Below are 72,089 nucleotides of genomic sequence, written 5' to 3' on the forward strand. Positions count from 1 at the left end.
ACCATTGTGAAGCTGTTATTTTGACCTTGTGACTTGTGAAGTTCATCTGTTACATGGGCTACCTTGAAGAAGATCATGGAATGGATAAGCTTGGATGTGGCCATCTTTATTTGATGCCCTTCTCTTCAAGATACTATAATTGTGAATTTTTGTGTTGCTTGATTCTGAAAGTCCAAGGGAATTCTGGGTTTCTATTGCCATTTTTATCTATTGGATTGCTACCCATTTGGTTAGATCTTTTCAACTCTAAACTTTTAATTTTGTGCATATGATCAGTCTTTTCATCTTCTCCCCATTTCTTTAAATTAAAAATCTCTCCCTCCCTTTTCAAAATCTTCTTTGTTTGAAGTTATTTTGTTCTAAACTTTGACCACTTTGCAAAAAAGATAGAAACTTTGGCTTTATGCCATTGCATTTTCAAACTTCTTTCCTAAATCAAACTGGTAAATAAACTTAACTATACTTGACTTAAACTTTCAAAAAGCCAAAAAGAACTAACTCATTCAAACCATTTTTAGGCCTTTGTGCCTTTCAAACTTATTTTTTGTTAAAAGCGATGCATCCACTTCGAAATTTGTATCACGAACTACGAGGTTTTGATCCCTCATTTTTATGTTGGTACGTAGGCACAAGACAGAAGGTCTTGTCAAACACAAAAATATAATTAATAAATTCTTTTCTCATCCCCCCATTCTATTTGTTTGTAAACATCACTTTATACCAAGTACATATGCACACAAAAAAGGCTCCCTAGGAGTACCTAGGACACTATTGGTTCTAACACCTTCCCTCTGTGTAACCAACCCCCTTACCTATAATCTCTGACTTTTTATTAGTTTTGATTTGAAAACTTCTTACTTTTGGGTTTTGTTCGTACTTTTTTCCCTTTTCCCTTGGAAACAATAAAAGCGCGGTGGCGAATCTTGTTATTTGATCTCTAGCTTATCCATAGCTTGATGATCATGAATTTACCGCTACATAAATTAAGTGGCGACTCTGCTTGGGAGTAGTCTCTAGTGGGTTTAGCCTACTTTTTGTGTGTATATATTTGTATATATGTGACGTTTGTATATATGTGATGTTTGTATATATGTATGTGTGATATAATCTTCTTGGTATGCTTGGTGATCTCTGAGTGGTGAGATAACTTCTAACCCGAACTTGAGTGCAGTTAAGATAGGAGGATGGTATAGTCATGTTTGACTTGTGTGGAGTAGTCCTTAACAAGTTGGCTTGAGACCCACCTGCTCAGTGGAGACTCTTTTGGATTTGGAAATGTCACACAAGTATTTGTGGTTAGGCATTGCTATCTCTAATTGGGTCCGAGAAGTTGAGGACCGTAGAACATTTACCCCCCTCTTGGCCTATTTAGGATGTAGTGCGGAAACTGTTCAAGTGTAGACTTGATAATAGTTGTTACGCGATACTACACTCAGACGAGTTTCTCTTGAGAATATTATGGGTCGATGAGTCAGTCATCTTAACCTTTAATATCCGATAGATGGAATTAAGACTCTGGGAACTTTTTAGAACATGATCTACAGGTTTTTATCCTTAGTTCACTCCTTTGGGATGGTTCTTACCTAGACTCCATGCTCGTGACTTACAACAAACCCTTGATTCTTGGTTGATCCAATCAAGTCTTGTCAATATCAATGGGACTTGAGTGTTGATAAGGTGAAAACCATAATCCACCAAAATAGATGATTGATCTTGACAAAGACTTGATTCATACCTTGACCTTTGTTTGTTTGCCTTGTGTGTGATCCCTTATTTGTGATTGTTGCATTCATGCATTCATGCACATCATAACATTCATCACACGAAAATTTCAAGGAACTAAGGTATCATTTGCAAATATTTTCAGACTATGGATTGTGGACGAAGGAACACTAAGAAGTACAGTTTCATATGTCCCGACTTGAACGAGTTAAGGAAGCTAGCATCTTTTGTATTAGATCCCTTGGACTTCAAACAACATCATGGGAAGCTTCTATCCATCTTGTCTGCTGATGTGGTTGAAGGACTCTTGAGTGTGCTAGTGCAGTTCTATGACCCCCTCTACCATTGCTTCACTTTCCCAGATTATCAGCTTGTGCCTACCTTGGAGGAGTATTCTCATCTTTTGGGGATACCTATTTCTAGTAGAGTACCTTTTAGTGGATTGGAGGAGATTCCTCGATCTAGTATTATTGCTGAAGCTCTTCACTTGAAGAAGTCTGAGATAGAGGCTCATTGGGTGAAGAAAGGAGGATTGTTTGGGTTGCCATTTGATTTCCTCATCAAGGAAGCTACTACTTTTGCTTAAGTCGGTAGTGTGGATGCTTTTGAAGCTATCTTTGTGTTGCTCATCTATGGATTAGCTTTGTTCCCTAACATTGATGGTTTTGTTGATGTTAATGCCATTAGACTTTTCTTGATTGGGAATCTTGTGCCTACTTTGTTGGGTGATATGTATTTCTCTTTGCATCTAAGGAATTCTAAAGATGGTGGAACAATTGTCTGTTGTATCCCTCTTCTGTACAAGTGGTTTATTTCGCACTTGCCTCAGACACCTGCTTTTGTGGAGAACAAACAATGTCTACGGTGGTCTCAGAGACTTATGTATCTCACCAATGATGATATAGTTTGGTATGATCTGTCGTTAAGCGGTTTGGATATTATTGATAGTTGTGGTGAATTCTCTAATGTGCCTCTCATTGGTACACAAGGAGGAATTAACTACAACCCTGCTTTGGCTCGTCGTCAACTTGGGTTCCCCTTGAGAGACAAACCTAATAACACTTTGTTAGAAGATCTTTTCTATCAAGTGGGTAAAGATCCCCACCATTTGAAGCAGAAGATTGTACATGCTTGGCATAATGTGCATAGGAAATGAAGATCCGAGCTTGGTCCGTGAAATTGTGTATCTTTGGAAGCTTACACTCTTTGGGTGAAGAAGAGAGCTTTGGAGTTGAAGATGCCTTATCCTTGTGAGAGACCTATGTCTATGGTTGTGGTTGAGCCATTAACTTTCCCTAACCAAGATGTAGAGGAGTTGGAAGATGCGCTCATCAAGATGAAGCAAGAGAAGGATATGTGGGAAGAGAGTTTCCGTGCTTTGAGCAAGAAGCATGAAGAGTTGCAGTTGGAGTCTAAGGACAAATATGCACTTATTGAGTTACTTGAAGACCGAGTGACGAAGAGATGCAGAGAGCCAGAGGTTTCATCTTCTAGCATGCCTCAACCTTCCATTGCTTGGAAGAAGATTGTTGATCAGCTTGTCCTCGAGAAGACTCAGATGAAGGCTTCTTTTGAGACCGAGATCCACCGCATTCGAAGAAAGTACGCGCTGTCAGCCAGATCTTCTGACATTATTGTTAGGGATCCTTAGGATGACTAGTCTCCTTTTCTCTTGTATTATTTATTTTGGTTTCTGAAATTGTACTCAATGTAATCCTTCCAATTTATATAAATAGAAAGACATTTTTTGGTCATATCAAATTATTTCAATTGCCATTTTATATATATATATATATATATATATATATATAATATATATATATATATATATATATATATTATTTATACACACACACACACACACATATATATATATATATATTATATATATATATATATATATATATATATATATATATATATAATATTTTGCAAATGATATAGTAAGTTCCTTTAAAGTAAAAAAATAATAATCAAGCATTGCATTTCATGCATCATTTGCATAAGCAGGTTTTCGCCAGATGTCTGATTGGTGTTTCTTCTGTGCTTTAGCCAAACTGACTCACCGGTACAATACCCGAGCCAATCATCTGAGAATTATGGAGCATTTGTAGCAAGAGAACAGAGAGCTGAAGGACGAGATCGCCCGCCTGACTGCCATGATGGAGTCAGTTCTTGCTGCCCAAAGTTAATCTTCTCCAATGCTTGCAACTCCTCCTGTGAGGACTGTTATTTCGGAAGTGGTTACCTCTACCATGTCTGCTGCTGCCGCCCATTTCGCGCCAAATATGCCGCCGGATTCCCGTAGGGAATGCCGCGCAACTTTGTTCCCGAAGGCTTTACGCCTATTTTTTCTTCCATGCCGACATCTAGCCCGGTCATGTCCGTGCCACCTCCGGTTGTGCACACCTTGCCTCGCATAGAGGATACCATCTGTCGTCCTGAGCCGTCTGAGGGTCCGGATTTTTATGAGAAGATAGATGAAATGAAAGATCAGTTCTTTGAGTTGCGCAAGGAATTGAAGACGCTGATAGGTAAAGACCTATTTGGGAAGAGTGTTGCTGAGTTGTGCTTAGTGCCCAACGTCAAGATCCCGGTGAAGTTCAAAGTGCCTGACTTTGAAAAGTATAAGGGGAACTCTTTTCCACTCAGTCATCTTATAACGTACGCCCACAAGATGTCTACTCAGACCGACAATGATCAATTTCTTATTCACTACTTCCAAGATAGTCTGACCGACGTTGCGCTTCGTTGGTATATGGGATTGGACAGTGGCAGCATTCGTACTATCAACGGGGGAGGCTTTTGTCAAGCAGTATAAGTATAATGTGCACATGGCGCCTGATAGAGACCAGTTGAGGTCTATGTCTCAGAAAGACAAAGAGACATTCAAGGAGTATGTGCAGCGATAGAGGGAGTTGGCTGCCCAGATCACTCCTCCTTTGGAGGAAAAAGAAATGACAAAGATCTTCTTGAAAACTTTGAGTTCATTTTACTATAAATGAATGATTGCTAGTGCCCCTAGTGACTTTACCGAAATGGTAAACATGGGGATGAGGCTTGAGGAAGGAGTCTGAGAGGGATGTTTGTCAAGAGATGAGGCATCAACAAGCAAGAGGTATGGCAGTAATTTCAATAAGAAAAAAGACAGTGAGACGAACGCAATAAGTAGTGGGAGGCAGAGGAGGCCTCAGATCAAAAGGAATCCAACATCCCATCAATATCATCATCATCAAGTATCCTCGGTAATTCCGGTATTTTCTAATCAACAAGCAACACCAGTTCAGCAACAACAACGCCAACAACAGCAACCGCAACAAAGAACAAACACCTAAAACAACAACAATACCAACAACAATCATCATCAATAGAACTTTGAGAGGAAGAAGGTCTCTTTGATCCGATTCCTATGTCTTATGCAGAGCTGTATCCCTCGTTAGTTCTCAAGAACTTAATTCAACCAAGGAACCCACCGCAGGTTCCAAAACCACTTCCTTGGTGGTATAAACCTGAACTCCGTTGTGCTTTTCACCAAGGAGAACTTGGACATGATATTGAAAATTGTTATCCATTGAAGTATGAGGTTCAGAAGCTTATGAAGAGTGGTATGGTGTTTGTGATACCCTAATTTTGATCCTAAGATCCCTCATGGCATCATATCATTGCACAAGTGCATTGCCTCAAGGATCATTGCATGTTTGGCTCCTTAACCCTAGGGTTGGGATTTGTTTAAGTGTTTTGAGACCACAAAGCATGCTTGTATTATATATTATTGCTTTTCTTATTTGATTACTAACCAAAAGCACAAAATATGTCACTAACTCTTTTTGTTTTGAAGCTCAAGTGATCATGTGCTCCACAATGCTCCTAGGAGGCTCCTAAGCCCAATGCAAATGGCTAGATGAAGATGAGAAAAAGCATGAAAATGGTCCACAAATCTCCTAATCATCATATATGTCTCCCAATTATCTCAATTTTCCAACTTGATCAAGATAACCCAAAGGGCTTGAGGATTGTTTCCCAAGGAAACCTTAATTTCACTATGCTTTAACTATGCCTTGACCATGAAGCAATCTCAATCTATGATCAAATTCAATCAAGGGAAGTTCTTTAATTAATCATTTTATGCATATATGGACCTATTTGAGCCCCCTCAATCATTTATTCATCAAGATTGGAAGTTTGGCCTTGAAAAGTTGACCAGTCAAGTCATCTAACTAATCTGAAATACAATGAGATATAAATTTTGATGTGTTTGTCAAATTAATATTACCCCAAGAGAAACATTGTTCCTAAGAACCATATGAACAACTTTCATGTTCATCAAAAATACATTTGAAATTTGGAAGGTCATCATTCATTTCAAAACATTATAGGTCATTTTGACTGAAACCCTAATTTTGGGTCAACTTACAAAGGGCACAACTTCTTTAATTTTTATGATTTTGAGGTGAGACCAAATGAATTGGAACTCTTGAGATGTCTACTTAAAATGTTATGTTGGATAAAATTTCATAATCCTAAAATAAATACATCTGATAATGCAAAACATTATAGGTCATCATGGACCTAATTCATTGAATTCGAAAAAATACCCAACTTCAAATGCCCATAACTTTGTCATAGAAAATCCAAATGATGCAAACTATGAGTCTAAATTGATAATATTGAAAATATCTATAAACTTTTATGTTGGAGGTTTTCTCATTTGAAGCTTATATCATGAAAACAAAGGGGTTTGAGTAAGCTTGCTTTTCGTGAAATTTTTCAAAGTGATTTGAATATGTTTTGTACTTGGATTTTCACAGCCAGTTTTCATCAATTTGCAAATTCCAAATGATTTTTTGCCCAACATAGCTTTTGTTCCTTATTTTAAGGGATTTCCAACCATTACTCACAATGCTTTTTTGAATTCACCATTTGTGAGTTTCGAATTCATTTCCATTTATGTGCATTTTAATATTTCATGATGAAACTAGAATTGCAAGCATGCTTCAGTCCATTGTACACGTCCAAATCCTTTCCATGTGAACTCAGCTAGCTTTTGCATTCATCATTAGGCCTTTCACACGCCTGTACAGGCCCATGCAATGCAAATTCAAATTGCCATGCACATGAAAGAAGCATGTGATTCAGCCACATTTACCTATAAATAGAGGCGCCAGGAGCTTCATTCAGTAACCTTTTGGAGATCTGATATGCTGCAGCACTGAAACCATAGTCATACCAAAGGAATCACTCAAAAAAAATTCACACTTTCGAGCTTGAAATTCAGCATCATTAGCTGAGTTTTTAAAACCTAATTCCTTAGCCAATCACTTCCATTACACTCAAGGATCATAGAGGAGCAAGGATCTTGAGGAATTCGTGGCTAGAAGTTCATCAATTCAAAGGTTATTTCTCAAACTTTTTGGATCTAGAACTCTTAATTCAATGTAGTATCCTTGTGTTTCTGTGGTTTTCTGAAGTCCTCATATTTGAGGCAAGCCATTGGTGCTTTCAATTCTTCATTTCATGAACTTTCAGTTTGAACACCATGATTTTCTCCTTCACATTTCTCTCAATATAGGAAGAGTGAAGGAGATCCATTGGTACAGTGATGGACTCCATCACACGAGCTTCATTTCCATGACCTTGTTTTTAATTTTCATTGAGGTTTTATTTCCTGCAACCGGTGGCCGGAATTTGTTGTCTGGCCGGAGAAGATGGTGGTTTCCACCACCACCACCATGTGTGCACGATTGGACCATTGGATCACCTTGCCACGATCTAATCTCACACGTTCATTTTAAATAGTTCATTTAATACCTTGTGTAGCTCGTTTGACTCAAGCCCAGCGTGTGCCCTCAGATCTAAACCATCCATAAGCGCCACGTCAATTAATGAATGCATCATGTGGCTGCGTTTTTTTTTCATTATTCCATTTTCTTTTTATTTTCAGTTAATTCATTTGATTTTCAAAAATTCATTAAAAATTCATTTGAAGTCAGAAAAATATGAGACCAATTCCAAAACTTTTCTTGAAAAATCTAGTTTCATATTATGATTTTTAATTATTTTTGTGACTACATTTGATATTTTTCATGGATTATTTGATTTTTAATGGTTTTAATTCATTTTAAAATACTTTCTAACTTTTAAAAAATCCAAAAATATTTTCATAGCATTTATGGATCATGATAAGTCAATGAAAAATAGTCTCATCAATTTCTTATTTGATTTGAGATTATTTAAGATTTTAATTCATATTATGCTATTTTTATTTGTTTTTTAATTGATTTGAAATACTTTCTGGTTTGAAAAATTTGTGAGAAAATTAGTCAAAATTTGTTTGACCATGTTGAACCTATGAGAATTTAATTGGACTTGTTGAAGTTGATTTGAATTGAATTTGAGGTTCAACCTTATTTGTTTACTTTTATTTGCATTTTATTTTAATTCAAAAAAATACCAAAAAAATATCATTGACTCTTTGACTTGTTATCTTCATTTCTCTTCTGTTTGGTGTTGATTGATGTTGATTTGATTCACATTTGATCAATTGGATTTGGTTGTGGTCTTCTTTTCCCCTCCCTTTCATCTTTATCCCTTTCTTTCCATCAATGGCCAATGAGTTAAAGTCTTAAAGTTGGTCTTGACAAATGAGGAGTTTAACCTTCTTTGATCCAAACCAAACTCAACTTGATCCATGATCAAGTGAGTTGTTTTGTGTCCAAGATAGGTTGTTTCTTGGTCAAGCAAATAACTAAAAGTCAATACAAGGCCCTTCCCCTTTTGTTTGGCATGGAAAGTTTATGGAGCTTGGCTTACTAGTCTTGATCTCTAACTTGTGTTCTTTGCCTATATTCTTATTGACCGACCTCAGATAGGTGTGACTATTACATTAGTCCACTTACGATTGCTTAACATAGCGCTACATTGTCTTATGACAAGCTAACGTAACCTTACTAACTACTAACTTTAATTTGAGCATTTAATTTCTTGCCATTTACTTTTAATATCATTTATTTCTTCCTTATTATTCATATTGATTTTCACTTTGCTCACTTGAGCACATATTTTATGTTTATGTCATTTTTCTTTTGCTCATTTGAGCCCATTATTGTATATAAATATATTTCTATTTTGTGCTGCTTTGTGTTAGTTTTGTGTGAACCAAATGCAAAAGGAGAAAGGACTTAGAATTAGGACTTACATATGCTTAAAGGAGTTCAAGAGCAACTAGGCCCCATGCCTTTAGAATGCAAAAATTGTTGAAGAGCAACTAGGCCTCATGCCTTTAGAATGCTAAAATTCAAAGTTGACTTCAAAGGACTTCTTCTCAAACCTATTCTTTGTCCATTCCCTTTATTGTGTTATGAACTTTTTTGATGTTTGCTTTTGTGTGATAGGGACCCAGCTTAAGATTGTGAAAAGAGGACCATTGTCATGAGTAGCCAAGTTAAGAGCCAAGCCAAATGAAGATCCTAGGAGCTTGAATTCAAATTGTTTGATTGCTTGTTTGTGTGCTAAATCTAAAGGAAAGGAGAATCTTGAGTCATCTCTATGACTTCAAGAAAAAGTAACTCCAAGGGTTTATCTTTCTCCTCTTATATGTGTATGCTTTAGGAATAACCCTTCTCTTCTTCTCCCCACTCTAACCAAGTCAATAACCATTTTCAAAACATTGCCTTTATTTCAAATTAGAAACCTAGGCCTCAAGCCTTTGACTTTTCAAAATCATTTTCATAAATACTCATTGTAAATAAACTTTAATCCAACTTTGACCTCATTTTTGTAAATACATCTAACTTGTAAATATAACCCATTTCAAGTTGTTTTGTGGTTCCAATGACCACTTTGTTAAAACCTTTTCAGAAACATTAGTCATAGGTTTGAGTTATCATAGTGGTTGATGTAAATCTCACCTCATCCTTAGTGTTGGATTATAAGTCCTTCATGCTTATTATAGGGTTAACCCCTCACTAGCATGTTGAAGCCTTCCTCACATGGTGGATTGTTGGTCTAGGTTGAGTTTTCTCCCTTTGATAACAAAAGACCTTAAGGCTTTTGATTAAAATCAATTCACCCATTTTTGAAATTTTTACCCCGAACTACGAGGTTTTGATCCTCCTTTTGTGATGGTACGTAGGCAATGGGTTCATCCATTCAAACAACAAATTTGTAAATATAATCTATTCTCTTCGCATCCCTCCAATCTGTTTGCACAAATCTTTTCACAAATACAAACCTACAACACATATTTTCAAAAAGGGTTCCTTTAGAATACTAAGGATGTTTTGGGTGCGTAAAACCTTCCCATTTCATAACCAACCCCCTTACCTAGATCTCTAACATTTTTATTAGTTTTTTATTTGAAAAACTTCTTACTTGGCTTTTGTTCGCTTTTTAGCCTTTCCTTTGGACAAATAAAAGTGCGGTGGCGACTCGAATTGTATGTTGACTTTTGATTTAGTCAATAAACCTAGAAGTAACGAAAACCCCGCTACATAAAAGTGGCGACCCTGCTAGGGACTTAGTCTCTAGTGGGTTTAACCTACTTTTTGCTTGTATGTGTTTTATGTATATATATATTTGTGACATATTTTTGTGCAAATTTGGGATGAATGTATTGTTTGTAATGTATGAATTGCTTGATATATATTGCTTGTATGCTTGGTGGTTTCTTGTGAGATGAGTTCTATACCCGAACTCGAGTGCACTTATGATAGGATAATGGCATAGTCTCGTTGACTTGTGTGGAGTTATTCCTTAACAAGTTAACTTGCACACCCATTCACTTGGTGGAGGTCTTATTGGGATCAATAATGTCACACGAGTAGTCGTGGTTAGGCATTACTCTTTCCAATATAAACCCTAGAAACCAAGGACCTTAGATACATAGCCCATCTTGGCCTATTTTAGGACGTAGTGCGAAGGTCGTTCAAGTGTAAGACTTGAGGCGATTATTACGCGATACTACACTCATAAGAGTCCCTCTTGAGAATTTTTTTGGAGGACGAGTAGTCGTTTTATCAAATAATATCCGAAAGATGAGATGATGACTATGGGAACCTTTTAGAACATGATCGTCAAGTTTTAACCATAGTACACTCCCATTTGGTGGTTCTTAACCGAGACTCCATGCTCGTGACTTACAACAAACCCGTGATTCGCGGTTGACTCGTTCTCGTATATCCTCAATATCAATGGAACTTGGGTGTTGATAAGGTGTAAACCATAATCCACCAAAATGGATGATTGATATTGACGATGACTTGAGCCTTCCCGTGACCTTTGTGTGATGTGACTTGCTTGATCCTTGAGTGTGTTTGTTGCATCCATGCATTCATGCATTCATTCGCATTCATGTCATCAACAATAAAGATTTTACAAGGAACTTAAAAGGTCTATTTGCAAATTTTCAGACATGGATAAGCAAAGAAGGAATACGAAGAAGTACAGTTTCAGACAACCCGACTTGAAAGAGTTAAGGAGTTTGACATCATATGTATTAGAGCCTTTGGAGTTCAAAGCTCACCATGGGAATCTTCTAGATATTCTTTCTACCAAGGTGGATGAGGGTCTGATGAGTGTGTTGGTGCAGTTCTACGATCCTCTGTATCAATGCTTCACTTTTCCGGATTTCCAGCTTTTGCCTACATTGGAGGAATATGCTTATAATGTGGGTATACCTATTCTAGACCAGTTGTCATTCAGTGGCTTGGAGAAGATTCCGTCTTCTTAAGGGATTGCTGACATGCTTCATGTGGATGTATATGAAATTGTTGCCAATATGACTACCAAAGGTGGAATTCAAGGTCTCCCATCTGATTTTCTGATTGCCAAAGCTACTTTGTTTGGGAAGGCCATGAGTAAGGAAGCTTTTGAAGCCATATTTGTACTCCTCATTTATGGGGTAGTGTTATTTCCCAACATTGACAACTTCGTGGATGTGAATGCTATTAGAATTTTCTCTTCTCTTAATCCCGTTCCGACTCTGTTGGGTGACACTTATTTCTCATTGCATATGAGGAACGCAAAGGGTGGTGGTTCAGTTGTGTGCCGTTTGCCTCTGTTATACAAGTGGTTTATTCCGCACTTGCCTCAGACGCCTGCCTTCAAGGAGAACAAGGGATGTCTACGGTGGTCCACGAGACTTATGTCACTCACTAATGATGATATCTCTTGGTACAATCGTGTTTATGATGGTGTACAGATTATTGATTCTTGTGGTGAGTTCTCCAATGTAACTCTTCTTGGTACATGTGGTGGAATTAACTACAACCCCGCTTTGGCTCGCCGTCAGCTTAGGTTCCCCTTAAAGGATAAACCTAATAACATTTCGTTGGAATATTCTTTCAAGAGGGTAAAGATCCCCAAAACTTGAAGGATAGGATGGTTCGCGCCTGGGGCAAGGTTCATAGGAAAGGGAGGAATGAGCTTGGTCCGAAGAATTGTGTTGCTTTGGAACCTTACACCTCTTGGGTAAGGAAGAGAGCTCTTGAGTTCCGCATGCCATACAAATATCCGAGACCTACCCCTATGATTATGGTTGGGCCTTTAACCCTCCCTAATCAAGGAGTAGAGGAGTTGAGAGACGAAGACCATCGCGTGCTTGGGTTCGTGAGCGTGAGGAGCTTCTTCAGCAGCTCAAGGATAAGGATGCAGTGATAGAGTTTCTAGAGCATCAGGTTATTGATGAGCCCGATAATGTGTTTACTTCTCTCCTTCCTCATTCGTCTAGGTTTTGGAAGAAGAGATATGATCAGCTCGCCAAGGAGAAGGCCGACATTGAAGCAGCTTATGAGAGAGAGGTGAAGAGGCTTCGTGCAACGTGTCTTCCGATCTCGAAGGCTTTGGACGACTGCTTCTAGGGCTCCATAGGATGTTTATTCTCCTTTTCTCTTGTATTGTATTTGGTTATCGAGATTGTACTACTTCTTTGGTGTAAAAAGTTTCCAAATATTATATTGTTATGAGTATTCCATATATGTCTTAAAAAATTCAATATTTCCAAAAACATTTGCAAATAGATATTTATAAAGTTCCTTTGATAAAAAAACAAATCATATGCACAAGCATTGCATGCATCATATGCATAAGCAGGTTTTGGTTCCGAGCTCCATGATACAGTGGTCTAACTCTTTGCTCTTCATTTATTTTGAAGACAAGCTGACGCACCAGTACAACACCCGAGCAAATCATCAGAAGATCATGGAACACCTCGAACAAGAGAACAGAGATCTGAAAGAGGAGATTGCCAGGCTGACTGCCATGATGGAGTCAGTACTTGCCGCTAAGAGTCAAGCTTCTCCAACTTTTGCAACTCGTCCCGCGAGGACAGTTATCTCTGAAGTGGTTACCTCAACGGTGCCTGCTGCCACCACCACTTCGCTCCTAGTATGTTTGTTGGATTCCCTTGGGGAATGCCATCTAATTTTGTACCAGAGGGTTTTGCTCCCACTTTTGCTTCTATGCCAGCATCTAGCCCGGTCCTGTCTGTGCCACCTTCTGTTGTGCACACTTTTCCGCATGTTGATGACACCATCTATCATTCCGAGCTATCTGAGGGCCCGGACGTATATGAGAAGATGGATGATGCGGTGTTTTTCGTAAGTATACGAACGCGTCAGAGTAATATAAAAGATTGTCGAATCCACAGAGACCAAGTGTCAATCTATCGTTATCTATTGTTATGGTGTTTATCAAAGGCAATCAAAATAGGTGTTTTTGGAGTGTGCAATGAAAAGTAGAGTGTTGAATAAAGATTAATTAATAAAGACAAGGTCGAATGTAATTCACGTAATCAATTAATAATCTAAGTACTTGCTAATAGAATTACTTATGGGCAATGTTTCCTACTTTGAAAAGAACTAATTTAACAGGAACTGTCGCTTTCGCGTATTCAGAACCGAGTTGTACTCCCTAATCAAACCCTCTTATTGTCACTTATAAAAAGGCGTGCATTGTGTTAGAGTAGTAAACCTATTTTTAAGAAAAATAGTATCTTGACTAAGTTGAAAAGTATTATAACCTGGATTTCTTAACCAAAAGAGGTTCTCACGAACCAGACTCTAAACTTATAAACGCGTCCGAAAATAGTTTTAAAATCTCTTTTCTTCTTAAGTTAAAAACTCCTAATGAACTAAACAAAGCGCTTTCGCTGTTTTTGAAATAGTTAAAAACAATTAAGTTTAGATAGACGTTGGACGACTTTCGATCTTATCCAACGGAATTGAAGTGCGGGAAAACTTAAGTTGAAAGTTAAAATAGCCCTTAAGTGTTTCTACTAACAATTGTACGGATTATCGGTTCAATTGCGATCCTTACATTCTAACCTTATAAATTTAGTTAGACATGGTAAAGTAAAAGTGAATTAATTGAAATAAAAGTAGTGCGAGTGCGGAAAGTAAATAAAAGTAGTGTGAGTGCGAGGAAATAAATAAAGTAAAGCGAGTGCGAGGAAATAAATAAAGTAAAGCGATTGCGAGGAAATAAATAATTTAAAGCGAGTGCGAGGAAATAAATAATTTAAAGCGAGTGCGAGGAAATAAATAAAGTAAAGCAAGTGCGAGGAAATAAATAAAGTAAAGCGAGTGTGGGAAAATAAATAAGATAAAGACAAGTAATAAAAACCTGCTCCAATCGGAGGGTTGAATAAATTGCAAAGCGGAAATGAAAATGGCGGCAGGATTAACTTCCTTCCAAAGTGCTCCAAACTCGATTACAGACTCTATCACAGACTCGATTACACAATTGTGGTAACACTCCAATGCGAAGCGATTACCACTTTAAAATACTGAATATATGCCTAAGTGGAACAAAGTTGCTCTGAGTTTGCCTCTGCTCTAAGTTTGGATGATTGTAAAAGTGATTTCGAGTTTCTATTTATAAGCAAGTAAAAAGATCGAAATGACAAGGATGCCCTTCAACTTGAAAATGGGAGGGAAAACTTTTCCTCTTGTGGCGCCCGCCACAAGGCCAATCTGAGGCGCCTTAGTGGAAGTAGTGGGGAACATGGAAGTTGAGGGAAGTTGGGCTTGGAAACGTCATGGCAGGGTCTATGGCGCCAGCCATGGGGTATGCCACAACTACAAAATACTGAATTTTAGGGTTTTTAGCTCTTTTTCACTCCTTTTCTCGATCGGGGCTCCGATTAAAGTAAAAAACTGAAAACAAAGGAAAACATAGCAATAACACAACAAAATAACAATAAAACAACTAGAATGCATGTGAAATCGGAGTCGAAAATACGGTAAATTTCAGTGTTATCAAACTCTCCCACACTTAAACCTTTGGTTGTCCTCAAGCAAAACATTAAAAAGCTCATAAAAGAAGATTTTGTGTAAACGGGTGCTTCAGGTAAAAATTCTAAGTTCAAGTCGGGTTGCTGTGATAGGTACTAACTGAGTGAACTAAGAGTATCATGATGACACTAATCCGCAAATACGGACATAAACTTCATTCATATATTAACCAACCCATATTATCCCACAATACCTAGGCCTGCCTCTTCATCTCTTTTTGTGTCCTTTTCATTCAGGCGCAATCACATTAAGCCCGTTATCCGTACATGCTTCATAGTAGAGTGGCATGTTAGTGATTATGATCTGAGCATGGGGTTTCTGGCACATAAATATGTGTAAACCCTTTTATTGGACCCAACTGTAGTTGTGGGGGATCGGATCGTAATCCGCCTTACTGAGTTCAATGCCAGATACCTCTGAACCAACTAACAGTGGGTAAGTTTTTCTTTTTCTTTTTCTTTTTTTTTTTCTTTTTTTTTTCTTTTTGTAGCAAATTTTTACAATTCTTTGGTTTAAATGGCTTTGTGAGGGTCACCTATACCGGAGTTGCCTTTTTGCTTTCTTTTATTTTTTTGTGTTTCTGGATCATTCACTTATTTGCATCGGTCCCCTACATAAAGGATGCGTAGGCCGGAGCTGACTGCTGAGATAAACTACTGAGGACTTATACGGAAATGATGATTAAGGCCATCGTATATGGGGTTTCGGGAGTGGTTCCTATATTTACGAAGTCTATGGTGCTAAAATAATACTGATGTTTCGCAGAGTTCTCCCAAGTCACGACATCCTTACTCAAAACATGTCTTTAAAACCTGAAAAACTTTCGGAATAACACTATTTTCTTTTGCAAATTTTTTTCGGTGGGGCTAAAGGTATGGGGAGGTAGGATTGTACTAAAGATATACTATATTTGGTGACTCGTCAGACTCATGCATTATACTAAAAAGCAAAATAAACAACTAAAAGGAAATAAACTATCTAAAAACAACAAAGAAAAAGCGATAAAGGAAAAAAACGAGAAAGGTAATAAAGAAAAGACGATAGAGTCTCCTCCCACACTTGAATCGAACATTGTCCCCATTGTTTCGAAATAAGATAAGGGAAGAGTTACCTGGAAACCTATTGCTGACCACTAGTGCCCTCGCCATCCTGAGGTGGACGACGGGATCGGGTACGACGACGGTCTCTCTGATCCATCCTCGCCTGCAGGGCATCCTGAGCGGTCCTCACCTCTCGAAGGTTATCCAAAATGGAGCCCTGAGTGTTTTCTATGAGTGCAATATGCTGACGGTGGTGGTGTTGTTGGCGGGCTTGTGTATCTGTGATCGTTTGCAGGGACTGTAGAACAGTGTCGTAGGACCTGTCTGTCCTCCGCTGCGACTCTTGCATGAAGCTCATGTTATTCGCCAACTGTTGTTGGATGGTAGAGAGTAGGTCGTCACACCTCTTCTCTCTAGCCATGTGGTCACGCCACATCTCCTCCGTAATATAAAAGCCAGGAGTGATACCTTGTCGGGAGGATTTCCCGATTTTGCAACCGTTCGACAATTTTTCTTTGTCTATCCCCCGGTTTCCCTCCTCGAAGAATGAATCTGTTAAACTCCATTTGTGTAGCTCTTGAAAAGTGACGAAGAAGATGAAGTGGAATGTGAAAAGGTTGGATTTTTACAAAATTCAACGGATGAAAATGAAAATGGAAATCAGAAAAATGATTTGTACGATGTGGTGGTTAGAAAAGTATGAGCTTTTTGTGGGTTCAAGGATGTTTTTCCAAGGTGAAAAAATGGGTTTGGAAGGTTGTAAGGTGTGAAAATGGTGAAGAAAGGGGTTCTGCCCCGACCTTTTACAGACGCTGTGGCGGGCGCCACAGGGTCTATGGCGGGCGCCACAACGCAAAATCTGATTGGGCCGGATTTTGGTCCTTTGGCTTGGGCTTCTCTTGTCTTTTGGCTTTGAGGGGTCTGGATAGCATTTGTCTTGTGATTTCCTAGTATCGTTGACTTGCATAATTTTATAAAAGTAAGAACAAAAAATAAAAATAAAAATGAAACAAAAATTAAATATTAGACTAATAAATAAAGAAATAACTGAAAAATTAAAATGCAAATAAAACAAACATAAGACATATAGAAATATCGATGTATAGATGTAGTTTATATAGTATTCCAAATGCGACAATATAAGATGGGTTGTGTAAATACGAGAAATATAAAAAAGAGATAAAATAAGATGAAATGGTAAGATCATGTAGTGGGGATGTCGTCTTCCTGAGAGGCTCCCCTGAGCATGGCTACCTCCTGCCTGAGCTCTGCGATCTCCTGATATAGACAGTCGGCTTCAGTAGCATGGGTGAGATCAGACACTCCCATCTGTAAAGTGAGGTCAGCCACCTCCTGTCTAAGCTCTGCGATCTCTCTACGACACTCAGCAATCTGGGTGCGGATATCGGGGGTCTGCAATGAAAGATTATTAGAGAAAACAGTGATTCTGGGAGATGGTGGTGTAGGCGTGTATTCAGCAATGGGTGGTGATCTCGACTCCTCGACGGTCTCTCCCTGGCCCTCCAGAGCATAACTCTAATTCGCTGGATCATACACATTGGTCATCATAGGATCTGGCAGTGTGAAATAATGGATAGCCTCGTTGTCGACCAGCAATCGGAACTGACATGGGTGGAAAGAGGCTTTCCTCATCAACCCTCTGGTCAAACAGAAGTCAATGTCCATGGTAGTGTACCCACAGTAGATCCGGAGATGTGACAGCTTGCGAGACATACCTAAAGCGACAACAATCTGTGTGATGATTCCGCCCACATGGATGACTCCTTCGGTAGATCTGGAGATACCGCTGAGAATATATAACAAAAAGTTCCCACATGCTACTGGGCGAGACTAGGATGCACAAAATAGTAGGAAGATCTCCTCTTCACTCAGTAGTGTCTCTGCATCCGGCCTTCCCAGGAAGGAATGTGCTAATATCATCTGAAAGTATCTGAAGGCGGGGTTATATATAACATGAGATAGCTGCGTAGATGGATCCTGGCTTCCGCCACCTGATATATCACTCCAAAACTTCTCAACCTCCTTGCCCAGAAAATATCCCATAGGTGTCTCTGGGATAGCATCAGGAGTGGTTTGGAAACCCAGTAAGTCGCCGAACTCTTTTTGGCTAAAGGAGTACTCAACTCCAAAGAGCCTAAAAGCAGCATACCCATCTGGTCCAAAGTAGGGGTCATAGTCGAATGAACTCAGGAACTCCAATGTCAGGTTCCTGTAGGTGTTACTCAAGTCATCAGCAAACTCGTCCCAGTGAAGCTGGTGACTAAGGAATCGGATACTCGGCTCGATACCCAGTGCCTCCATACGGTGCTGATCAGAATAACGTGTGGGTGCCATAGGGCACTGATACAGAGCGATGTAGCGCTCTCTCTGAGCATTATCTCTATAGGCCACGTGCATGTCATTGAAATCCTGCATCCTGTAAAAGTTAAGAAAGTGATCCTGAAAGTGCAAACCATTCAAATTTTAGTCTCAATGCAAAATATGATAAAATAAAATAAAAATAAAATGAAATAAATGCGAAAAAGTAAAATGAAAGAAAAACCATGGGTTGCCTCCCACGCAGCGCTTGTTTAATGTCATTAGCTTGACGATTAGAATTTATACACCTGTAGTAGTAGGGATTGGTGGATCAATCAGAGTGTGGCTTGAGTAGTATGCTGGAATGTCTCCTCCTTTGTAGAGCTTCAGTCTTTGTCCATTTACAATGAATGGACTACATGTTTCGTTCTTGATTTTTACGGCTCCGGATCTCAGAATCTTGGATACTTCGAAAGGACCAGTCCATCTTGAACGTAGCTTTCCAGGGAAGAGGCGTAACCTAGAGTTGAAAAGGAGAACATGATCGCCTATATTGAAGTTTTTCTTTACTATTCTTTTGTCGTGATAGGCTTTTGTTCTTTCTTTATATATTTTGGCATTCTCGTAGGCAGATTGCCTAAGTTCTTCTAGTTTATGAATGTCTAGGGTACGCTTTTCTCCAACGGCTAGGTAGTCTAAATTCAAAGTTTTAATGGCCCAATAGGCCTTGTGCTCTAATTCGAACGGTAAGTGACAGGATATTCCATAAACTAGTTGATAAGGAGTAGTTCCTATAGGGATTTTGAAAGCGGTTCTGTAGGCCCATAATGCTTCTTGAAGCTTCTGAGACCAGTCTCTCCTAGAAATAGAAACAGTTTTCTCTAGGATTTGTTTTATCTCCCTAATAGATACTTCTACTTGGCCACTAGTTTGTGGATGGTATGGTGTTGCTACTCTATGCCTAACTCCATATTTTCTTAAAAGTTTGTCAAATATTCTCGATATAAAGTGTGATCCTCCATCGCTTATGACTAAACATGGTGTTCCAAATCTAGGGAATATATAGTTTTTAAATAGTTTGATTACTACCCTAGTGTCATTTGTGGGTGCAGCTATAACTTCAATCCACTTAGACACATAGTCTACAACTACTAAGATATACCTGTTTCCTAAGGATGGTGGGAAAGGTCCCATGAAATCTATACCCCATACGTCAAAGAGTTCTACTTCCTGAATGTTTCTTAGAGGCATTTCATCACGCCTTGAAATGTTTCCAGTGCGTTGGCATCTATCACATTTGACAATGCAAGCATAGACAATGCTTGAAGAACCTTGGCGTATGTCTTAGAGGTGCTCGCATGTCCACCATAAGGTGCAAAATGACAAAGCTCGATAATACTATTTACCTCTTCTTCTGGAACGCAACAACGAAAAATGCCATCTTTACCCCTTTTGAAAAGGAGCGATTCGTCCCAATAGAAGTTTCTCACATCGTGGAAGAATTTCTTCTTGCGGTGGTAGTCAAGATTAGGGGGTACTATATCAGCAGCTAGGTAATTAACGAAGTCTGCATACCAGGGTACGTTACTTATTGCTAAGGAATTTTGGGGATGCCAATGAGGGCTTAGGTTATCTTCAATGGTTTCTACTCTAGCTATCAGTCTATCATAGACGAAATCATCATTTATGGGTACTAGTTCTGGTTTTAGATGTTCTAGCCTAGAAAGGTGATCGACTACTACGTTTTCAGTGCCTTTTTTATCTCTTATGTCTAAATCAAACTCTTGTAGTAATAGAATCCATCGGAGTAACCTTGGCTTGGTATCTTTTTTACTTAATAGGTAACGAATGGCAGCATGATCGGTGTAAACTATAATTTTTGCTCCTACTAGATAAGATCTAAATTTGTATATAGCGAAAACTACAGCGAGTAATTCTTTTTCAGTTGTTGCGTAGTTAAGTTGGGCAGCATCTAGGGTTCTACTAGCATAATAAATGGCATGTAATGTTTTATCTTTCCTTTGTCCTAGAACGGCTCCAACTGCATAATCACTAGCATCGCACATTATCTCAAAAGGTTCTGACCAATCAGGTGGTTTCATAATGGGTGCCGATACTAACGCTTGCTTTAAAAGATTAAATGCGTCATTACATTTTTCATCAAAAATGAATTCAGCATCTTTCATTAAAAGTCCAATTAAAGGTTTGGTTATTTTGGAGAAGTCCTTAATAAAGCGCCGGTAGAATCTAGCGTGTCCAAGAAAGCTTCGGACTTCTCTGATAGTTTTTGGTGGTTTTAGGTTTTCTATGACTTCTATTTTAGCTTTATCTACCTCTATACCTTTTTCGAAAACTATATGTCCTAAAACTATTCCTTCGGTTACCATGAAATGACATTTTTCCCAGTTTAGCACGAGGTTCACCTCCACGCATCTCTCCAGGATTTTCTCAAGGTTAGCAAGACAATTACAAAAATCAAATCCGCAAACCGAGAAATCATCCATAAACACTTCCATGATACCATCTAGGTAATCTGCAAAGATTGACATCATGCAGCGTTGGAAAGTAGTTGGGGCATTACAGAGGCCGAATGGCATTCGTCTGTAGGCAAAAGTTCCATAAGGGCATGTAAAAGTTCCATAACGTCTAAAAGTTGGTTCGTTTCCTCTTGGCTCAAGGTAGCACTAACTATAACTGGACGATTCATCTTTTCATCGAGGAACTCATATCTCAGGTTCTTAGGCAGTTCCTTAAGTTCTAAGGTTGGTTTCTTAGGGCATGGCATAGGATCTGGAGTAAGGGATAAACATTCGTAAAGGTTATCATCGATGTAGGGTTTCTTAAAGTCATCATCTTCCCTTATGAGAGTTGATGGTAACTTGATTGTTTTTATAATTTCTTTTTGTTCTAATTCTCTAACACATTCATCAATGATATCTAAGGCATAACACGAGTCTCCCATCACAGGTGCCATAAGAAATTTCGAAAGTATAAATTCTATTTTCTCGTCACCTACCTCAAATGTCAACTTTCCTTTCTTGACATCTATTATGGATCCTGCAGTCGATAAGAATGGTCTACCTAGAAGGATTGGTATATCATTGTCCTCTTTGATGTCCATGACAACAAAATCAGTAGGGATAAATAACTGACCTATCCTAACAGGAACATCTTCTAAGATGCCTATCGGATATTTAACAGATCTATCGGCTAACTGAAGCGACATCTTAGTGGGCTGTAATTCTCCTAAGTTTAACCTCTCACAAACTGCTAATGGCATTAGGCTCACACTAGCTCCTAAGTCTAGAAAAGCTTTTTCGATGACATGACTACCCAAAAGGCAAGGAATGGAGAAATTTCCAGGATCTTTATCTTTCTTTTCTAATTTGTCCTCGGAAATAGCATTACATTCCAAAGGCTTCGGATCGTCAAGTTTACGTTTGTTGGTAAGGATATCTTTGAGAAACTTTGCATAAGAAGGTATTTGGGTGATGGCTTATGTGAAAGGGATTTCTACATGAAGTTTTTCTATAACTTTAATAAATTTTTGATACTGTTTATTGATCTGGGTTTGTTTTAGTCTTTGCGGATATGGTATAGGTGGTTTATATGGTGGGGGTGGTACGTAAGTTTTATCTTTAGGTTCATCTCCTTTTTCTCGACCTTCCTGGTTTTCAGGTTCCTCTGGTTCCTTTACTTCGTCTGTGAGTTTGGTACATTCCTTAGATGTTTCGGGTTCACTCAATCTAGGGTTTGGTGGCTCATCATAAGCGTTCCCACTTCGTAGGGTAATGGCATTGGCTTGTCCTCTCGGATTTTGTTGAGGTTGTCCAGGGAATTGTCCTCCAGGAGTAGTCTGAGGGGCTTGGTTTAAGGCTACCTGAGAGATCTGGGTTTCAAGCATCTTGGTATGAGTAACTATTTGGTCAAACTTGGTTCCTAACTGAGTAATCAATTTGTTATCATGAATGTTTTGGTTCATGACCTCCTTGTTTTTTTGGGTTTTAGCGGTGATAAAATTTTCCATAATTTTCTCAAGGCTCGGCTTTGGTGGCACAGGTTGCATAGGTTGATTTAATCTAGGGGCTTGAAAACTAGGTCTTGGAGGTGCATTATTATGGATAGGGTTATTGTTTTTATAGGAGAAGTTCGGGTGATTCCTCCATCCAGGGTTATAGGTATTCGAATATGGGTTCCCTTGGGTGTAGTTCACTTGCTTAGAGTGGGTTTTGTTTAATAGACTGCATTCCGCAGATTGGTGTCCTTCGGTTCCATATATCTCACAATCCGACGAAACTGCGGCTACAGTATTCGGGTTTATGCACATATGCTCGACTTTGAGGGCTAATGCGTCCATTTTAGCTTGCATCATGTCTATAGAGCTTAGTTCATGCACTCCTCCTTGGGCTTCCTTCTTCTCAACTGTCGCTCGTTCGACTCCCCATGATTGATGGTTTTGAGTCATATCTTTGATGAGGGCACTAGCTTCAGGATAAGGTTTGTTCATCAGAGCACCGCCTGCGGCAGCGTCGATGGTCATCTTTGTGTTGTAATGAAGTCCATTATAGAAGGTTTGAATGATTAACCAATTTTCTAAGCCATGATGTGGGCATGCTCGTAACAACTCTTTATATCTCTCCCAAGCTTCGAGCAGCGATTCTCCTTGGTTTTAGGTAAATCTAGTTATATGGTTTCGAAGAACGGTGGTTTTACTCGGGGGAAAAAATATAGCAAGAAATACTCTTCTAAGGTTATCCCAAGTCGTAATGGAATTGGGTGGAAGGGAATCTAACCATGATAGGGCTTTATCTTTGAGGGAAAAAGGAAATAATGTTAAACGTATCGCCTCAGGAGAAGCTCCATTGGTTTCAAAAGTGTCTGCTAATTGAAGAAATATGTTTAAATGTTGGTTTGGGTTCTCAGTAGCGAGACCCGCGAATTGTCTCTGTTGCACTAGTTGCAACAGGGATGGTTTAAGTTCAAAATTATTAGTTGGGATGGTTGGGTTTACTATACTAGAAATGGGTTCTTCATTTGATGGTTAAGAGAAATCCTTAAGAGGTCTTTGGTTTTGATCTTCGGCCATAACTCTCTTAATTCTATGAAAGAATAAACGTGTGCGAGCGTAACGTTCATGTTCCGCCAGAGGGTATACTAAGCTTAAACTTCCGGTGCTGCGAGTTCTTCGCATTGACCGGCGGGAAATAGCCTAAGTCTAAACGATATAACAAGAGGGAAATGAAATTTGACGAAATTGGTCCCCGGCAACGGCGCCAAAAACTTGATGCGGTTTTTTCGCAAGTATACGAACGCGTCAGAGTAATATAAAAGATTGTCGAATCCATAGAGACCAAGTGTCAATCTATCGTTATCTATTGTTATGGTGTTTATCAAAGGCAATCAAAATAGGTGTTTTTGGAGTGTGCAATGAAAAGTAAACTGTTGAATAAAGATTAATTAATAAAGACAGGGTCGAATGTAATTCACATAATCAATTAATAATCCAAGTACTTGCTAATAGAATTACTTATGGGCAATGTTTCCTACTTTGAAAAGAACTAATTTAACAGGAACTGTCGCTTTCGCGTATTCAGAACCGAGTTGTACTCCCTAATCAAACCATCTTATTGTCACTTATAAAAAGGTGTGCATTGCGTTAGAGTAGTAAACCTATTTTTAAGAAATATAGTATCTTGACTAAGTTGAAAAGTATTATAACCTGGATTTCTTAACCAAAAGAGGTTCTCACGAACCAGACTCTAAACTTATAAACGCTTCCGAAAATAGTTTTAAAATCTCTTTTCTTCTTACATTAAAAACTCCTAATGAACTAAACAAAGCGCTTTCGCTGTTTTTGAAATAGTTAAAAACAATTAAGTTTAGATAGACGTTGGACGGCTTTCGATCTTACCCAACGGAATTGAAGTGCGGGAAAACTTAAGTTGAAAGTTAAAATAGCCCTTAAGTGTTTCTACTAACAATTGTACGGATTATCGGTTCAATTGCGATCCTTACATTCTAACCTTATAAATTTTGTTAGACATGGTAAAGTAAAAGTGCATTAATTTAAATAAAAGTAGTGCGAGTGCGGAAAGTAAATAAAAGTAGTGCGAGTGCGAGGAAATAAATAAAGTAAAGCGAGTGCAAGGAAATAAATAAAGTAAAGCGAGTGCGAGGAAATAAATAATTTAAAGCGAGTGCGAGGAAATAAATAATTTAAAGCGAGTGCGAGGAAATAAATAAAGTAAAGCGAGTGCGAGGAAATAAATAAAGTAAAGCGAGTGCGGGAAAATAAATAAGATAAAGACAAGTAATAAAAACCTGCTCCAATCGGAGGGTTGAATAAATTGCAAAGCGGAAATGAAAATGGCGGCAGGATTAACTTCCTTCCAAAGTGCTCCAAACTCGATTACAGACTCTATCACAGACTCGATTACACAATTGTGGTAACACTCCAATGCGAAGCGATTACCACTTTAAAATACTGAATATATGCCTAACTGAAACAAAGTTGCTCTGAGTTTGCCTCTGCTCTAAGTTTGGATGATTGTAAAAGTGATTTCGAGTTTCTATTTATAAGTAAGTAAAAAGATGTAAATGACAAGGATGCCCTTCAACTTGAAAATGGGAGGGAAAACTTTTCCTCTTATGGCGCCCGCCACAAGGCCATGGCGCTCGCCACAAGGCCAATCTGAGGCACCTTAGTGTAAGTAGTGGGGAACGTGGAAGTTGAGGAAAGTTGGGCTTGGACACGTCATGGCAGGGTCTATGGCGCCAGCCATGGGGTAGGCCACAAGTACAAAATGCTGAATTTTAGGGTTTTTAGCTCTTTTTCACTCCTTTTCTCGATCGGGGCTCCGGTTAAAGTAAAAACCTGAAAACAAAGGAAAACATAGCAATAACACAACAAAATAACAATAAAACAACTAGAATGCATGTGAAATCGGAGTCGAAAATACGGTAAATTTCAGTTTGTCAATGGACAAGATGAAGGATCAATTCCTTGAGCTGCGCAAGGAACTGAAGACGCTGAGAGGCAAAGATTTGTTTGGCAAGAGTGCTGCTGAATTGTGCTTAGTGCCCAACGTGAAAATCCCAGTTAAATTCAGAGTGCCTGACTTTGAGAAGTACAAGAGAAACACGTGCCCGTTCATCCATCTTGTGATGTATGCCCGCAAGATGTCAACCCAAACAGATAATGATCAACTGCTAATTCATTACTTTCAGGATAACCTGACAGGTGTTGCGCTATGTTGGTATATGGGGCTAGAGAGTGCAAGCATCCTCACTTTCAATGATTTAGGAGAGGCTTTCGTGAAAAAATATAAATACAACGTGGACATGGCTCCAGACAGAGACCAGCTAAGGGCAATGTCCCAGAAGGACAAAGAAACCTTCAAGGAATATGCCTAGAGGTGGCGAGAATTGGCATCTCAGATAGTGCCACCCTTGGAGGAGATGGAGATGACAAAGATCTTCTTGAAGACTTTGAGCTCTTTCTACTATGAGCGCATGATTGCTAGTGCTCCCTCGGACTTTACCGAAATGGTAAATATGGGGATGAGGCTAGAAGAGGGAGTCCAAGAAGGACGTTTGTCTCGGGATGATAGCTCTTCGGCAAAGAAATATGGAGGATTTGCCAGGAAGAAAGAAGGGGAGACTCATGTTGTTTCTTCCCATGTTAAAAGAAGACCCTCCGTAAGGAGGAAAGAAGTCTGACCAAGTGTCAACCAACACCAGGTGGCTCATATAGCACCTGCTTTTAGAGAAGCTCAACAACCACAACCACAACATCGTCAACAACAACAGGCTTACCAGCCTCGGAACAATAACAACACCCGCACCAACAACTATGAGAGGAAGAGGGTGACTTTTGACCCGATTCCTATGACCTATGCTGAACTTTATCCTTCCTTAATTGATAGGAAGTTGATAACTCCACGAGATCCTCCTATTGTGCCAACCAATCCTCAGTGGTGGTACAAGCCCGAACTTCACTGTGTGTATCATTTCAGTGCGCCTGGACATGACGTGGAGAATTTTTTTCCTTTGAAGACCAAGGTGCAAGAACTTGTGAGGAGTGGGATACTATTCTTTGAGGATGTAGGCCCAAATGTGAAGAAGAACTCATTGCCCGAGCATGGGAAGGCAGCCGTCAATATGGTTCAGGGGTGCCCTGGCAAATACAAAGTCCTTTATGTGAATGACATAAGGCAATACTTGGTAGAGATGCATAAGCTGTTATGTGAACACAGTCATTATGAGCATGATCATGATAGGTGCAAGGTGTGTGTTGGTGTAAGCCCTAGAGGCCAATACTTTTGGTACTTGTATCGAATTATTTATTACTAATAAAAGGCTTTTTCTTTATTATGTTTGTTTAATAGAGTCCCTAGAATATCTAGTCCATTTAATGATTCAAGTATGCCTTAATCATTATATCACATTAAACATAAGGACACTATTCTTAAAGTATCTGTAGTCAAGCTTTATTGTGAAGTGGGATAACATTAAAGCATGAAGACTATTATGTTTATAGACTGATGATCACATCTCACGGATCATGGATAAAGAGTTATCAAGTCTTAAACATAGGTATGAATATTAAGAGTAATATTTATACTAGATTGACCCGCTATGAGAATACTATATAGAATGTTATGCAAAGTGTCATAAGTTATTCTCATGGTGATAATGGTGTATACCACCCTTCGACCTGAAACCACTATGGACCCTAGATGTAGAGTCGAGTGCCTTATTGCTGATCAAACGTTGTCCATAATTGGATGACCATAAAGACAGTTGATGGGTACTCCACGAAGCATGCTAAGGGACATGAGTGACCTAGATGGAATTTGCCAATCCTGTGTAACAGGATAAATGTCTATGGCCCAATATTGAACTGGACAAGGATGATACGATCTATGCCTTGTGTTCAATATAGACATAAGGGAAAAAGGGTAATTATACACATAATTATTATCATAGAAGGATTTGTCAGATCACATGACATTTTCGTGTCTTGGGTAGCAGTGATGTGTTGTTAGATACCACTCACTGTTTATTATGTTAAATACGTGATTTAATATAATTGCCAATGCCGCAAAAACCTATAGGGTCACACACAAAGGACAGATTGATGAGAGATAGAGTAATTAAGAAATACCGTAATGTACGGTGCCCTTAAGTGAATTATAGAACATCGTAAGATACGGTGTACTTAAGTAGAATACGAAATATGGTAAGGTACCACGCGCTTAAGTTATTTTGGCATATTATATGATATGGGCCATATACACTTGAGTGGGCTTTTTAGCTTGCAGCCCACACAAGTGGTCCTATAAATAGAACCCTTGTGTAGAAGCATTAGAGCAGTTGCGATTTCGTTTTTCTCTCTCTCTCTCTCACTCAAAGCCTTCATTCGTAGCAGCTTGCACTGAGATTGAAGGAATCAGTTCGTGTGGACTGAGTAGAGGCGTTGTCATTGTTCAACGTTTGTGATCGCTCCGTAGATCTGCACCAAAGGTTATAATCGCCACAAGAGGTAACGTTTCTATCACTGATCATGCCCATTCGTAAGGATCATTAAAGGAGAAACTTTAAATTCCACTGCGTTTTGGATCACCCTTCTCCTTCAGTGGTATCAGAGCCACTTACGAAACCATGCATCTGATAGCTGTTTATTTTCTGTATTTTTTATATTAATACGATTAAAAGACATAATGAATCAAAGAATAAACGAGTAATTAAATTGAGATCGATCAAGTTATATATATGATATAAGTAATCCTGATGCAAAATACGGTATATATGATATATTGTTTCTGTTTCATTCATTCAAACACTTAATAGTTGTTTTCCTTTAAGCGATCAATGGTTGTTTGCTTCTTGATCCAACATTAGTATGGTGAAGCAATGACGTGTTGATCAATCATACTGAATCAACAATCGAGATGTGTTTGACGGTCTGAAATTGGTGCATTAGGGTTAATGATGGCACAAGGGTTGTGTTGTCAAAGAGTTATGCATTAGGGTTAATGACGACACAAGGGTTGTGTTGTCAAAGAGTTATGCATTAGGGTTAATGACAGCACAAGGGTTGTGTTGTCAAAGAGTTATGCGATTAGAGTTGTGACTGCGCAAGAGTTGTGCTTTAAAGTATCAAGTGTTGATGCGAAAAACGACGTCGATTTCAAATGAATTGTTCATTAAAATTTTCGGCTAGGGGTTCTGCCCCTTCAACCCCACAAGGGGCGCTGCCCCCTTGACCCCCGTCCGCTGAACGGGCAGCGGAACACCCGTTCTCGCTGACCGGGCAGCGGACCCCCGGCTAACTCTGCGTAGTGTGATCGGTCGCCGAAATTTAATTTGGTTTTAATTAACTAAAAGAATTAAAATTAATAATAATAATAATGTGTTTATTATTATTGTCTTGTGGTGATCGGTTGTGGCCTTAGTTTTCCTTTATTTTGTTTTAGGTTTTAAAATACGACCTACGTGTCGTGCCTCTCTTTTAATCTCTTAATGTAACTTCTTTTCTCATCTCACTCCCTCGTATGTAAAACGAGTTTCTTTTATGTAATGTAATGTTATGAAGAAAGAGAAGAATTCAATATCAAAGGAGGACAACCTTGAAGATCTTGCTTGGAGAAGCTTAGATCGTTATTAGGTTAACTTAGGTTCTCTCATTGGCTTGGGAGAACAATTGCGCTAGGGGCCATAACGGTTTCATTATGTATCTATGTTGACGCATGTGAGAGACGATTAATATGATAAATAAGCCGGTGAGATCAGAATAATTGCAAATTCCCTCAAATTAAATATTAAGTTTATGCTTTCCAAGTTTTAGCACTCATAAGGACTAGTATCGGATAATGTAGGTTTCGCCTACGCGAGGTGCATGTTCTATATTAGTAAGGTGCGATGGGATAATTGTAATATCCAATTGTTAAAATAATGGGTCAAACTTAACTAAACAAATTATAATAAGATTATATATGTTTATAAGCAAGAGTTGGAAATGATCCATGTGATGGATTGGAATAAGGAGTTATTCACCCAACTAAAATATTCGAGAGTTGTATTACATACATTTGGAAGGAGTTCCTACCTAAATAACCTAGTTTTGTGTAATCCGCCTACGCGGACTTACAAAAAAGTGAAATATGGATCTCGACCCACTAGAAAATCTTCCAACGGGATTTTCTGAATCAAATGGTAAGGGTCATTTGTTTTGAGTAAAATAGTGCGAGCATATTTAATTAAAGGCCTAATTAAATATGTTATTGATACTTATATTTTCATTATTTTCATGTAGATTACCATGACAACAAACACCTCTAACAACATTTTACGGTCAATCCTTGACAAGGAAAAATTGTCTGGGACAAATTTTCTGGATTGGCACCGAAATCTGAGGATTATCCTCAAAGATGATAGAAAGTTGTACGTCTTGGAGAAACCTGTTCTTGAAGAGGAACCTCCTAGTTCTGCACCTAAGGCAAAAAGAGATGCTTATAAGAAGCATGTCGATGATGCCAAAGAAACTGCTTGTCTCATGCTAGCTACCATGAACTCAGAGTTGCAAAAGCAACATGAGAACATGGCAGCGTTCGATACGATCAAACACCTGAAGATGCTCTATCAAGAGCAAGCAAGGCATGAAAGGTTTGAAGTTTCAAAAGCCCTTTTTCAAGGCAAGTTAGCTGAGGGAGCCCCTGTAGGTCCCCATGTGCTCAAGATAATTGGGTATGTGGAAAACCTTGAGAGGTTGGGTTTTCCCCTCGGAAAGGAACTTGCGACTGATTTGATCTTGTAATTGTTCCCAGATAGATTCAGTCAATTTGTCCTAAATTTCAATATGAATGATATGGACAAACCTCTTCTTGAACTGCTAGCCATGTTAAGAACTGTTGAGCAGAATCTGAAGTCAAAAGGGAAGTCCATTCTGATGATCGGAAATGGAAAGAGACAAAACAAAAGGCCCACCAAGCAGGGTGATAAAGGGAAAGGCAAGGAAGTTGCCAAACCCAAACCCATTGTTGCTGCTTTGAAGCCTAGTGGAGGCATAGAAAAAGAAGGCACCTGCTTCCATTTCAGTAAGACCGGACACTGGAAGAGAAACTGCCCAAAGTACCTGGAAGATAAGAAGAATGGAGTAGAGAATTCAACTTCAGGTATTTTTGTTATTGAATTTAATTTATCTACTTCTGCATCATGGGTATTAGATACTGGATGCGGTTATCACATTTGTACCAATGTGCAAGGACTAAAAAGGAGTAGAGATTTGGCAAAAGGTGAAGTCGACCTACGAGTTGGCAATGGAGAAAAGGTTGCTGCTTTAGCCGTAGGAACTTATGTATTGACTTTACCTAGTGGTTTAATAATTCAGTTAGAGAACTGTTATTATGTACCTGCAATTAGCAGGAATATTATTTCCGTTTCTTGTTTGGACAAGTTTGGTTTTTCATTTATAATAAAGAACAATTGTTGCTCAATTTATTTGAATGATATATTCTATGCTACTGCACAAATGAACAATGGGCTATATGTCCTTGATCTTGAAATATCTATTTATAACATTAATACTAAAAGGATGAAACCTAATGAGTTAAATCCAACGTACCTTTGGCATTGTCGATTAGGCCACGTAAATGAGAAACACATTTCCAAACTCCATAAAGATGGACTGTTGGACTCTTTTGATTATGAATCATTTGAGACATGCAGATCTTGTTAAATTGGAAAGATGACAAAGTCTCCATTCACAGGAAAAGGTAAAAGAGCTAATGATCTTTTGGCCCTCATACATATTGATGTATGTGGACCACTGAACATACCAGCCAGAGGAGGTTTTCAGTACTTCATCACATTTACTGATGATTTCAGTAGATATGGTTATGTGTATTTAATGAAACACAAATCAGAGTCCTTTGAAAAGTTCAAGGAATTCAAGAATGAAGTACAAAACCAACTAGGTAAGAATACTAAAACTCTTCGATCAGATCGAGGTGATGAGTATTTAAGCCTAGAGTTTGATGACCATCTGAAAGAGTGTGGGATCCTATCCGAACTTACTCCTCCTGGAAAATCCCAATGGAATGGTGTATCTGAGAGAAGAAATCGAACCCTGTTAGACATGGTCCGATCCATGATGAGTCGCGCCGATCTTCCAAATTCCTTTTGGGGACATGCACTATTGACAGCAGCTTACACACTTAACCGTGTTCCATCCAAAAAGGTTGAGAAGACACCATATGAGATATGGAGTGGTAAGAAACCACATATGTCTTACATGAAGATTTGGGGTTGCGAAGTTTATGTGAAACGACAAATTTCAACTAAGCTTGAGCCGAATTCTAACAAAGGCTTATTTGTGGGGTATCTTAAAGAAACAAGAGGGTATTACTTCTACAATCCTTCTGAGGGCAAAGTGTTTGTCGCTCGAACTGGAGTTTTCCTAGAAAAGGATTTTATTTCCACAGGAACCAGTGGGAGGAAAGTAGAACTTGAAGAAATTCAAGAATCACAAAGCATCGATACACCTATGGAGGAATTAGAGCAGGAAACACAAGTAGTTGTGGAAGAGCAGCCTGCTCAAGTAGAACAAGACCAGCGTAGGTCAAGCAGGATACGTCACCAACCTGAGAGATATGGATATCTCATAACTTATCAAGGTGATGTATTACTCATGGATCAAGATGAGCCTGTGACCTACCAAGAGGCCATAATTGGTCCCGAGTCTGACAAGTGGCTAGAAGCCATGAAATCTGAAATGGATTCCATGTACACAAACCAAGTTTGGACCTTGGTAGAGCCTCCTGTAGGAGTTAACCCTATAGGATGCAAGTGGGTCTTCAAAAAGAAGACTGACATGGATGGTAAAGTACATACCTATAAGGTAAGACGGGTTGCAAAAGGATATAAACAAATTCATGGGGTTGACTATGATGAAACCTTTTCACCAGTTGCAATGCTTAAATCTGTTCTGATTTTACTTGCTATCGCTGCATATCATGATTATGAATAATGGCAGATGGATGTCAAAATTGCTTTCCTTAATGGGAATCTTCTTGAGGATGTGTACATGACACAGCCTGAAGGATTTGTAAGTTACAAAGATCAATCTATGGATTGAAGCAAGCTTCCAGAAACTGGAATCTTCATTTTGATGAAACAGTAAAACAATATGGATTCATCAAGAACGAAGATGAGCCTTGTGTCTACAAGAAGGTTAGTGGGAGCATGATCGTTTTCCTGGTATTATATGTAGATGACATATTACTCATTGTAAACGATGTCCCTACCCTGCAACAAGTAAAGTCTTGGTTGGGGAAATGCTTTTCTATGAAGTACCTAGGTGAAGCATCCTATATATTAGCAATCATAATCTATAGAGATAGATCACAAAAACTGCTTGGCCTAAGTCAGAGTACGTACATAGACAAAGTGCTGAGACGCTTTAATATGCATGATTCCATGAAAGGATTCATACCTATGCAACATGGCATGTGTCTATCAAAAATATAATCCCCTTCAACTAAGGAAGAAAGGGATCGCATGAATAAGATTCCATATGCATCTGCAATAGGATCTATCATGTATGCTATGTTATGTACTCGACCAGATGTCTTGTATGCTCTAAGTGCAACGAGTAGGTACCAATCTGATCCTGGTGATGCCCATTGGGTAGCTGTCAAGAATATCCTTAAGTATTTGAGAAGGACTAAAGACTCATTCTTGATATATGGAGGTCAGGAAGAGTTGGCTGTAATTGGATACACTGATGCTAACTTCCAGACAGATAAGGATGACTTTAGATCGCAATCTGGCTTTGTGTTTTGCTTAAACGGTGGCGCTGTGAGCTGGAAAAGTTCAAAGCAAGATATAGTTGCTGATTCTACAACTGAGGCCGAGTATATTGTTGCCTCAAGTGCAGCAAAGAAAGATGTTTGGATCAAAAAGTTCATTAGTGAACTTGACATAGTTCCTAGCATTATGGATCCCATTGGTCTCTATTGTGATAACAATGGTGCTATCGCACAAGCTAAGGAGCCTAGATCTCACCAACGATCCAAACACATACTTAGGCGTTATCACCTCATTCGAGAGATAATAGATAGAGGAGATGTGAAAATATGCAGAGTACCTACACTTGACAATATTGCTGACCCACTGACAAAGCCTCTTGCGCAGCAGAAGCATGATGGCCATACTAGATCTATGGGCATTAGGGGTATGCCTGATTGGCTCTAGTGCTAGTGGGAGATTGTTGGTGTAAGCCCTAGAGGCCAAAACTTTTGGTACTTGTATTGAATTATTTATTAATAATAAAAGGCTTTTTCTTTATTATGTTTGTTTATAAAGTCCCTAGAATAGCTAGTCTGTTTAATGTATAAAGTATGACTTAATCATGAGATCACATTAAACATAAGGACACTATTCTTAAACTATTCGTAGTCAAGCTTTATTGTGAAGTGGGATAACATTAAAGCATGAAGACTATTATGTTTATAGACTGATGATCACATCTCATGGATCATGGATAAAGAGTTATCAAGTCTTAAACATAGGTATGAATATTAAGAGTAATATTTATACTGGATTGACCCGCTATAAGAATACTATATAGAATGTTATGCAAAGTGTCATAAGTTATTCTCATGGTGATAATGGTGTATACCACCCTTCGACCTAAAACTACAATGGACCCTAGATGTAGAGTCGAGTGCCTTATTGCTAATCAAACATTGTCCGTAATTGGATGACCATAAAGACAGTTGATGGGTACTCCACAAAGCATGCTAAGGGACATGAGTGACCTAGATAGAATTTGCCCATCCTGCGTAACATGATAAATGTCTATGGGCCTAATATTGAATTGGACAAGGATGAACGGTCTATGCCTTGTGTTCAATATAGACATAAGGGAAAAGGGTAATTATACACATAATTATTATCACAAAAGGATTTGTCAAATCACATGACATTTTCGTGTCTTGGGTAGTAGTGATGTGTTGCTAGATACCACTCACTGTTTATTATGTTAAATACGTGATTTAATATAATTGCCAATGTCGCGAAAACCTATAGGGTCACACACAAAGGACGGATTGATGAGAGATAGAGTAATTAAGGAATACCGTATAGAATCATGTTTGTCTGAAACTTTAAGCTCATATCAGAAACTCAAACAAAAATTTAAAGCTATAAAAGGTGTTCTTGAAGAAACATTAGAAGAATGTGGCAAACTTGAGATAACAATTTTAGAACTAAAAGATGAAAACAGAACTTTGACATTACAAAGAGATGCAACAAAGAAAAATTGCTCAAAACTTGAAGAAGCGTTATCTCAAGCTCCACAAACTTCAAATACAATAATTTATAAATATGAAAAATCTTTTCAAAAGTTTCTGAAAAATGGGATAGAGAGAAGCAAAATGGCATCCATGATTTATGGGGTCAGTCAGAACAATAGAAGAGGAATTAGGTATGATCCTAGTGAAAATAAAACTTCTACTAATGACCAACCTAAATCTCCATTTTCATATCACTATACACATACACAAGCACAACAATTTAATAATGCTAGAAAACCCAAAGTTTTAAGAAACTCTGGGAAAACTAATCACAAAGGACCCAAAAGACTCTGGGTACCAAAGGATAAGATTATTTATGTTGCAAATATCTTATGCAACAGAGTTAAAACACCAGTCATGGTACCTGGACTCTGGATGCTCGCGACACATGACGGGAAGAAAGTCTATGTTCCAAAGCCTGGAACTTAAAGATGTTGGGTTCGTAGGCTTCAGAGGAGATCAGAAAGGAAGGATCAGAGGCTCCGGAACTATTGGTAATGGTACTCTTCCCTCTATATCTGATGTGTTATATGTAGAAGGATTAATGCATAACCTGTTATCAATAAGTCAATTAGGTGATAACGGATATGATGTAATCTTTAATAAAAAAACATGTAAAGCCATAAATCAAAACAATGGTTTTGTCCTATTCATTGGCAAGAGGAAAAACAATATTTATAAAATAAATCTTTCTGATTTAAAAGAACAAAATGTGAAATGTCTGATGTCTGTTCACGAAGAGCAATGGGTATGGCATAGACGCTTGGGCCACATTAGCATGAGAAAGTTATCTCAGCTAAATAAACTCGAGTTAGTCAGAGGTCTACCTAAGCTGAAGTTTTCTTCAGATGCTCTATGTGAAGCATGTCAGAAAGGAAAAATTTCAAAATCATCTTTTAAAAATAAAAATATTGTTTCTACATCTAAGCCTCTGGAACTTCTTCACATTGATTTATTTGGTCCTGTGAAAACAGCATCAGTCAATGGAAAGAAGTATGGACTAGTCATTGTTGATGATTTTAGTCGCTGGACATGGGTAAAATTCTTAAAGCACAAGAGTGAGTCTCACTCTGTATTCACGAGCTTCTGTTCCAAAGTGCAAAACGAATTTGACTATAAAATCATCAGAGTCAGAAGTGATCATGGTGGGGAATTTGAAAATAAAGTTTTTGAGGAATTATTTGACTCTAATGGAATATCCCATGATTTCTCCTTCCCTAGAACTCCACAACAAAATGGAGTTGTAGAGAGGAAGAATAGGACACTCCAAGAGATGGCCAGAACCATGATCAATGAAACAAATGTGGCTAAGCACTTTTGGGCTGAAGTTGTAAATACAACGTGTTACATTCAGAATAGAATCTCCATAAGACCTATTCTGGAGAAGACTCCCTATGAACTGTGTAAATAAAGAAAACCCAACATTTCTTATTTTCATCCTTTTGGATGTTCCTGTTTTATTTTAAATACTAAAGAACATCTGAACAAGTTTGATTCCAAAGCACAAAAAGGTATTATGTTAGGATACTCAGAACGCTCTAAAGGCTACAGAGTATACAATACAGAAACCAAAATTGTGGAAGAATCAATTCATGTCAGATTTGATGATAAGCTTGACCCTGAAAAGTCAAAGCTAGTTGAAAAACTTGCAGATCTGGAGATTACTCTTGCAGGTTCTGACGAGAAGATTAAAGCTCCTGAAGCAACTGCCACTCAAACCTCAGAAGGAACTAAATCCCCAGCAATCCCAAAGAAAGCTAAAAGTCGCCTCAACATATCTGAAGAGTTGATTCTGGGAAACAAGGATGAACCTATCCGAACTAGGTCTACCTTCAAAACTCCTGAAGAAACTCCTCTGGGACTAGTATCTCTGATCGAGCCTACTTCCTGTGATGAGGCACTTCAAGATAGCGACTGGGTTCTAGCCATGCAAGAAAAGCTAGATCAATTCACAAAGAACGACGTTTGGGATCTCGTTCCTAAACCAAAAGGCACTCACATTATCGGAACCAGATGGGTGTTCAGAAACAAGCTGAATGAGAAAGGAGAAGTTGTCAGAAACAAAGCTCGACTGGTGGCTCAAGGTTACAGTCAATAAGAAGGCATTTACTACAACGAAACCTTTGCCCCAGTCGCCAGGTTAGAATCTATTCGCTTACTTGTCTCATTCGCTATAAATCATTCTATCAAACTGTATCAAATGGATGTCAAGAGCGCATTCCTTAATGGTTATATATCAGAAGAGGTGTATGTCAACCAACCCCCAGGTTTTGAAAATTCAAATTGTCCAGAACACGTTTTTAAACTTAAGAAATCTCTATATGGACTAAAACAAGCTCCCAGAGCTTGGTATGAACGATTAAGTATCTTTCTTTTGGAACATGGTTTTACCAGAGGGAACGTTGACTCTACACTCTTCTGTAAAAACATTAATAATGATCTCATGATATGCCAAATATACGTTGATGATATCATTTTTGGTTCAGCTAGCGCCTCTGTCTGTCAAGAATTCTCTAAGCTAATGCAGGCGGAATTCGAAATGAGATTAATGCAAGAACTAAAGTTCTTTCTAGGAATTCAAATCAATCAAACTGCAGAAGTCACTTACGTTCATCAAAGTAAATACATAAAATACATTCTAAAGAAATTTGAAATGGCTGAATGCAAACCTGCAAAGACACCCATGCATCCAACTTGCATTCTTGAAAAAGAAGAAGTCAGTCAAAAGGTTTGTCAGAAGCTCTATCGTGGTGTGATAGGCTCCCTTCTCTACCTGACCGCTACTCGTCCTGATATTCTATTTAGTGTCTGTCTCTGTGCCAGATTCCAATCAGATCCTAGAGAATCTCATTTAACAACACTTAAGAGAATTCTCAGATATCTGAAAGGAACTCATAACCTGGGCCTGATGTATGAGAAAACATCAGAGTATAGACTATCTGGTTTTTGTGATGCAGATTACGCAAGAGACAGAATGAAACGAAAGAGTACATATGGAAATTGTCAGCTCTTGGGAAAGAATCTGATATCCTGGGCCAGCAAAAGACAATCAACCATAGCCTTGTCTACTGCAGAAGCGGAATACATCTCAGCATCACTATGCACATCTCAGATGCTCTGGATGAAGAATCAATTAGAGGATCTGCAAATCTTTGAAAGTAACATTCCTATCTTCTGTGATAATACTGCTGCCATTTGTTTAAGCAAGAATCCTATTCTACACTCCAGAGCTAAGCACATAGAAATAAAACATCACTTTCTTAGAGACTATTGTTAGTACCTTAAGATTGGAATTAATTTTGTAAAACAAATAATGTAATCACCTTTGTTGTTTTAATATGTTGGGTTGAAGAAGTTCAACATCTGGACCAACATGTCATGTAAGATGTCACGACATCGGGACTGTGACATCTCACATGTGTATAAAACTGAATCAGTTAATTCTGGTTTGGTGTGTGATCAATTAGGAGATCTGGTGAATATCCTAACTCCTATGTGAAGATCTTGAAGATTCAATCAGAAGATTTGGTGAATATATTTGGTGAAAATACAGTTTCCAAATATGGAGATCTTTTAGGAAATAAAAGATTGAAGACCTTGATTGTAGCAGAAGAATTATGCCAGCTCTGTAACAACAAAGGAAAGATTTGTTGCGATTTCTGAAGGCCCAAATCCTGTTGGGTGGTTAGGTTATAAATAGCAGATTGTAACCTAGGTTTTGTAAGCCTCAAACAATGTAAAAATTAGGGGTGTGTGTGAGGTAAACCTCCCAACCTGTGGGAAGGTTACCAGGTGTTTCTCAGTGCTTAAAAGCATGAGATTATTTGTAACTCAAAGCCTGTAGGCAAGAGTTGTTATGTTCTTGAACGAAGCTGTGAAGCATGTTCAAGATGTCTAAGCATTACATGGTAATTGTAGTGATAGGAATGGAAATTGGAGGTTTCTATCTAGGAGTGCCTAGGTATAGATTGCATTGGGTAGGGATTAAGTGAGGAGTTGTAAATAGGGGAGTTTAACTCTGAATTAATACTGCTAATAGTGAATCTTCTTCCTGGCTTGGTATGCCCCCAGAGTAGGTAATGTTGTACCGAACTGGGTTAACAATTACTGGTGTTTTTACCTTCTGCACACTTTATTTTGTCTGTTATAACTCAGTCTGTTTCTAGTCTGTTTATGAAGAGAATAACAGACTTGACACATAGCCTGCAGTCTGATTGCAAAACAGAATGTTATGACATTCATTATTGACTGCTGTTGTATAGATTGGTTGGTTTGTTACAGCTCAACCTTCTATAATGTTGGAACAGGTGATGTTCAAATCAATGTGGAAACATCATGCTGATAACTGAGCAGGATCAATAAACATAAGTGCTATATTTGATCTCTATTGTGTCTTTGCACTAGATGGACAAAACTGGATGTTCTTCTTTCCATGGTGGTATATTAGAAGATGTCTTGACATCTGTGACAGAGTGCTTATGAGTACTGGGTTTTAATTGTTATAATTGTCTTGTTGTATTAGTAACAATGTTGGATCAGATGTCATGACTTAGTGTAGAACATCTGAACTCTGACTATACCAGAATTTCAACTATGTTCAGAAAGGGGTAGTAATGTTGAAATTCATTGATACGAATCATCAATGGGCTGTCATCTTTACCAAACCCTTAGCTGAAGATAGATTCCTCTTCATCTTAAAAAATCTGAACATTCAAAATTGCCCTGAATAAAATGTGCCTCTGAGTATGTAAAATAAGATTCTGATGTAAACAAATGGATTCTGCCTCTGACTCTGATACTCCTACCAAGTTAGAAATCATCTGAGTTAGAAATCTCCAGGAACCAATCCTTTGGTATTCCTGAAGATCAGATAGAGCAAACACGTGGAGTACCTTGCGTCTGACCTTGGAACTTCTAGACAGCTGACTAGCAGTAATCAAGGAACAGTCTCTTGAGATCTCCTCGAGAAGTGTACTGACTGTTGGGATTAGACATCATTTATGAGCTGTAATCATTTTCCCTCTAAACGTGCTGACTTGGTTTTTGTGCTAAACTCTGCTTTGTGTGTCGTTTTGCATGCGCCCTAATTTGGGTATTTAAACACCTCTATTCACACATTGCACACTTTTCACTCTCATGCACTCTTAACCCTTTGCAAGTACAGCTCTCTCTCTCAAGGCATTTCTACAACATTCTTCAACCTTCAACACAGCTCTCAACAACATTCATGGATGCCCAACAACAATCAGTCTATAACTTCTCTCAACAAATGGCATCAAATGAACAAGCTCCAAGTTCAAGCAACCCAAACCCAGCGGTTATCGGTGTCGTCTCAACTCCCTTCTACAAAGAGCCTCACATTCTTGATCGTGAGCCTCACATCAATCTTGCAACGCCATTTGAGAAACTGGAAGTGTTATGTGAATCCTTGGTGGATTTTGACAACATGCGCAGAAATGGCATTGACCTCACTAACGAGCTCAGGAATCAAGGATGGGGAAATTACTTCAAACGTCTTTATGGTCTAGTTTACACAAATTTAGTGAAGTAATTATGGAGATTCACTGATGCTGATGATCACTACATCGTCTCCTATGTTCTGGGAGTCAAAATGGTGATAACTGAGAATTCCATTGCTGCTCTTCTGGGCATGGAGAAAGATGGAGGAAGAAGGATCTACAACATTAATCCTAGGGCAAAATATATGTCCCATGAGATTAACCTAACTATCTTCAAGCAGAACACTGAAGGCAACCACTCCAAGAACAAGGAGTTACATCAGAACCTTCGGGTCTGGCTGAAGTCGTCCAGGGGACCATCCATCATCGCCCAGCTTCAAATTCTTCAGACTACATCAACACATACCAGAAGTGCATCCTGTACTGCTTCCACAAGGGTCTGAAGCTCTTCCTTTCAGCACTCCTCTTCAAGTACCTCAGAGATTCTGTACGAGATACTAGAAACAACATGGAGCCCAGAAACTACATCCCTCTATGAAGGCTAATCTCTGATGTTCTTATTGAAAGCCGTCTCGTGGACCATCTGATAACATTCAGACTCATGGAAGACATGATGATCGAGACTGGCAGAGCTCTAAACGCCAAAAATCTGAAGAGCATGGGGATTCTGGATCAAGTCAAGTTCAAACCTACTATGGACACCTCCTGGGAAGCTCTCAAAGATCAGAGGAAGATCCCACACGGACTCTATTTGTTCTCAAAGATCGACCCTCCAGAGGTAATCCTTTATTACTTAGATGATCTAAGGAAACAAGGAGTGGATATCTCAGACTTCAACATAAGCCAGCTGCCAGATGAGCCTCCAAACTTCATGAAGCGTCCACGAGGACCCTCTGAGAAGGCGAAGCAAGCTAAGAAGGCAAGACTAGGAGAATCCTCCGGATCAAGACCTCCAGCACCTCTGCCTAGACCTTCTAGTAAGTCGGTTTCTCTTGCTCCTTCTGTACAAACACATAACATTGCTTCTTCTATCCCTCAACCCGCACCTATCTATACAAACTCAAAAACTCCTCCCTCAACCACCAGAACATCTCACCAACCATCCCAGAAATTTAACCTTGCCATCACAACCTTACATATTTCTGACGCAGAAATGCTGAACGAAACCACCTCACCATCTTCATCTTCTTCTCCAGAATCACCCCCTACTACAACATTTCCACAGACACAGAACATTCTGACCCTACCTCTCCAACTCTGGCCCAGCTCCAAACTCGTGCTCTGGCCTCACAACAGCCAACACAACCCACATCTGAACCAGAAATCACTTCCTCACCCATAGAACAACCAAACCCTACCACATCTGACGCTCCACCATCTGAAACACCTCACGCTGAAACTCATCCAAACAACTCTGACACACACCCACCTAATACATCCGCTGAACCACAAACTCCCACTCTCAACCTAAGCCCTCCCACTTCTCCACCTCCACCCTCTGAAAAAGAAAACACCCTGCCAACCCTAGAGGAAGCAATAATGTTGTTTGTAGAAGCTTCAGTTGACAAGGTCAAGTCTCTGACCATCAACTATGGCATCAGTGATGATCCTTCAGCTATAAGGACACACTGGAATAGAGTTATTGGCTGGATGACTGCTGAAACCTTCGAACTGAAGGGCCTCTCTGAGAAAGTCAGAAACGACTTCATCAGAGACGCTGAGCTAAGACTCCAGGAGCGCCTAGCCAGAGAAGCTGAGGAGTGAGCCCGCAAGGAAGCATAAGAGAAAGCCAGACAAGAAGAAATGCAAAGGATTAAGGAAGCTGAAGCCAAAGCTCTAGCTGAGGTTGTTGCTGCTGCTAAAGCTGAAGCAAAAGTTGCTGCTGAAGCTGAAGCCAAAGTTGTTGCTGAAGCTGAAGCTCGTCTTGCTGAAGAATCTGCCAACATGGTAGAACCGGATGCTCTGACTCAGGGGGAGTCCTCCACCTTTGTCCCTCTGGTTCTCAAAACACTTGAAGATCTTCAGAAAGAGCAGAAAGAAGTCCGAGCCAGATTGGATCAACAGGATTCAGTAAACGCCAACATCCAGAATCTGCTGACCCAGCTGCTCCAGAGGATGCCTCCACCTCCCAACCCTTAGGCACCTAGGACTTATTTTTTTGTTTTCTTTGCTTATTACTCTGATTTGTCTGTTGCTTTTTGTTCTTACTTGTTGTTTGTGCTTCTAGCATTTGTGATTATATATATACATGCCTTTTTGCTCTAATTTATTGCTAAGTCTTTTTTATTCTGACAAAAAGGGGGAGAACTAAAAACAACTCTGATGAAAACATATCTAAATCCTTTCAGTACTCTGCAAACATTGTTTATAAATTGGTTCTAATCCTTTTTGACTTAGAAAAATTGCAGAAGAGAATCTTAAAACATCATCTCATGGAAGCTCCGGTAAGAACTTCTGAACTCCCAGACTTATCTCAGGGGAGCTCACTTCTATCTGATCTAAAAAACTATTATCTAAATGTTTCATCTCTAAAATTAAGTTTGTTTTGTCATCATCAAAAAGGGGGATATTGTAAGAACAAAATTAGTTCTACAATAGAATTCCAGGATTTTGATGATAACAAAGGATGAAACCAAAAATGGCACCCTAACGAAAATTCTCTAAGTGTGCAGGACTCTGAACAATAACAAAGGAATCTGATCCTTTCATCAGATACAAACTGTGATAAAAAACAAAGTACTAGAAGATCAGACGCATCTGAGGAAGAAGTGCGCTCAAGAAGTTCTGAATTTGAGCAAAGCAAGAAGGAAGAACCAAAAGCTCTAAACATCCACGGGTCTTAGTTCTGATGATCTGATAGACCAGTACTCTGAGAGGCTCTGATGTAACCTCAACATTATTTCCTTCTGACGTAGAACTCCGAGATAACAAAGATTCTAATGAAGATTCTCCTAATCCAGAAAGAGTAACGGAAAGAAATTTTTCAAATGGAAAGGAAGTACTTTTAGAAAGAAATCATTCAGGGAGACAAATTGGTTATGGCAAGAAACACAGAAGTAATGACATTGAATGCTTATCAAAGGCCAATACTCTGTCATCACTCCAACGGTCCTTCTCACCACTATATAAAAGACAACCTACTTCATTGAGAGATATAACAACGCACAGAAAAATTCTTTACATTCTCTCTCAGTCTTTCACGAGCTACTGCTCATATGTGAAAACGCTTGTTTAAATATTCTGCTGTAATATTTGCTTACTCTTAGAAGCACTCTCTATTACAAATTTAATTTGCTAAATTCTTTGTATTCCTCAAGTGACTCTGTGCAGTCTGTATAGTTGGGAGGACTAAGAGATCATTCTCTTAGACGTTTGGTTGTATTAATCTTTCAAGATTAGTGGATTAAATCCTTTTTGAAGGTGAAATCACCTTGGCCGGGTGGACTGGAGTAGCTTTGTCTTATAAGCGAACCAATATAAAATTGTGTGTGTTCTTACTTTTGAAAAAGCTTTTAGTTTCTAAAACAATTCAAACCCCCCTTTCTTGTTTTTCTCACCTTCATGGTAGTCATATGAGCACCGACGAGAGATTCATCTATATGCAACATATCAGCTATCATTTGAGAAGTAGGAACACTCTCTAATCCACTGAACGACAACTGGTCTAGAATAGGTATACCCATAAGGTAGGCATACTCCTCAAGCGTGGGCAAAAGCTGAAAATCCGGAAATGTGAAGCAACGGTACAAGGGATCATAAAACTGCACCAATACACTTATCAATCCTTCGTCCACTTGAGTAGTCAGAATGGATAGAAGCTTCCCATAACGAGCCTTGAAACCCAAGGGATCTAATACATAAGATGTCAAATTCCTTAGCTCTTTCAAGTCGGGTTGTCTATAACTGTACTTCTTTGTCTTTCCATGTCTGAAAATATGCAAATAGACCTCTTAAGTTCCTTGGAATCTTTCTCATTATTGATGATATGGATGCAAATGGGTGCATGAATGCAACAATCACACTCAAGAATCAATCAAAGCACGCCAAACAAAGGTCATGGGATAGATCATGTCATCCTTAATATCAATCATCCATTTTGGTGGATTATGGTTTACACCTTATCAACCATGAATCAAGGGTTTGTTGCAAGTCACGAGCTTGGAGTCTCGGTTAAGAGCCACCCAAAGGGAGTGTACTAGGGTTTAAACCTGCCAAACATGTTCTACAAGAGGTTCCCATAGTCATCATCCCATCTTTTGGATATTATCGGATAAACGACTACTCGTATTCCAAAAATATTCTCAAGAGAGACTCTTATGAGTGTAGTATCGCGTAACAATCGTATCAAATCTTACACTTGAACGACTTTCGCGCTACATCCTAAGAATAGGCCAAGATGGGCTTGGTAAACTAAGGTCTTTGGCTTCTAAGGTCTATATTGGAAAGAGTAATGTCTAACCGCAACTACTTGTGTGACATTATTGATCCCAACATGACCTCCACCAAGTGAATGGGCTTGCAAGTCAACTTTCTAAGGAATAACTCCACACAAGTCAACAAGACTATGCCATTCTCCTATCCTAAGTGCACTCGAGTCCGGGTATAGAACTCATCTCACATAGATCACCAAGCATACAAGGAATTAATATTCAAGCAATTCAATCATTACAAACAATACAGTAATCCCAAATTGCACAAAAATATATCACAAAAATAATATACACAACAATACAACAAAATATGAAAAGTAGGCAAAACCCACTAGGCAAATCTTTTCCCCAACAGAGTCGCCACTTTTCTGTAGCGGGGTATTCGTTACCATTAGAGATATTGACTAAATCCAAGGTAAACCATACAAGTCTAGTCACCACCGCACTTCTATTTATCCAAAGGAATGGTTAGAAAGCGAACAAAAACCTAAAAGTTTTATCGAATAAAAAACTAGTGAAAATGTCAGAGATCGGGGTAAGGGGGTTGGTTATGCAATGGGAAGGTTTTAAGCACCCAAAACATCCTAGGTACTCCTAGGGAGCCCTTTTCACACTTGTTGTAAGGTTGGTATTTTGTGAAAATTTGTTTGTGAAAACATGATTGAAGAGATGAGAAGAGAATATACAAGTTATTTACATTTTTGTGTTTGAATGGATAAACCCATTGCCTACGTACCATCTTGAAAAATATTAGGATCAAAACATCGTAGTTCAGGATAAAAATCTCAAAATGAGTTGGTGAATTGATTGGTCCAAAAGCCTTAAGGTTTTTTGTTATCCAAGGGAGAAAACTCAACTTAAAACCACAAATCCACCATGTGAGGATAGCTTCAACATGCTAGTGAGGGGTTAACCCTATAATAAGCATGGAAGACTCATTGTCCATCACTAAGGATATAGGTGAGTATTACATCTACCTCAAGGATAACTCAAACCTAATAGCTAATGGTTATGAAAAAGTTTTGATTAAGAAAGTGGCCATTGAAACCACAAAAGCATTTGAATGAGTTATATTTACCAATGAAAAGTATTTACAAAATATGGTCAAAGTTGACTTAAAGATTCAATTCAAAATAAGTGTTATGAAAAGAAAGTTTAAAAATAAAAAACATAAGGCTTAGGTTTCTAATGTTTGAAAAGAAATGTTAAATGTTTGCACAAAAGTTTTGGCTTGGGTTAGAGTGGAGGGAAGAAGAAGAATGGCTAAAGTCTTAATCATACAAGAGATGAAGGATAAGAAACAAGACCACAAATGGAGTTCCTCTCTTGAGATCATATTGATGATCCAAGTAGCTCCCATCCTTTGGAATATCCAAGCAAAATAACTGTAAGCTTTAAGTAATCAACATAATCAAACAAGCTCTTAGAAGATCCCCAATTTCTCTTGTATATTTCACTTTGGATGAGCATGGCAATAGTTCTTCAATTTGGCTCACATAGGATTCCCTAGCACAAAAGCACACACATCAAAGAGTTCTATGAAGCAAATCAAGAATGGACAAGAGTAAGTTTAGAGAATTAGTCCTCCTAATCCATCTTTAACATTAAGGCCTTTTACTCCATTTTTGCATAGGGAATGTCCTAGAAACTAAGTCCATTTGTCCATTCTTGCATTTGGTCCACAACAATCAAAACAAAACACAAGCACAATAATATATACACAATTATGTGCTCAAGTGAGCAAAAGGCAAATTGCATTAACATAAACATGTGCTCAAGTGAGCAAAGGGCAAAAGCAGATGAATAATATGTACAAGAATAGTAAATTGCATAAACGTAAAGAGCAAAAATTAAATGTTAATGGTTAATGGTTAGTGTTAGAGTTAGTGTGTCCTAAGGCAATTTAGCGCTATGTTAAGCAATCGTAATTGGACTTATGTAGAAGTCACAACTATCTGAGGCCGGTCAATAATAATGTAGGCAACAACACAAGTTAGAGATTTTGATTAGTGAATCAAACTCCAATAACTTGCCATGCCAAAAAGAAGATGAGAAATGATCTTGTATTGATTTAGGTTCTTTGCATGATTTAGGAAGCAACATATCCTTAATGCAAAGTCATTCACTTGATCCATGATCAAGATGAATTAGATTTGAATCAAAGAATATTAAACCTCCATGTATCAATGCTAACCACCAATCCTTAACTCATTGATCAAAAAGAAAAAAGAAGAAGAAGAAGAAGATGAAGAATTAAAGTGCATTAATTGAAATGGAATAAGATAATCAACAAGTATTGACCAAGGATAGAGAAGATCAAGGTCAAACAACATAAAACAAAAGCAAGATGAAGATTAGAAGTCAAGAAACAAATAAAATATTTTTGCATTTTTTTAATATTAAAATAAAACTTGAATTAAAATAATAAAGATAGGTCAAACTTCAAACTCACTTCAAATCAACTTTGAAAAGTCCAAGTGAATTATCCCAAGTTCAACAAGGTCAAACAAAGTTTGACAAAAAATTTCAGCATTTTTAGAAGGCAGAAACTATTTTAAATCAATTAAAAATGCATAAAAATAACCTAATTGAACTAAAATCTCAAATAAATCTCAAATCAATTAATAAATTGATGGGAATATTTTTCATAGATCTATCATCATTCAAAGAGGTTGGAAAAATATTTTTGTATTTTTTGGATATTAAAAACTATTTTAAATGAATTAAAAATGAGCAGAAAAGAGAAAATTACTAAAAAATATCAAATGATAAAATAAAAAATGTTAAAAATCATTTTTAGAAAGTAAAAATTAAAAGGAGAAAAATGAAATTGGTCTCATACTTTTTGGACCAATAATGAGAGAGATATGAATTTTTAAAAAGAAATGGAATTAAAAGAAATAAAAGAAACAAATCATGAGGCCAAGAAACGCGCGCCTACCATGTGCCTTGGTCAACTGAAGCGCACATTGCCAAATAAAAAGTCATAACGTTGGATGCATGTGATTGAATCTGGAAAAAAGAATGGAAGCTCCAGATCAAATCTGGGAACCAGACGGTGGCTAGCGCCACCGTCTTCTCCGGCCATTGCAGAGAATAAAATGGTAACCAAAAGGCACGATCCAGGCATCAATCGAGAGCTAGGGTGATGTACATCACCCATGTACCACTCAAATCCATTCTAGATCTCTATATTGAGAGAAATCAGAAGTGGAAGATCTGTGGTGTTCATATGAACTTCATGATTTTTGAAAATTGAAAGCACAATAATGTTGCCTCTATGTAGAGGACTTCAGATCACACAATAACAATGAGAAATAAGCACTATGCAAGCTGATTCGAAGAAAATAACAGTTGAGGTAAACCTCTAATTTGTAGGGCTTTGAGTCTCAATGCTTGGATGCTATTGCTTACAGTCCACACTATAGATCAAGGAGAAAAAGGTTTAGGAACTTTAAGATCTGAAAATTGATCAATGAAACCAAAGTTCAGATCTGAAAATTTGAAGAAAATTGAGCTAGTTCCTTTAGTGAGGGTTGTGGTTTCAGTTTAGCAACAATTGGGGCGCCTTTAGGTTGAAGAAATATGAAGCTATGGCATGGTATTTATAGGCAATGCAATGCTGAATGCATGATTTCAAATTTGCATGAATGGAAAGGGCCTCCATGCATGGGCCTGTACAGGCGCATGGAGGGCCCAATTCCAACTGGAATTGAAAGTTGATGCATGATGAAAGAAAAATGGAAATGCAGATTGGATGGTAGTAGCTTATGCAAGGCAAATTAAATGATTTTCCAAAATTGTACTATTATGTTCAAGCTTTCGAAAATGCTATGCCAAAAATGGAAACACCACCTTACGAGTAATGGCTGGAAAGCTTATTGCATAAGGATCATTTGTTATGTTGATCAAAACTCCATTTGGGCCTTGGAAATTGATGTAAAATGGCCATGAAGTGTAGGGTGCAAAACATGCATATGTGAGATTTTCAAAATTGGCCAAAGTTCAAACCCTTCTGTCTCAACGATGCAAGCTCCAAATGACAAAATCTTCAACATAAAAGTTGTAGATATTTTCAAACAAATCAATTTGGATTTAAATTTTTCATCATTTGGACTTTTGATGAAGAAGTTATGGGCACTTGAAGTTGGACTTTTTCACATTTCAATGCATTTGGTCCAAAGTGACCTATAATGTTTTGCATTATCACATGTATTTTTTTTGAGATTTTGAAATTTTGCTCAACATAACATTTGAAGTAGACATCTTAATATTTCCAATTCATTTGATCTCACCTCAATATCATTAAAAATGAAGGAGTTATGTCCTTGGGAAGTTGACCCAAAATTAGGGTTTCAGTCAAAATGACCTATAATGTCTTGGAATGGATGATGACCTTCCAAGCTTCAAATAAATTTTTGATGAACATAAAAGTTTTTCATATGGTCTTTAAGAAAAAAATTTCTCTTGTGGTCATCTCCATTTGACAAACACATAAAAAGTTAGGTCTCAATGTATTTCAAAATAGTCAGATGAATTGGTTGATCAACTTCTCAAGCCCAAACCTCATATCTTGATGAATTGATGATTGAGGACACTCAAATAAGTTCAAATAGGCATGAAATGATGAGTGAAACAACTTCCCTTGATTGTATTTGATCATGGGTTGAGGTTACTTCATGAGCAAGGCATAATTGATAAGCAGATGAATTAGGGTTTCCTTGGGAAACAAACCTCAAGCCCTTTGATTTTCTTTGATCAAAATGATGAATTGAGATACTTGGGAGTCATATTTAATGGATGAGATCTTTGGGAACCATTGCCATGCTTGCTTTCGTCTTCTCTTGGCCATATCAATACACATAGGATCTCCTAGAAGCTTTAGACCTTGTGACTGCTCAAGCTACAAACAAGAGATGTTAGTGACATGTTTTTATGCTTTTGGTTAGTCAATAGAATGAGAAAAGAAATAATATACAATTCAAGCATGCATGGTGATCTCAAACCACTCACAAGAGATCCCACCCCAAGGTAAAGGAACCAAGATGCTTATGATCCTTGAGGCAATGCAAATGTAATGTTATGATGCCATGAGGGATCTTAGGGTCAAAATTGGGGTCTTACACCTATCATTGGTATTCAAGGAGGAATCAACTACAACCCATCATTGGCCCATCGGCAGCTTGGGTTCCCCTTTAGAGATAAGCCTAATAACATTCAGTTAGAGGGTCTATTTTATCAAGAGGGTAAAGATCCGCAACTTTTAAAAAGTATAATGGTGCGTTCATGGAACAATGTCCATAGGAAAGGAAGGTCTGAGCTTGGTCCATGCAACTGTGTAGCTTTGGAAGCTTACACTATTTGGGTGAAGAAGGGAACTTTGGAGCTCAAGATGTCGTACGCTTGTGAGACACCTATGTCTATGGTTGTGGTTGAGCTATCAACTCTCCCAACCAAGATGTGGAGGAGTTGGAAGACGCACTTGCCAAGATGAAGCAAGAGAGAGACTTATGGCAAGAGTGGTTCCATGCTTTGAACCCAAAGCATGAGGATTTACAACTTGAGTCGAAAGACAAAGATGCACTTATTGAGATTCTTGAGGAGCATGTAGTGAAGAGATAGAGAAAGCCAGAGGGTTTAGTTGCCTCTAACATGCCTCAACCTTCCGGTGCTTGGAAGAAGATTGTTGATCAGCTTGTCCTCGAGAAGGCTCAGATGAAGACATCCTTGGATTCAGAGATTTGATGCATCTAAAGGAAGTATGCTCCCTTGGCCAGATCATTTGATGCAGTTGCTAGGGATCCTAAGGATGATAGTTTCCTTTTCTCTTGTATTTGTATTTTGGTTTCTGAATTTATACTCGGTGTAATCCTTCTAGATTTTAGGAATAAAATGAGATGATATGGTCAATTGAATTGTTATTATTGATTATTATTATTACTAATTGAAAATATTTGCAAATGAGACTTTATATGGTCCTCCTCCTCCTCAGAGGACTGTCATTTTGGATTTTTCTTCATCATCAATGCATGTCATTGCTAGCCAGTCTGTTCCTGCCATGCCTGCTGGGTTCCCATGGGGAATGCCACTAAATTTTGTGCCTGAAGGGTACGCGCCAACATTTGCTTTTATGCCGACATCTAGCCTGGTCCTGTCATTGCCTCCTCCTATTGTTCATACTTTGCCTAGTGTCGAGGATGCCATTTACCACTCTGAGTTGTCTGAAGGTCCAAATGTTTATGAGAAGATGGATTATATGAAGGAACAGTTTCTTGAGTTGCGCAAGGAATTGAAGACCCTAAGAGGAAAGGATTTATTTTGTAAGAGTGTTACCGAGCTGTGTTTAGTTCCCAATGTCAAGATTTTGGTGAAGTTCAAGGTCCCAAACTTTGAAAAATATAAGGGGAGTACTTGTCCATTAAGTCATATTATCATGTATGCTAGAAATATGTTTACTCAAACCGACAAAGACCAACTGCTTATTCACTATTTCCAAGATAGTCTGACTGGAGCTGCCCTCAGATGGGATATGGGCTTGGACAGTACTAGTGTCCATACTTTTAAAGACTTGGGCGAGGCCTTTGTCAAATAATACCAGTATAATGTTGATATGGAGCCAGATCGGGATCAATTGAGATCGATGTCTTATAAGGACAAGGAGACATTCAAAGAATAAGCTCAAAGATAGAGGGAGTTAGTTCCTCATATTAGTCCACCTTTGGAAGAAAAGTAAACGACTAAGATATTCTTGAAGACGCTGAGTTTATTTTACTATGAACGTATGATGGCAAGTGCCCATAATATTTCACCGAGAGGGTGACCAAGAGGTTGATATTGGAAGAAGGAGTCCGAGAGGGACAATTATCCAAAGATGAAGCGTCAGCGAGCAAGAAGTACGGTGGGAACTTCTCCAAAAAGAAGGAAGGAGAAACTAATGTAGTATCTGCAGGGAGGCAGAGGAGGCATCGTGTGAGGAAGAATTCCTAGTCCCATAAACATCAACATCCAGTATAATCAATAATTGAACCAATCAACAACAACTGCAACAACGTACAAACTACAACAACAACAATCATCATAAGATATTTGACAGGAAGAAGGTATCTTTTGACCCTATTCCTATGACGTATGCAGAAATGTACCCGTCCTTGGTAGTCAAGAATCTGATCCAACCAAGGAATCCTCCACAAATTTCCGAACCATTGCCATGGTGGTTCAAACCTGACTTACATTGTGCTTTTCACCAGGGAGCTCCTGGTCATGATATTGAAAACTGTTATCCCCTGAAGTACGGAGTTTAAAAGCTAGTCAAAAGTGTTATGGTGTCCTTTGAGGATAGAGCATCGAATGTTAAAGCCGACATGTTGCCGGCTCATGGAAACGCTTCTGTGAACATGGTAGACAGTTGTCCTAGGAATTTTAGGGTATTTGATGTGTGTCGTATCCGTAGGTCCTTGGTGTAGATTCATAGAGACTTGTTCCTGGTGATCCATTGTGAACATGACCATGATGGTTGTGTTATTTGTAGCGTTAATCCTCGAGGGTGTGTAATTGTTAAAAGAGATATTTAAAGGTTAATGGATGAGAATGTTATTTAGGTTCAACAATCAAGGTATCATTGTTGGTTATACGGTTAGTTATTCAATTTGATAGCAGCCTCAAGAAAGAAAACAGACCGGTATCATTGTTGGTTATATGGTTAGCGGGGCCCTTCCCCTACTCATCCGATTAAGTTATGCCATACAAGTATAATGCCACCATGATTGAGAAGGGTCAAGAGGTTCCTCTCCCATTTGCATATTTAGTGGTGAGTATGGCAGATGCTCTTGCAACGTTAGCTCAATGATTTTGGTGAAGTATTGGAATGAAGTTCCGAATTTGACTGTGATGTGTCTTGATAGGTCAACTCATGTATTTGCCGTTGAAGAAGTCAAAGATGAAAATCCATGGTATTATAATATCAAATATTTCCTCCAAAGTAATATTTACCCGTGTGGGGAATCTTTGAAAGCTAAGAAGACTTTGAGAAGATTAGCTGGTAACTTCTACTTGAATTGGTGTGCTTTACAAGAGAAATTTTGATATGGTTTTGCTCAGATGCGTGGATAGACACGAAGCAGACTTGTTGATGACTGAAGTCCATGAAGGTTCCTTTGGTACTCATTACAATGGACACGTTATGGAAAATAAGATGTTAAGATCAGGTTACTATTGGTTGACAATGGAATATGACTGTTGCAAGTTTGTGAAGAAATGCCACAAGAGTCAAATTTATGTAGATAAAATTCATGTTCCTCCGACAAGGTTGAATTCCATTTCCTCTCCATGGCCCTTATCCATGTGGGGTATTGATATGATTGTCATGATTAAGCCCAAAGCATCTAACGGACATCGTTTCATTTTGGTGGCTAATGATTACTTTATAAAGTGGGTTGAAGTGGCATCGTCTGCAAATGTGACCAAGCAGGTGATGGTCCGATTTATCAAGAATCAGAATATATACCAATATGGTGTGCGAAGTGTAAGACCCCAATTTTGACCCTAAGGTCCCTCATGCTATCTCATCATTTGCATTGGCTTTGGGATGACACACTTGGTATCCTCTTCACCCCTCTTTCATTGGGTTTGTAATGGGAGATATCACCAAGCACATTTAATTGTATCATACTTTATTTTCTTTTTTTTACTAACCAAAATTCCAAAAATATGTCTATGTATGTCTTTGTTTCTTTTGTAGGTGTGTGTGTGTGTCCATCTGTGCCCCACCAAGCTCATAACTAGGGTTTGAGACCCTCAATGCAAGAGATTAATCGAAGAAAGGTTCACATAAGTTCTAAGCATCATATATAGATCCCCATGTTCTTTATTTATCATTTTGATCCAGAATTCATCAAGACTTTGAAGCTTGTTTGCCTTGGAAGCCCTAATTCATTTGGGTATCTTGTGTGACTTCCTCAGCAAGTTTCTTCATAATTTGATCAAAGATATCAAGGGATACTCCATTATACATCATATCAATCATATATGATCCTCCATGATACCCCAAGGTCAAAAGAACCTCAAGTTTGCAAGTTCGTTCAAAGAAGTTGACTAGAGAAAGTCAACTGGTCAAATCTGGGGTTCCCTAGACCATATCTCCTACAATTTGTTTCATATGAAAATGATTCCAAGAGCAAAGTTACTCTTTATGACAATCCTAACAAATTTCAGGTTGACATCAAGAGATAATTTTTCATGGAAAGTCATTTCTTATGGTGAAAGATTATAGGTCATTTTGTATGTACCCTAGTTAGGAGGTCAATTTCCAAGGACTATGACTTTCTCAATCATTATTATGAAGACCATCCAAATTTCATGATCAATTTGAAGATTTCTTATCTAAATTTTATTCTTTGAGAAATGTCAAAATCTACTTTCAAGGGCATGTGCCAAGAGGAAACATTATAGGTCATTTTGGGCCATTACCATTGAACAAGAAATTTTCCTCAACTTCTAAAATCCATAAATATCTCATATAAAATCCAAATGGTGTACAATTTGTGACCAAATTGAAGAGAAATGAAAGAGCTACAACTTTGGTGAAGAAACCATTGTTTTCTTAAGCTCATAGCAGAAGTTATTCAAGGTGGAAGAAGTGGTCATTTGACTTTGTACTTAAAAAATTTTCAACCATGTTTGATTTCTCCAACTTCCACCTCAAAATTCATCATTATCCAAGTTCCAAATGAAAACTTCTCCAACATAAATGTTGTTCCCCTTCATGTCACCTTTCAAAAGAGTCCAAGATTACTTCATTTGGACAAGAATTGAGGGACTTGCACATGGATACTTTGCATGACTTGTTTTGGTAACTTTTGAATTCAATTCCCAATTACCTTTGCATGGCTTCATGATATGATCTCAACATGGTTTGTGCACGAATTTGGACTAAAAGCAATCATCATTTTAGGCCCAATGCATGGTCATGCACCCATGCACTAGAATTCTATTTTTGGCTCAAATTTGAAATGGTGTAGAAATCAATTCCGTAAAATATATAATGAAGTGCATTGCCTCAGAATTAGATAGGACCCTTGCCCATGCTCTGCCAAATAATCCCATAGCCACACTTGAGAGAATACCTTTTGAAATCGAGTTCTTGATTCAACTTCTGTTTGTGAACAAGAACTCCAAGGATTCACAACCATTTTCATTTCATTCAACTCCTGCAAGCAAAAGGAAGAAGAACCAAGCGGAATTGAGTCAAGAATTTCTCTCAAAGCTGCTACCCGAAGGTGAATTTTCTCACATTTCAAATCTTCGATTCTCCCTTATTTCTCAACTATTTTGATTGATTATTATTTGTCTGAAGTCCTACCAATGTAGGCAACAAGATTGAGTAGCTTTGAGGTCAAATTGAAGCAAATCAGATCATGTACCTTAAAATTCAAATCCTCGTATCTTTCAATATACTTGGAATTAGGAGAAATTGAGGCCAGATTCGAGCTCCTGAGCATTTTTCCTTTAAATTAGTGTATGGACTTTTTATTTTGATGAACTTTGGTGGTGGACCAGTCTAGTGAGGTCCACCGGAGAAGATGACCAGAGCTAGGGCTCCGATGGTGTGTTGGCCTTACCTCATCCACCTGATTTATGCCTTATGTTCTAATCCCAGCCTTTGATTTGTTTGACTATGTTTGCAGCGCATTGACCACGGTACATCGTGTTCCCCATGTGCGTGGCCATCAGATCCGCCACCTCAATTAATGAGGGAGATCTGATGGCCACTGTTTTTTTGAATTTCTTTTTAATTTTTGATTTTATGTTTATTCCTTTTATTTTGTTTAATTCATAGAAATTTCATTTTTAATCCAAAAAATATAGGACTTTCACCAAAAATCTTTAAATATTTTACTCTTTCATATTTTGAATTAAATTCATTTTTAGATAAATTTTGATATTTTTCATGAATTAAATTATTTTAGAATTGTTTTTAAATATTTTAAAAGACTTCTGACATTCCAAAATTTATGAAATTCCGTGACCTTGTTTGACCTAGGAAAAATCCCTTGGCCATTTATTAGGTGTTTTTGAAGGGATTTGAGGTTTTGTCCATTTTAAAATACATTTTAGTTCATTTTTAAATTGATTATTAATTGAATAATTGTTTAAAAATTGTGTTGAGCCATTTTTGTGATCTTGAGATGTCTGACTTTCTATTTGGCCTTGATCATGGTTGATTTGACGTTTGTTTGACCAATACTATTTGATTTATGGGATTGATGAAATGTACATTTCATCTCCCAAAGTGAATGGATAATATTGATCATATGAAATTCCTCCCGTGATCAATTTGGGGTTCTATTTCCCTTTCCCTCTTCATCTTTATCCTTATTCTTCCCCAATCCATCATTGACTAATGAATTCTCTTCATGTCTAATGCTAGTTGATTCATCAATGACCTTGTGTCAAATGAATTAATACAAGTTCGAATAAGATAGGTCCCTTCCATTTTCTTTTAGTGTGTGGTATGTTTTAGAAGTTTGGTTTCTTGTACGACATCTCTAACATGCATTAACACCTATCTTTTTATTTCCCGACCTTAAATAGTTATGACTTCTACATAAGTCCAATTACGATTGCTTATCATAGAGCTAAATTTGACCCTCAAAGCATAGAATTCTAGTAAGTGAGATTGTAAGTCTCCCATTATTCATGGAGTTGTGTGAAAACTTGACCTTTTTTCCTTTCATAAGAGCTAGTGGCATACTTTTTAATTTATCCAAGTTGGAGCCCTTCTCATGGATGATGTCTTGGTTCAAGAATTAATACTTGTGAGTGAATGGTTGAGTGTTATCTAAAGAAGGACTTAATCAATTAAAAGTCTTCACTAACATTTGACTAACTCTTTATTAATGTTGCTTTACTTTCAAGTCATTTACTTAATGCACTTTAAATTTCAGCACCTTTATCATTCATCTGCCATTTACATTTCATGCAACTTGTTTATGCTTCAGTCCTTTTCACTTTGCTCATTTGAGTCATATCTTATAATTGTATATATTGTTTCCTTTTTATGTTTTTCCTTGTGGTCTTAAGACCTTGAAACATCTAATAACAACAAAAACCCTAAAAATTATCTTGGTGGACTATTGGACTTGATCTAAACTTTTGGACTTAGGATAGGCAACTTCCATATGCTTTGAGGATAGGCAACTTCCATCTGATGCAAGACTTTGATTGTCCTTGATTCATTTGTAACTTTTGCTTAAATGTTATACTGTTATTATTGTTGATATCTGATGATTGCTTCTGAGTTTACCCCAAGGAATATTTCATATAATATATTGGAAGAAATTGAAGACTGCAATCTATTGGATTGTTATTTGATGCCTTGGGCTTCATATGGTTTGCTTGGATGTTACTTATGCTTGTTGCTCGCTAAAGTCCAAAGGAAAATGGGTTTCTATATGACATTCTTGTCTGTTGGATTGCATCCCATTGGTTAGATCTTTTCAACCCTTAACTTTTAATTTTTCTCTAGGTCAGTCCCTTCATCTTCTCCCACTTCTTAAATTTAAAAATCTCTCCCTTTTTTCAAAACCTTCTTTGTTTGTGTTTTCAACTTAGACATGTTTGAATGATTAGAAACTTTGCCCTTATTGTAAGACCTCAATTTTGACCCTAAGATCCCTCATGTAACTTCATCATATGCATTAACATTGGGATCATACCTTGGCATCCTCCTTACCCCTCCTTCATTGGGTTTGTTTTGGGAGAGATCACCAAGTACTTTGTGATTGTATCATACTTTTATTTTATCATTTTACTAACCAAAATATCGAAAATATGTCTTTGTATTTGCCTAACTCTTTTGTAGGAAGGGCATGATCCCATTGATTCATCAAGTTCACATCTAGGGTTTAAGACCCTCATGAAAAAAGAGCACAACAAATAATTGATTCAAGGATGGTCATAAACATCATATATGAGTCCCAATGATCTCTACATGTTATATTGATCAAGCATTCTTCAAAAGTTTGAGGGTGATTTGCATTGGAAACCCTAGTTTGACTGGGTATCTTGAGTAAATTCTCAAACAAGCTATCTCACCAATTGATCAAATTTCTCAAGGGACACTTAAAATTTAATCATATTATGCATATATGATCTACCATGAGCCAAGAAAGACAAGAGAATTGAAATTTAGCAAGTTGACTGATGGTGGTTGGCCAGATGAATTCATCTGATCAAAACTGGGTCTCCCTAGACCCTATCTCCTACACTTTTCACTATATGAAAATTATTCCAAAAGAAAACTTACTCTAAATGACATTCCAAACAACTTTCATGTTAATACCTAGAGATAGTTTTACTTGGAAATTCATTCTCTATGTTGAAACATTATAGGTCATTTTGTCTAAACCCTAATTTGAAAGTCAACTTCCCAAGGCCATAACTTCTTCAATTTTTGTGAGATGAAATATTTCCAAGTTGCACAATAAAATTAAATGTGTATAATTCAACTTTTATGTTTTGAGTGGGAGCTAATTCAACTTTTTTGAGCATGTGATATGAGGTTACATTATAGGTAACTTTTGACCTATACCATTGATCAAGTGATTTTTCCAAACTTCAAAAATGCATAACTCTATCATTTCAAATCCAAATGACATGAAATTGGTGACCATTTTGAAGGTCTTTGAAATAGCTACAACTTTTATGACGACACGTTTCTCATTTGAAACTCATATAAAAAGTTAAGCAAGGTGGAATATTGAGACATATGGCTTGACACTTAGAATATTTTTGATATGTCAAACATTTCCAAACTTCCACCTCAAATTTCTTCAAGTTACAAACTCCAAATGGAGAAGTGTTGAAAATGAAAGTTATTCCTCTTGATGTCACCTTTCCAAATAGCTCAAATTCATTCATTTTGGACAAGGAATGCATAGGTTGCGCATGGCATGAACATGGTGTCATCACTTGGCAAGAATCAAATTTCAAATCCTCATGAACACTTGCCTTGCAATCCAAGTTGAATTCAGACTATCTCACACTCATTTGTGGCCTTAAGGCAATGATTTTATGGGCCTATGCGCACCCATGCACCCATGCGTCATCAATGACAAAATTTGGAAAGTGGATTTCAAGTGTGCAAAAAGCAATGGATTCAGCTATAAATAGAGCCTCATATGCTCAGCATTTGACACACATTCGTGCCAGCTTTGATCCCCTACCTCTAGCCCTCACATTGCAAAGGATAATCCTGAGAAATTCACTTGAATTTGAGTTTGAATTTCCACTGTTTTGAAATTCAAATCTCCAGGGATCCACAAGATTTTGAGCAAGCATTTGGAGTGAGATCAAGCACGAGCAAGATCAAGATGAGTTTAATCCAGACCTCCATTGAAGGTATTTTCCAGAAATTTTGATCTCTTCGATTCTCTCTAATTCTTGCTCAATTCAATTGATTCTTTGGTTGTCTGAAGTCCTATCAATGTAGGCAAGAAGATTGAGTTGCTTTGAGGCCAAATCGAAGCAACTCGGTTCATGTACCTCAAATTTCAACTCCATGTATCTCTCAATATACATGGAGTTAGAGTGAATTGAGGCTAGATTCAAACTCAGTGCTATTTTTACTTTGAAATCATGTCCTTGTTTTTAATTTTGGTGATGGTTATGACTGAACCAGTCCGGCGAGGTTCGCCGAAGAAGACAACTGGTCATTGGTCGTCGGTGGTGTGCTGGACGGTTCTGAGGCATATGATCCTTTTAAAATGATTTAGTCTCGTCCGTTCCTTTTGAATACCATGCATGTTGTGCGCTGACTTGAGTGCACGGCGGAATGTGTGTTTTGATCCACTTGATCTGCCACCTCAATTAATGAGGGAGATCAAGTGGTCCACGTTTTTGCTGAAATTTTAATTTTCATTTTAATTTCTTTATTTTCAATAATTCATATTAAATTTAATAGTGATCCAAAAAATATGGGACTTTCACCAAAAAAATTCAAATATTTTTCTCTTTCATATTCTGAATTAAAATTATTTTTTGGATCATTATTATTATTTTTCATGAATTAATTGATTTTGCATTTGTTTTTAATTGTTTAAAAATATTTTTAAATGTCCAAAAATTATGAAATTTTTTCTCCAAGGTCCTTTGACCTTTTTTGCCCTATGATGAATCTCATGACCATTTCTTTGGTGTTTTGATGAGATTTTAGGAATTGGACAAACCATATTTAATTTAAATGCACTATTTTAGTATTTTTTTTAATTTGAATAAATGCCAAATAAATTTGTTGACCAATTGTGATGACTTGTTTATGTTTGACTCTTGTTGTTAGGCCTTGGTCAAGGTTGATTTGACTTTGTCAACTTAATATCATTGAATTTAGGGGATTGATGGAATGTACATTCCATCTCCCAAAATGAATGGATGATATTAATTTGGTAAAAGTCCTCCTTTGACCAATTTGTGTTTTGATCCATTCCCCTCCCACTTCATCTTATTCCGTTTCTTCATTCATTCATTCCATTTGGCCTATGATATCTCAAAATCCTAAGGCTAGTTGATTGAAAAATTAACATGAGTATGGATGAGATTAGGTCACCCCTTTTGCATATTCTTTTTGTGTGTGATATGTTTCATGAGCATAGTCTACTATACTATGTCCCTAACATGCATTAACACCAAAAATTTATTGCCCCGCCTCAACTAGTTGTGACTTCTACATAAGTCCAATTACGATTGCTTAACATAGCACTAAATTTGTGACATAAAAGGCATAAGCATTCTAGTTAGTGAGATTGTAAGTCTCCCCTCTTTCATGGTATTGAGTGGAAACTTGGCCTTTTTTCCTTCCTTTGAAACATGTCTTGGTTCAAGGATCCATGCTTGTGATAAGTGGGTTGAGTGTTCTCCAAAGAATGACTTCAATTAAAAAGCAAAAGCCAAGCAATTCTAACTTCTAACCTATTAACTACTAACTTTTAATTTCAAGCCTTTACTTTAATGCAATTTACTTTTAGCACTTTATTTCATTTGCCATTGTTCATATCATTCTAATTGTTTATGTTAATGCAATTTTCACTTTGTCCACTTAGGCCATATTGTGTGATATATTTTGTTTGTATACTTTGTTTGCTTGTGTGGCCTTTGACCATTAATGTACACAATAACAACAAAAACCCTAAAAGACTTTTGAACGGACTATTGGCTTGATCTTGGACAAATCGACTTAGAATCTAGGCAACCTTCCTATGCTAAAGGACTTGGCCAATGCCAACTTATTGAGAAACCAAGTGCTTGCAATTTGAAACTTCATCTGATACATCATTCAAGATCCTTTTGAGTTCATCTGCAACATGATCATTGTGAAGTTGTTATTTTGAACCTGTGACTTATGGAATTCATCTGTTACATGGGAAAATTTGAATAAGATTACGGAGTGGATAAGCTTCGATGTGGCCATCTTTATTTGATGTCTTGCTTTTCAAGATAATATAATTGTGCATTCGTGTGTTGCTTGATTCTAAAAGTCAAAGGGAATTCTGGGTTTCTATTGACATTCTTGTCTATTGGATTGCTGCCCATTTGGTCAGATCTTTTCAACTCTAAACTTTTAAATTTTGTACATAGGATAGTCTCTTCATCTTCTCCCCATTTCTTTAATTTAAAAATCTCTCTCTCCATTTTTCAAAATCTTCTTTGTGTGAACTACTTTTGTTCTAAACTTTGACCACTTTGCAAAAAAGATAGAAACTTTGGCCTTATGCCATTGCATTTTTAAACTTCTTTTCTTAAATCAAACTTGTAAATAAACTTAACTATACTTGACCTAAACATTCAAAAAGCCAAAAAGAACTAACTCATTCAAACAATTTTTAGGCCTGTGTGCCTTTCAAACCTAAATTTTGTTAAAAGCAACGCATCCACTTTGAACTTTGTATCACGAACTACGAGGTTTTAATCCCTCATTTTTATGTTGGTACATAGGCACAAGACCAAAGATCTTGTCAAATACAAAAATATAATCAATGAATTCTTTTCTCATCCCCCCATTCTATTTGTTTGTAAATATCACATTATACCAAGTACATATGCACACAAAAAGGGCTCCCTAGGAGTACCTAGGACACTTTGGGTGCTAACACCTTCCCTCTGTGTAACCAACCCCCTTACCTGTAATCTCTGACATTTTATTAGTTTTGATTTGAAAACTTCTTACTTTTGGGTTTTGTTCGTACTTTTTCCCTTTTCCCTTGGAAACAATAAAAGCGCGGTGGCGAATCTTGTTATTTGATCTCTAGCTTGTCAATAGCTTGATGATGATGAATTTACCACTACAGAAATTAAGTGGCGACTCTGCTGGGGAGTAGTCTCTTGTGGGTTTAGCCTACTTTTTGTTTGTATATATTTGTATATATGTGATGTTTGTATATATGTATGTGTGATATAATCTGTTTGTTATGCTTGGTGATCTCTGAGTCATGAGATAAGTTCTAACTTGAACTTGAGTGCAATTAAGATAGGAGGATGGTATAGTCATGTTCAACTTGTGTGGAGTAGTCCTTAACAAGTTGGCTTGAGATCCATCTGCTCAGTGGAGACTCCTTTGGATTTGGAAATGACACACAAGTATTTGTGGTTAGGCATTACTATTTCTAATTGGGTCCGAGAAGCTGAGGACCTTAGAACATTTAACCCATCTTGGCCTATTTAGGACGTAGTGCGGAAACTGTTAAAGTGTATACGCGATACTACACTCAGACGAGTTTCTCTTGAGAATATTATGGGTCGATGAGTCCGTCATCTTAACCTGTAATATCCGATAGATGGAACTAAGACTCTGGGAACTTTTTAGAACATGATCTACAGGTTTTTATCCTTAGTTCACTCCTTTGGGATGGTTCTTACCCAGACTCCAAGCTCGTGACTTACAACAAACCCTTGATTCTTGGTTGATCCAATCAAGTCTTGTCAATATCAATGGAACTTGGGTGTTGATAAGGTATTAGCCATAATCCACCAAAATGGATGACTGATCTTGACAATGACTTGATTCATCCCTTGACCTTTGTTTTCCTTGTGTGTGATCCCTTATTTGTGATTGTTGCATTCATGCATTCATGCGCATCATAACATTCATCACACGAAAATTTCAAGGAACTAAGGTATCATTTGCAAATATTTTCAGGCCATGGGTTGTGGACGAAGGAACACTAAGAAGTACAGTTTCAGATGTCCCGACTTGAAAGAGTTAAGGAAGCTAGCATCTTTTGTATTAGATCCCTTGAAGTTCAAACAACGTCACGGAAAGCTTCTGTCCATCTTGTCTGCTTATGTGGTTGAAGGACTCTTGAGTGTGCTAGTGCAGTTCTATGATCCTTTCTACTGTTGTTTCACTTTCCCAGATTTTCCGCTTGTGCCTACATTGGAAGAGTATTCTCATCTTTTGGGGATACCTATTTCTAGTAGAGTTCCTTTTAGTGGATTTGAGGAGATTCCCCGATCTAATATTATTGTTGAAGCTCTTCACTTGAAGAAGTCTGAGATAAAGACTCATTGGGTGAAGAAAGGAGGATTATTTGGGTTGCCATCTGATTTCCTCATCAAGGAAGCTACTACTTTTGCTCAAGCTGGTAGTGTGGACGCTTTTGAAGTTTAATTTGTGTTGCTCATTTATGGATTAGCTTTGTTCCCTAACATTGACGGTTTTGTTGATGTTAACGCCATTAGACTTTTCTTGATTAGGAATCATGTGCCTACTCTGTTGGGTGATATGTATTTCGCTTTGCATCTAAGGAATTCTAAGGGTGGTGGAATGATTTTCTGTTGCATTCCTCTTCTGTACAAGTGGTTTATTTCGCACTTGCCTCAGACAACTGCTTTTGTGGAGAACAAACAATGTCTAAGGTGGCCTCAGAGACTTATGTCTCTCACTAATGATGATATAGTTTGGTATAATCTGTCCTTGAGCAGTTTGGAGATTATTGATAGTTGTGGTGAATTCTCTAATGTGAATCTCATTGGTACACAACATTTGTGAAGCAGAAGATCCCCAACATTTGAAGCAGAAGATTGTGCATGCTTGGCATAATATGCATAGGAAAGGAAGATCCGAGCTTGGTCCGCGCAATTGTGTAGCTTTGGAAACTTACACTCTTTGGGTGAAGAAGAGAGTTGTAGTGTTGAAGATGCCTTATCCTTGTGAAAGACCTATGTCTATGGTTGTGGTTGAGCCATTAACTCTCCCTAACCAAGATGTAGAGGAGTTGGAAGACGCGCTCATCAAGATGAAGCAAGAGAAGCACATGTGGGAAAAGCGTTTCCATGCTTTGAGCAAGAAGCATGAAGAATTGCAGTTGGAGTTTAAGGACAAAGATGCACTTATTGAGCTACTTGAAGACCGAGTGACGAAGAGACAGAGAGAGCCAGAGGTTTCATCTTCTAGCATGCCTCAGTCTTCTGTTGCTTGGAAGAAGATTGTTGATCAGCCGGTCCTCGAGAAGACTCAGATGAAGACTTCTTTTGAGACCGAGATTCATCGCATTCGAAGGAAGTACGCGCCTGCAACCAAGTTTTCTGACATTGTTGTTAGGGATCCTTAGGATGACTAGTCTCCTCTCCTCTTGTATTTTTCAGTTGGTTTCTGAAAATGTACTCAGTGTAATCCTTCCAATTTATATAAATGAAAAGAGATTTTTGGTCATATCAAATTATTGCAATTTCCATTTAAATATATATTTTTGCAAATGATATAGTAAGTTCCTTGAAAATAAAAAAATAATCATGCATCACATCTCATGCATCATTTGCATAAATAGGTTTTCAGCAGATGTCTAATTGGTGTTTCTTTTGTGCTTTAGCCAAGCTGACTCACTGGTACAATACCCGAGCTAATCATTTGAAAATCATGGAACATCTAGAGCAAGAGAACAGAAAGCTAAAGGACGAGATCGTCTGCCTGACTGCCATGGTGGAGTCAGTTCTTGCTACTCAGAATCAAGCTTCTCCAACACCTGTAACTCCTCTCGCGAGGACTGTTACTTCAGAGGTGACTACCTCTACCATGCTTGCTGCTACCGCTCACTTCGCGCCGAATATGTCTGCCAGATTCCCGTGGGGAATGCCGCCCAACTTTGTGCCCGAAGGCTTTACGCCTAAATTTGCTTCCATGCCGGCATCTAGCCCGGTCATGTCCGTGCCACCTCCCGTTATGCACACTTTGCCTCGCGTAGAGGATACCATCTATCATTCTGAGCCGTGTGAGGGCCCAGATATTTATGAGAAGATGGACAAGATGAAAGATCAGTTTCTTGCGTTGCGCAAGGAATTGAAGACGTTGAGAGGTACAGATTTATTTGGAAAGAGTGTTGCTGAGTTGTGCTTAGTGCCCAATGTTAAGATCCCGGTGAAGTTCAAAGTGCCTGACTTTGAAAAGTATAAAGGGAATTCTTATCCGCTCAGTCATCTTGTGATGTATGCCCGCAAGATGTCTACTCAGACCGACAATGATCAATTGCTTATTCACTACTTCCAAGATAGTCTAACTGGTGTTGCACTCTATTGGAACATAGGGTTGGATAATGCAAGCATTCGCACTTTCAACGACTTTGGGGAGGCTTTTGTGAAGCAATACAAGTATAATATGGACATGGCGCCTGATAGAGACCAGTTGAGGTCTATGTATCAGAAGGACAAATAGACATTTAAAGAATTTGCGTAAAGATGGAGGGATTTGGCTGCCCAAATCACTCCTCCTTTGGAGGAGAAAGAGATGACAAAGATTTTCTTGAAAACTTTGAGTTCATTTTACTATGAACGAATGATTGCTAGTGCCCCCAGTGACTTTACCGAAATGGTAAACATGGGGATGAGACATGAGGAAGGATTCCGTGAGAGACGGTTGTAAAGAGATGAGACGTCAACAAGCAATAAATATGGTAGCAACTTTGGTAAGAAGAAGGACAGTGAGACCAACGCAGTAATCAGTGGGAGGCAGAGGAGGCCTCAGATCAAAAGGAATCCACCACCCCATCAACATCATTGATGAGGACGTAATCCAAGACATAAATGATACAATGCAAAGCTTAGGAGGTCCTATGACAAGGGCACGTGCAAGAAGAGTCAATGATGCTTTAGTTCACTTCATGATCAAGTCAATAGAATGCATGGGCTAGATTGAAGAAAAAGAGCACAAGTTTATTCTTATCATCCAAGCATGTGATAAAAGGCCCAATAATGCATAAATAAATAAAAATAAAGGAAATACCAATAACCACACTATAATGGACGAAAATTGCAAGAGAAGTGGTAAATAAAGAATTGCCGTTATTCAGCCCTTTCAAGAACCCCACTATCTCTTCTTTATTTTGCATTTTCTTTGTAATAACTCAACCCACTATCATGATAATTAGTGGCTGAAACCCTTTTGTCTTCTTAGGAGTTAATTTTTACTTATTTCATCATCTTAAGCCATTCTTATATAAAGGAGGCATGTATCTTCTTTTTGCATCAATGAATTTTGTCAAGTTTACACATTGTGTAAGTGAGAGTATTTGCTCTTAGGTTCTGGATTGGATCAAAATTGATCTTATCAAGAAATCATTTTCTTGTGGTGATCTTCATCCATAGGCTTATCATTCTCTCTTGGATTAGAAAGAGTGTGGTGCCCCTTCTAATTAATTCCATTTCTTATTTCTCATTTATTTCATATCAGTCTCGTTTATTTTATATGCATGTATCAAATTTTGTCATTCTTTCAATTATAAGGCAGATTACTTCCTCTGAGTCACAAAAGAATTAATATTCCAAAAGTTAACAAAGTTGTTTCAGGAATGTTGAAGGAAATGCATAATTCTCAAAAGTTAGTGCATATCAAGTGGTAATCAGAGCATATTCCAAAAAAAAAGGGTCGAAATGTGGTAAATTGTCTATATTCTTGTTCTTCATTATTATCCATTTATCATTATAAAAAAAAATCGAAAAAAAAGGGTATAAGAAAAAAACTGAAAATAAAGGGATCTGATTGTTAAAGATTGTGATTCAAAAAAAAAATCTATTTTTTTTCTTGCCACCCTCTTAAAATTCTTCTAGTTTCCTTTGTTTTAGAGTCTTTTTTTTGTTTGTTGTTTTTTTAAAGTTTTTTGTGTGTTGATTATCATCTTAAATTGATTTCTTTGTGTTGATTCATTTTGGTTTCTCTAAAGAACTAAAAGAGCAAATTGAGTGATAAAAGGCAAAGTGTTTTTATTATTAAAAAAAGCCAAAAAAAAATTGAGTGAAACACGAGTGATTGAGTGTAAACACGTGAGTAGAGTGGTGAGGTCCATTTTTAAACACTTGTTCCTAATTTCACAAATATTTCACAAGTATGTCTAGTCCACCTTCACCTAGAACAGCAGCTTTAACTATTCAGATCGCAGCCATACGTGACAATTTTGAAAGATTGTTAAGAGAACAAGGTGAACAACTTCAACAAAGAATTGATGAGTTGGAAAGAAGGCCCCAAAATTCTAATGATGGTAGTGGTGATGAGGAGGAAAGAAGACGTAGAAGGAGACAAGGGGGGGATAATTTGAGGGGCATAAAAATTAAAGTTCCATCTTTTGTTGGGAAGAGTGACCCAGAGGCATATCTAGAATGGGAGACTAAACTTGAACAAAATTTTAATTGTCACAATTATTCTAATCTTGAAAAAGTGCAGGTTGCTTCTATTGAGTTCAAGGAGTATGCCTTAGTTTGGTGGGATCAATTGACCAAAGATTGAAGGAGGTATGCATAACGACCAATTGATACTTGGGAAGAGATGAAAAGAATCATGAGGAGAAGGTTTGTTCCTTCCTATTATCATAGGGAATTGCACAACAAATTGCAAAGACTCACTCAAGGTTCTAAAAGTGTTGAAGAATATTTCAAGGAGATGGAAGTTCTCAAAATTAGAGCTAATGTAGAGGAGGACGGTGAAGCAACTATGGCTAGGTTTCTCCATGGTTTAAATCATGACATTAGTGACATAGTGGAACTTCATCACTATGTTGAAATGGATGAATTGGTACACCAAGCTATCAAAGTGGAACAACAACTCAAAATAAAGAGCCAAGCAAGGAGAAATTCCACCACTTTCAATTCTCAAAGTTGGAAGGACAAAACAAAGAAGGAGGGTGCTTCATCATCTAAGGAAGCCACGGTTGAAAACAAAGGTAAAACTATTACATCTTCTTCTTCAAGTGTTTCAACTAACAAAAGTGTTAAGTGTTTCAAGTGTCAAGGCCAAGGACATATTGCATCTCAATGTCCAACAAAGAGAACTATGCTTATGGAAGAAAATGAAGAAATTGTTTAAGAGAAGGATGGTGATTATGATGAGGAGTTTGAAGAAGAAATACGTAGTGGAGATTTACTCATGGTGAGAAGAATGTTGGGAAGCCAAATAAAGGAGGAGGATACAAGTCAAAGAGAAAACCTTTTTCATACAAGATGGTTTGTGCAAGGAAAGGTTTGTTCTTTAATAATTGATGGAGGAAGTTGTACAAAAGTTGCAAGCACGCGTCTGGTTTCTAAACTAAAATTGGAAACAAAACCTCACCCTAAGCCTTACAAACTCCAATGGCTTAATGAAAGTGTAGAAATGCTTGTTAATAAACAAGCTGAGATTTGTTTTAAAATTGGAAAATATGAGGATGTAGTGTTGTGTGATGTAGTACCAATGGAAGCTAGTCATTTGTTATTAGGTAGGCCTTGGCAATTTGATAAAAAAGCCAATCATGATGGGTACTCCAATAAGTACTCTTTTATGTATCATGATCAAAAGATCAATCTTGTACCGTTAAATCCTAGTGAGGTGAGAGAAGATCAAAGAAGAATGAGAGAAAAATATGATCAAGAAAGAAAAGGAAAAGAAAAAGAAAAAGAAAAAGAAAAGAATGAAAAGAAAAAGAATGATAAAAGAGAAAAGAAACAAAGTTTAATTGCAAAAAAAAAGAGATGTGAAAAAAGTCATTGTGTCACACCAGCCTTTGTACTTGCTCTTTTGCAAGGAGGTGCCTTTGCTAACCACTATTTCTAATGAAAAAAAATTGTCAAATTGTGTTCAGTCTCTTTTGTAGGAATTTAAAGAATTGTTTCCGAAAGAGGTGCCAAGTGGTTTACCACCTATAAGAGGAATTGAACATCATATTGATCTCAATCCAGGAGCATCTTTGCCTAATAGGCCAACATATAGAATCAATCCACAACAAACTCAAGAGATACAAAGGCAAGTTGCTGAATTGATAAGTAAAGGATGAGTAAGAGAAAGTTTAAGTCCTTGTGTTGTCCCTATTATTCTAGTCCCTAAAAAGGATGGTAGTTGGAGGATGTGCACTGATTGTAGGGCCATTAACAATATTACCATTAAATATAGGCATCCTATTCCTAGACTAGATGATTTGCTTGATGAATTGTTTGGTGCATGCTTATTTTCTAAAATTGATTTGAAAAGTGGATATCACCAAATTAGAATAAGGGCAGGGGATGAATGGAAAACTGCTTCTAAAACAAAATTTGGTTTGTATGAGTGGATGGTTATGCCTTTTGGATTAACTAATGCACCTAGTACTTTCATGAGACTAATGAACCATGTGTTAACGGAGTTCTTGGGTAAGTTTGTTGTTGTGTATTTTGATGATATTTTGATTTATAGCAAGAACTTAGATGATCATTGCATTCATTTAAGGGCTGTTTTGCAAGTGCTAAGATATGAAAATTTGTATGCCAACCTAGAAAAATGTGTCTTTTGCACCGATCATGTGATTTTTTTAGGTTTCATTGTGAGCTCTAAAGGAGTCCACGTTGATGAGGAAAAGGTGAAAGCCATTCAAGAGCGGCCTCCTCCCAAAAATGTAAGTGAGGTAAGAAGCTTTCATGGTTTGGCTAGTTTTTATAGGAGGTTTGTGAAGGACTTTAGTACCTTGGCAGCAACCCTCAATGAAATTGTTAAAAAGGATGTTGGTTTTAAATGGGATGAAAAACAAGAGCAAGCCTTTGCTGCCCTAAAGGAAAAGCTCACCCAAGCACCAATTCTTGCATTGCCTAATTTTTCTAAATCTTTTGAAATTGAATGTGATGCATCTAATGTGGGAATTGGAGCTGTTTTGTTGTAGGAAGGTCATCCACTTGCTTATATTAGTGAAAAGCTAAAAGGGGCTGACCTTAATTATTCTACATATGATAAGGAATTATATTCCTTGGTGAGAGCTCTACAAACTTGGCAACATTACTTGTTGCCCAAAGAGTTTGTCATTCATAGTGATCACGAATCCTTGAAACATTTGAAGGGACAAGGTAAGTTGAATAAGAGGCATGCCAAGTGGGTTGAGTTTCTTGAACAATCTCCTTATGTAATCAAGCATAAGAAAGGTAAATCTAATGTTGTGGCAGATGCACTCTCAAGAAGACATGTCTTGCTTTCTACTCTTGAAACAAAAGTTTTTGGTCTTGAGCATATTAAAGATTTGTATAAAAGTGACCCTGAATTTTCTTCAAAATTTTTAGCTTGTGAGCATACTGCCTTCAATGGGTATTTTAGGCACAATGGCTATTTATTTAAAGAAAAAAAACTATGTGTGCCTAAAGGTTCCATTAGAGAATTACTTGTAAAAGAGGCGCATGAGGGAGGACTAATGGGTCATTTTGGGGTTTCTAAAACTCTAGAATTCTTAAAAGAACATTTTTATTGGCCTCACATGAAAATTGATGTCCAAAAGCTTTGTGAAAGATGCATTGTGTGTAAAAAGGCTAAATCAAAAGTTATGCCTCATGGTTTGTATACTCCTTTGCCTGTACCTGAATTTCCTTAGATTGACATTTCCATGGACTTTGTTTTGGGGCTTCCTAGAACAAAGAATGGCAAAGATTCTATTTTTGTAGTTGTGGACAGGTTTTCAAAAATGACACGTTTTATTCCATGTAAAAAGGTGGATGATGCATGTCATGTTGCTGATTTGTTCTTTAAGGAAGTGGTGCGCCTACATGGCTTACCAAGGAGCATTGTCTCTGATCGTGACTCCAAGTTCTTAAGCCATTTTTGGAGGATTTTGTGGGGAAAGGTGGGTACAAAGTTATTATTTTCCACTACTTGTCATCCCCAAACAGATGGATAAACTGAAGTAGTAAATAGAACTCTTTCTACTCTTCTTAGGGTTGTTCTTAAAAAGAATTTAAAAATGTGGGAGGAATGGTTACCTCATGTAGAGTTTGCTTACAATAGGGATGTCCATAGCGCTACACAACATTCACCTTTCGAGATTGCGTATGGTTTTAATCCTTTAACACCTCTTGATTTGTTACCATTGCATAACACATCTATTTTGAAGCATAAAGATGGGAAAGCTAAGGCTGAATTTGTGAGAAAATTGCATGAAAAAGTAAAATTGCAAATTGAAAAGAAAAATAAAAGTTATGCAAAAAGTGAAAACAAAGGGCGAAAGAAAGTCATTTTTGAACCCGAGGATTGGGTTTGGATACATATGAGAAAAGAGAGATTCCCATCACAAAGGAAGTCCAAACTTCAACCTAGGGGAGATGGACCATTTCAAGTACTTTCAAGGATCATTGACAATGCCTATAAAATAGAATTTCCAGGTGAGTATGGGGTAAGTACTACTTTTAATGTGGCTGATTTATCTCCTTTTGATGTAGGTGATGATGGTCTAAATTCGAGGTCGAATTCTTTTCAAGAAGGAGGGAATGATGAGAACGTAATCCAAGACATAAATGATACAATGCAAAGCTTAGGAGGTCCTATGACAAGGGCACGTGCAAGAAGAGTCAATGATGCTTTAGTTCACTTCATGATCAAGTCAATAGAATGCATGGGCCAGATTGAAGAAAAAGAGCCCAAGTTTATTCTTATCACCCAAGCATGTGATAAAAGGCCCAATAATGCATAAATAAATAAAAATAAAGGAAATACCAATAACCACACTATAATGGACGAAAATTGCAAGAGAATTGGTAAATAAAGAATTGCCATTATTCTTCCCTTTCAAGAACCCCACTATCTCTTCTTTATTTTGCACTTTCTTTGTAATAACTCAACCCACTATCATGATAATTAGTGGCTGAAACCCTTTTGTCTTCTTAGGAGTTAATTTTTACTTATTTCATCATCTTAAGACATTCCTATATAAAGGAGGCATGTATCTTCTTTTTGCATCAATGAATTTTGTCAAGTTTACACATTGTGTAAGTGAGAGTATTTTCTCTTAGGTTCTGGATTGGACCAAAATTGATCTTATCAAGAAATCCTTTTCTTGTGGTGATCCGCATCCATAGGCTTATCATTCTCTCTTGGATTAGAAAGAGTGTGGTTCCCCTTCTAATTAATTCCATTTCTTATTTCTCATTTATTTCATATCAGTCTCGTTTTTTTTATATGCATGTATCAAATTCTGTCATTCTTTCAATTATAAGGCAAATTACATCCTCTGAGTCACAA

General features: G+C 37.8%; 1 non-coding gene across 1 annotated transcript; it reads left to right on the plus strand.

Moving 5' to 3' along the window:
* The first annotated feature begins 22,965 nt into the window (after positions 1 to 22,965).
* On the plus strand, positions 22,966 to 23,072 carry LOC127109348 (small nucleolar RNA R71). Its single transcript, XR_007796659.1, has one exon. It is a non-coding gene; the product is annotated as a small nucleolar RNA R71 (small nucleolar RNA).
* Positions 23,073 to 72,089: the final 49,017 nt, after the last annotated feature.

Source organism: Lathyrus oleraceus, chromosome 7, assembly GCF_024323335.1.
Source record: "Lathyrus oleraceus cultivar Zhongwan6 chromosome 7, CAAS_Psat_ZW6_1.0, whole genome shotgun sequence".
Lineage (NCBI taxonomy): Eukaryota > Viridiplantae > Streptophyta > Magnoliopsida > Fabales > Fabaceae > Lathyrus > Lathyrus oleraceus.